This window comes from Oryctolagus cuniculus, chromosome 11 (assembly GCF_964237555.1).
Source record: "Oryctolagus cuniculus chromosome 11, mOryCun1.1, whole genome shotgun sequence".
Lineage (NCBI taxonomy): Eukaryota > Metazoa > Chordata > Mammalia > Lagomorpha > Leporidae > Oryctolagus > Oryctolagus cuniculus.
The window spans coordinates 71,687,690-71,759,089 of NC_091442.1; the positions used below are offsets into that span (position 1 = coordinate 71,687,690).

At 45.6% G+C, this 71,400-nt stretch overlaps 1 protein-coding gene, 1 long non-coding RNA gene and 1 pseudogene across 2 annotated transcripts; 2 read left to right on the forward strand and 1 right to left on the reverse strand.

Moving 5' to 3' along the window:
* The first annotated feature begins 43,358 nt into the window (after positions 1–43,358).
* On the forward strand, positions 43,359–49,777 carry LOC103347294 (lysozyme C-like). Its single transcript, XM_070052614.1, has 4 exons — positions 43,359–43,537; positions 44,090–44,254; positions 46,833–46,911; positions 49,033–49,777. Exons 1-4 carry the CDS (start codon positions 43,402–43,404, stop codon positions 49,097–49,099), a joined length of 447 nt encoding a protein of 148 aa, XP_069908715.1. The 5' UTR covers positions 43,359–43,401; the 3' UTR covers positions 49,100–49,777.
* Positions 49,778–50,159: 382 nt separating this feature from the next.
* Positions 50,160–50,272, forward strand: LOC127489776 (small nucleolar RNA SNORA40; annotated as a pseudogene).
* Positions 50,273–64,907: 14,635 nt separating this feature from the next.
* On the reverse strand, positions 64,908–67,655 carry LOC138844393 (uncharacterized). Its single transcript, XR_011380159.1, has 2 exons — positions 67,535–67,655; positions 64,908–65,224 (listed from the first exon to the last, which is right to left on the reverse strand). It is a non-coding gene; the product is annotated as an uncharacterized lncRNA (long non-coding RNA).
* Between the last annotated feature and the right edge of the window lie 3,745 nt (positions 67,656–71,400).

Consider the following 71,400-nt stretch of genomic DNA (forward strand, 5'->3'; position numbering starts at 1 on the left):
AATTTAAATAAAAGTTTTTGTTTTTTTTTTCCAAATCAGCAACCTAGCTTCACACCTCAAAGAACTAGAAAAGAACAAACCACACTCAACTTCTGAACTAACTCCTAGTATGCCCTGGGAGGCAGCAGATGATGGTTCAAATAGTTGAGTCCCTGTCATATCCTTGGGAGACTTGGATTGAGTTCTTGTCTCCAGGCTTTGGCTTGACCTAGCCCTGGCTATTGCAGGTGTTTAGGGAGTGAAATGCAGATGACAGATTCTTTCTCTTCGTCTGTGTTTGACTTTCAAATAAAATTAGTAAGACTCCTCCTCAGACTTTTTCACAGAATTGCAGAGGAGGAAACACTACCAAGTGCATTTTACGAGGCCAGCATTACCCTGATCCAAAACCGAAAACGCAAGAAAACTATAGACCAGTATCTCTGATGAATATGGATGCAACAAGTTGGGTATTTGAGGGATTTACTCTAACATAATAAAGGTCAGAACAGTAGAATCATAATCGCGAATAATATACAGTTGTGTATACAAGTGGGTATATGGTTTCAGTTTTGCAAGATAAATGTTTTAGAGATCTATTTCACAACTATGTGAATGTACTTAACACTACTGAGCAGTTAAAATTGATTCAGATGATAAAATGCTTTGTGTTCTTACCTGAATGATACGAGTATTATTGTAAAGAAAAACAAGATCAGACGGGGATGTCCCATTTTTGCAATGGATGTTTGGGACATTGCACAAGCCAACTGTCATGATGTTGTAGATATGCTGTCTAGAAGACCACCTGTATCTAAGGACATAACTAAGCTAAATGTGAGAAGTTGGAAAAACAGGCCATGTAAATGGAAACCTAAAGAAAGCAAGAGTGGCCATGACTAAGGTGACTAAGCCACAGAATGACTAAGCCACATTTCAAAGGCCATCTTCCCACCTTTACTGATACAAAGTTGAAGCCCTAGGTGGTCATTTGGCCTAGTGGTTACAATGCCTGTGTCCCATATCGTAGTACCCTGAGTTTGATTCCTAGCTCTGCCTCCAAATTCCAGACACTGCAGATGCAGACCCTTGGAAGCAGTGATGACAGCCCAAGCAACTGGGTACCTGCCATCTAGGTGGGAGATCTGGAATTAGGTCTCATCTCCAAGGTCCAGCCTCCAAAGCTTTGCAGGCATTTGAGCAAATGAGCTTGCCAAATTACCTCTGTGTTTCAAATTTTAAAAAACTGAAGCCTCAAAAAGTACATATCATTAAAAGATGTTCATCCTCCAGTGAGCCCTTTAGGCAGGGAATTGTAAAAATATAGAGAGTTCTGGAATAGTGACTACATTGAGGTCTTCATGCTTAACAATGTAGAGCCCCATTTTTGTGATACTGCAGTTTGTGTCCTCATATGGAAAGGGAAGGTGTAATGAACTTTTACCAAAACTTGGTATGTATCTGTTTACAGTGCCCATTTCTAAGATGCAAACAAGACACAGACTCACAGTAACTCAAAGGCTGTATATATTGAAGAAACAGTGGTGATTTGGAGACATTCATTTGGCCGCTTGTGTGAAAATACTCTTTGAATATACTTATCTGTTCGGAATCCTTTGTGTGCAGATGGAATCCTTTGTGTGCAGATGGAATGGAAACCTGTTCCTCATGCACAATCATGTAGGCGATTCCACTGATGGAATTCTGTGTCAAATGGGAAATAGTGAACAGTGTGAACTTGGTGAGTGTTCAGATCCAAGGTCTCACCTCCCAGAAACCGCATGAAAGCAATAAGGACAGTAAAACACCTTGTAGATTAGTTTCCTAGTGCTGCCATAACAAAGTACCCCCCCCAACAACAGGAAGTCCTGGTTTCTCAGATCTGGGACCTAGAAGTTCAAAATCAATATATAAGCAGCAGGTGTTCCCTGTGAAAACTGTAATGAAGTCCTTCCTGTCCTCTTCCTATCTTCGAATGATTGGCTGGCAGTCTTCATATTCTTTGGCTTGAAGTCACCCAATTCCAGTTCTGCCTTTGTCATCAAATGCCCCTCTTGGTCTGTCTCTGACTTCCCATGACTACTTCTTAGAAGGACACTATTCGTATAGCATGAGGGTCCCAGTCCAGTATGACCTCATCCTAAACCAGTTACATCCGCCATGAACCTGGTTCCAAATAAGAGATACTAGGTGGTTAGGATGTGAACATGTCTTCCATAGAACTCAAACAAGATTAGGTTTCAAATCAAAATCCTCAAGTGCCCAGATATGTGAGTAGTGTGGAAACCAGGTGTGGACAGAGAGCTGCTGGAGCTGTAGGGAAGGAGAGTTGGGTAACCGTTCCTGGAAAGACTGTATGGTCTAAAATGCACTGTACCTATACAAAGGCACCAAAGGAAATATGTGTAAGAGCAGTAAAACTTGACATCAAAGTAACCAGAAAAACACTTTGCAGGAAAGATGAGAAGTGTAAGCAAATATCAATGCCCCCTTTTGACCCAGACAAAATGGGGAACTGCTCTGGGTTCTATATTTCAGAGGGATCCAGATGTGTATTACAAACATGGAAACTGATTAACGAGGACTTAGGTGATTCTGTCACTTCTGATCTGCTGTTCAGTGCCAGCACAGGGCAAGTCATAGCTGTAAACGTCTGTTGTAACACCATTCAGGCCCAGGGAAATCCTCCTTAAATCCTTTGTGTGTCTTCAGAATGAAGGGTAATTATGTCCCAATACCACTCAGCTTTGTAGGTGGTACTTCCACTGACTCAATGTTATGATTGAGTAGAGCTTGTCTCCCTGAAACTCATGTGGATGTTTAATGTCTTAACAGTTGATAGGTGAAGAGTGGAGACTTGATCTAGTTACGGCATCTAAGAGGTGGCTCTGATGAGAGGCCTTTTGGTCACTGAGGTCGTACCTGCAGAGGGTGGTTCTCACAACAAGGCTGGCGACTTGGGTTCAAGTCTAGTTGCTCGCTGGGCTTCCTGGCTCACCATGTCATCACTCCTCCACACTGCCATGGCTAGCTTCCACCAGAGATGCTCTATGGGACCACCCCGTCCTGACCTTAATATCCAAACTTGGCTGAACTAAACCTTTTCCTTCCCAGGAAGCTCCTCTTGGGTATTTTGGGTAAAGTAATGAAAAATGGATAAATACACATGGCTACATAGAGCAAGGAGAATTTAATCTTTATGTTTTAAGAAATGGAAATAGCATTAATGTTGTTATTAATTTGAAAGGCTGAATTACAGAGGGAGGGAAAAGGAGGGAGAGAAGTGTCTGCCATCTGCTGGCAGAATAATACCAATTGCAAAAATACCTTTTAGAGACTAGAATAGGGTTCCCTACCTCGCCTAAAGAAAATGTAGAGGAAGTCCATGTGGGAAGCTAGCCCAGCACGTGGTGGAAGGGTCCACACCTGGTGATGAGGCTGCCTTCACAGGACAGTCATACCAAAGCTGTCAGAGCCCAAAGGGGATGAGGAGGGTCCATGAGGAAGGGTAGCCTGGGCTGGGAGTGAAGTCAGAGTCCAAGTGGGCAGGAGCCCCCGGTATGGACGGAGAACTAGTCTTGTGGTGTAGTGCAGCCCACATGTCTGGGATTGGGTGCAGGTTGGCATGGATGTCAGAGCCTGGGGAAGGGGAAGAATGAGTGTGAGTTGCCATAGTCTATTGGGCAAGGAGGGCATCATTGCAGGGGGCTGGCCTGGTGTGGGCTGTTAGAGCCCAAGCACGGAGAGAAAGAAGATGATGGTGTTGCAAATGGAGATGACCAAATATGAAAGAGGAAAGTGGAAGTCTGGTTCCTCATTGCCTAACAATGAGAAAAATACAGAAAGGGTGGAAATTAGAATGAGCCCCATAGTTTGAGTTGGGGTTGTAGATATATCAGGGGGCTTCAAAAAGATCTGGAAATGTGTACTACAAAAACTGCACATGGCTTTAACATAATTGGCACCAAGATAAACTACCTTTAATTCCATTTTCCCATGAACTTCTTGGAGTATAATTTTGAAGATAATTTTCCATTTCTTTTTTTTAAAATGATTGATGTATTTATTTGAGAGGCAGAGTTACAGAGGGAGACACAGCGATTTTTGCATCCGCTGGTTCATTCCCAAATGGCCGCAACGGCCACTGCTGGGCCAATCTGAAGCCTGGAGCTGGGGGCTTCTTTGGGTCTTGCATGTGGGTGCAGGGACCCAAGAACTTCAGCCGACTTCTTCTGCTTTCCCAGGCCATCTGAAGTGGAGCAGCTGAGACATGAACCAGAGCCCACATGGGATGCCAGCACCACAGGTGGAGGCTTGACCTACTATCCCACAGCACTGGCCCTGATAATTTTCCATTTCTTTCCACTTAGACTCAAGGGACCAGTGAAATTTCAAAATCATGAATTTACCTAGCAACAGATCTTGGCTTCTTAATGTCATATCCACTAAAAGGAATCAGGGATCTCTAGAAAAATGGCTGGTTTTGAGGCTTCTTGAGGGAAAGTGAGGGATGAGAATGTAGCATCTTGTGCCAGAAGGCACAGAGTGGGGGAGCAACATCCACAGGACCAGAACTAGCCACATGGGTGCTCCCCTAACCAAATTAAGGGTATTTAGCTAATAAAGATGTGATCACACACACATACCGATGGGTCAGAATACACAGCCCCCAGAAAACCCTAGCAGACATGGGCAGATGATCTTCCACACTGCCTACACCAGCCTCTTCAACAAGTGGTGTTGGGAGGGGCCAGTGATCTTTGCAATGCTGGCATTCCCCATTGGAGCCCTGGTTCAAATCTCTGCTGCTCTGCTTTCAATCCAGCTTCCTGCTAATCAGCCTGAGAAGGCAGCAGAAGGTGGCCCAAGTGCTTGGGTCCTTTCTAGCCATCTGGGAGACCAGGATGGGATTCCTGGCTCCTGGATTCAGGCTGTCTCAGACCTGGCTATAACAGCCATTTAGGGAATGAACCAATGGTTGGAAGATTTCTCTCCCACTGTCACTCTGCCTTTCAAATAAGTAAATACCAAATGGTATTGGAAAGACAATATCTACATGCAAAAAATGAAGTTGGTTTCTTAACACCACATAGAAAAATTAATTCAAAAGATTAAAGGCCTGCCTGTAAGAGGTAGATCTATAAAGTACCTAAAAAAAAATAGGAGGGAAAAGTTTCAGGACACTCAGCGTGGTAAAGACTTTTTGAATGTGGCAAAAGACTCGAACAGACATTATTCCCCAAGAAGGTATCCAAATGGCGAATAAGCACATGGAAAGATGTGCGACATCACCAATCATAAAAGAAATGTGGGTCAAATCCATGGTGAGATATCACCGCACAGCCATCAGTTTTATAAAATGAAGAGTTCTGGAGATGGATGGTGGTATGGTTGTACAATATTCGATACCAGCGAGCTGTGCACTTAAAAGTGGTTAAGATGGGGCCGGTGCTGAACTAGACAACTACTTTCATTTTTTAATTTTTATTTATTTGAAAGGTAGAGATGGAGAGGAACAGGCAGATGGAGAGAGGGCTTTACCCACAACAGCCAGAATTGGACCAGAGCTGAAGCAAGCAGCCAGAAACAAAGCCCAGGTTTCTCATTGGGTATCAAGAAACCAGTAACTTGGGTCATTGCTGTTGCTTCCTAGGGTCTACATAGGCAAGCAGCTGGACTCAGAAGCTGGAGCTAGGAATCAAACCCAGGTGAAGGCATCTTAACTGCAAGGCTAAGTACCCACTCCCTAAGAGACTTGCTGTATCTATTTACCAAGCATATACCAGTTATTCCTCTGATCTGCATATTGTACATGAATAGAGTCAGGATATGTGGTCTTTTGTGACTGGCTTCTTTATCACTTAGCATAAGGTTTTCAAGGTTTATCTATCTATTTTTTTAAGAAACTTTTTTGACAGGCAGATATATATTTTAAGATTTACTTATTTATTTACTTATTTGAAATGCAGGGTGACAGAGAGATAGACATCTCCCATTTGCTGAATCACTCTCCAAATGGCCACAACAGCCAAGGCTGTTTGTTCTAAACAAAACCAGTAGCCAAGAACTCCATCCTGGTCTCCCACCTGGGTGGCAGGGGTCCTAGTAGATTAGCAAGAAGCTGGCCTGGAAGTGGAGCACAGGATCTCAAGCTGGCACTCCTGTATGGGATGCCAGCATTGCAAGTGGCAGCTTCACCCACTGCACCACAAGGCTGGCCCTCAAGGTTTATAGCATGTATCAGCACTTAGTGATTTGTGTCTTCCCTCTTGCTCCTGATTAACTTAGTAGAGGTTTGTCGATCATAGGATCTTTTTCAAGACTAGGTTCTGTTTTCAGTGATTTCTCTCCACTGCTTCGCATTTCCAGTTTCATACATTTAGGCTCTTAGTTTTATTATTTCTTTTCTTCTATTTGCTTTCAACTTAAATTATTCCTGTTACTCTAGTTTCCAAAGGGGAAAGCTTAGATTCCTGATTTTAAAGCTTCTTTTCTTTGAATTTATATATTTAATGCTATGTATTTCTAAATACTGCTTTTGCTAACTCCCACAAAATTTGATGTCGATTTTTAATTTTCATGTCATTCAAAGTATTTTTTCATTGCTCTTGAGATATTATCTTTGATGCAAGTGTTCTGTAGAAGTGTGTTTCATGATCATCTTGAGAGACATTTTTCCAGGTATTGAGTACTAGGTTGGCAGTTTTTGCCTTTAAGCATTTTAAAGATGTTGCTCCAGTGTCTTTATGTTTGTACTGTTTCTGAAAAGAATGCCACTGTCCTCTTTTGTTCCTCTGTATGCATTTTTCTTGGCTGTTTGGAAAAATGTAATAGCTTTATTGAAATTTAATTACTCTGTCATGCAATAGACCCACTTAAGCTGTACAGCTCAGTAGAAGTTAATATCTACACAGATGGTAGGTGCAGCCATCACAACTTTAGAACATTTCATCACACTTTAGCAGCCCCTTCCCATTTCTCTCCAACATCCCTAATCTTGGGCAATCGCTAATGTATTTCTGTCCCTATAGAATTTCCTGTTTGGCGGTTCATATCAACAGAATCATACAATATGTGATATTTTGTGATTGGCTTCTGTAACTCAGCATAATGTTTCTTTATTTATTTGAAGGGCAGAGTTATAGAGCATCAGAGAGAGAGGGAGCGAGGTCTATCTTCCATCTGCTGGTTCACTCCTCAGATGGCTGCAATGGCTGGAGCTGTGCCAATCTGAAGCCAGGATCCAGGAGCTTCCTTTAGGTCTCCCACATGGGTGCAGGGGCCTAAACATTTGGCCCATCCTCTACTGCCCTCCCAGGTCACTGCAGAGAGCTGGATCGGAAGTGGAGCAGCTGGGACTTGAACCGGTGCCCATATGGGATGCTGGCACTGCAGGCTTCAGCTTTACCCACTATGCCACAGCTCCAGCCCCCAGCATAATGTTTCAAGCTTTTTTCACACATTGTAGCATGTATCAGTTGTTTGGTTTTTTAATTTTTAAGAGGTAAATAATCTTCCATTGTATGTATTCCATTAAATGCATATACAACATTTTATTTATCCATTTTATTTCCCTCTTAAATCCATTTTTGTTTTCAGTTGATGGATGTTTGAGTTGTTATGGATATTGCTTCTGTGAACATTTGTATGCAAGTTTTTGTGTGACTGTGTTTTCATTTCTCTTTTGAAGTAAAATTTCTGGATCAGGCAATAACTCAGTACCTGACTATTTTCTGAAATAACTGTACCATTGTACATGTGGCCCAGCAGCATACAAGATTCCAGTTTCTCTACACCCTTACCAGTGCTTGTTAATATCTTTTTAATTCTATGCATCCTAGCCAGTACCTTGATTACTGTTGCACCGTAGAAAGTTTTGAAATTGAGGAGTGTGAATCCTTCAACTTACTCTTTTCCAGGTCCTTTACAATTGCAGGTTCTTGACAATTCCTTCGGGTTTTAGAATTAGCTTGTCAGTTTCCACAAGGAAGCTAGCTGGGATTCGGATTGCAGTTTGGTTGAGTCTGTAGATCAGTTTGGAGAGTATTGCTATTTTTTAAAAAACATGTATTTGTTTATTTGAGAGCAGAGTAACAGAGAGACCTTCCATCCACTGGTTCACTCCCCAAATGGCTGCAACAGCTGGAGCTGGGCCAGTCTGAAGCCAGGAGCCAGGAGCTTCTTCTGGGTCTCCCACATGGGTGCAGGGGCCTAAGCACATGGGCCATCTTCTGCTTTCCTAGAACATCAGCCGGGAGGTGGATCAGAAGTGGAGCAGTGGGACTTGAACTGGTGCCCATATGGGATGCTGGCACTGTAGGTGGAGGCTTAACCTGCTATGCCACAGCACCAGCCCTGAGAGAATATTGTTATCTTAATGATGGAAATGACCTATGAACATGTGACAATTTTTAATTGATGTATTTTAATTCTACCTATTATGGGCCATTGATATTTTGATATATATACACATTGTATAATGTTCAAATCAGGGTAAGCATATCTATCTAATCAAACTTTTATCACTTCTTTGTGGTGAAAACATTCAGAATCCAGCCTCCAGCCTCCTACTTTTTTTTTGCTCAAGAAACATCTTGAGCAAACACAGGCATGCGAGGTGGCGCGCATGGGTGTGAGCGTGGGGCCCCCGACGCCTCCTGGCTACTCAGAGTTTTTTGTTTGGTTTTGTTTTTTTGGGGGGGGTGGCTTAGTGCTTTTTTTTTTTTTTTTTTTTTTTTTTGACAGAGTGGACAGTGAGTGAGAGAGAGAAAGGTCTTCCTTCACGGTTGGTTCACCCTCCAATGGCCGCCATGGCTGGTGCTCTGCGGCCGGCGCACCGCACTGATCCAAAGCCAGGAGCCAGGTGCTTCTCCTGGTCTCCCATGGGGTGCAGGGTCCAAGTACTTGGGCCATCCTCTACTGCACTCCCGGGCCACAGCAGAGAGCTGGCCTGGAAGAGGGGCAACTGGGACAGAATCCGGCGCCCTGACCGGAAGCAGAACCCGGTGTGCTGTCACTGCAAAGGTGGAGGATTAGCCTATTGAGCCACGGCGCTGGCTGCTTAGTGCTTTTTAAAAATGTATTCATTTACTTCTTTAAAAGGCTGAGACAGACAGAGATTTCCCATTCCCTGGTTTACTTCCCAAATACCAACAAGAGTTAAGGCTGAGCCAAGCCAAATTCAGGAAGTCAAAACTCAAATCTGGGGGCTGGCACTGTGGCTTAGCAATTAAGGCCACCACCTGCAGTGCTGGCATCCCATGTGGGTGCCAGTTTAAGTCCCAGCTGCTCTACTTCCAAACCAGCTCTCTGCTATGGCCTGGGAAAGCAGTAGAAGATGGCCCAAGTGCATGGGCCTCTAGAGCCACATGGGAGACCTGGAGGAAGCGCCTGGCTCCTGGCTTTGGATTGGCACAGCTTCCACCGTGTGGTCAATTGGGAAGTGAACCAGTGGATGGAGGACCCCTCTCTCTCTCTGCCTTTCCTTCTCTCTAAGTGTAACTCTGACTTTCAAATAAATGGGTAAATCTTAAAAAAAAAAAAAAAAAAAAACTCAGTCTAGTCTCCCACACTGGGATGGATCCAGCTACTTAACCGTCACCTGCTGCCAGCCAGAACAGAGTAGGAAGCTGCAACGGAGAGTGGATCAGGGACTTGAACCCAAGACTGCACTATGGGATGTGGACGTCTCAAGCGGTTGCTTCAACCCACTGCAGCTAATGCCTGCCCCAGGGTAGTAGCGTTTTTTCTACTCCTGTGAAGAATGTCATTGGGATTTGGATAAGGATTGTACTGAATGTGTAGATGGCTTGGCTGAGTATGGACATTTTTATTTATTTATTTATTTTTTTACAGGCAGAGTGGACAGTGAGAGAAAGAGAGAGACAGAGAGAAAGGTCTTCCTTTACCGTTGCTTCACCCTCCAATGGCCGCCGTGGCTGGCGCGCTGCGGCCGGCATACTGCACTGATCCGAAGCCAGGAGCCAACTGCTTCTCCTGGTCTCCCATGGTGTGCAGGGTCCAAGCACTTGGGCCATCCTCCACTGCACTCCCGGGCCACATCAGAGAGCTGGCCTGGAAGAGGGGCAACCGGGACAGAATCTGGCGCCCCAACCGGGACTAGAACTCGGTGTGCCAGTGCCGCAAGGCGGAGGATTAGCCTATTGAGTCGCTGCGCTGGCCCAATATGGACATTTTAATATGATTCTTCCAATATGTGACACAAGATGTCTCCATTTTTGTGCTTTAATTTTTTTCAGCAATGTTTTACAGTTTTCAGTTATTTAGATATTTAACTTATTTCAACAATAGTTTGTAGTTTTCAGAGGGTAAGTTTTGAGCTTTTTTAAAAAAATTATTTTATTTATTTGAAAGAATTACAGAGAGGGAGATATATAGAGAGAGGTTTCCCATCCACTGGCAATGGGCAGGGCTGAGCCAGGCTGAAGCCAGGAGCCAGGAGCTTCTTCCAGGTCTCCCACACAGGTGGCAGGGCCCAAGCACTTGGGCCAACCTCTGCTGCTTTCCCAGGTACATTAGCAGGGAGGTGGATAAGAAGTGGAGTAGCCAGGACTTGAACTGTTCCAGTATGGGATGCTGGTATTGCAGGCAGCAGCTTTACCCACTGCACCAACAATGCAAACTCCTGAGCTTTTTTGGTTAACTTATTCCTAAGTGTTTTATTCTTTCTTGTGCTATTGTAAAAGGAATTATTTTCTCATATTTGCTTTTGAATTGCTCATTGGAAATGTATAGAATACAATTGAATTTTATACATTAATTCTGTGTGCTGCAACTTTGCTGAACTCATTTATAATTCCAAGAGTTTTAAGTGGATTCTCCAGGATTTTCTTCTTTTGATTTTTTTGTTTGCTTTATAGATTTATTTATTTATTTTCAGAGTCAGAATTACAGAGAGACAGAAAGAGGTCTTCCATCTCTTGTTTACTCCCCCAGATGGCTGCAGTGGCCATGGCTGGGCCAGACCAGAGCCAGGAGCTTCATACAGGTCTCCCACATGAGTGCAAGGGCCCAAGCACTTGGACCTTGATCTGCTGCTTTCTCAGGCACATTAGCAGGGAGCTGGATCAGAAGTGGAGCAGCTGGGTATTGAACCAGCACCCATATGGGAAGCCAGCATTCCAAGGAGCAGCTTAACCCACTACGCCACAACGCTGGCCCCTAGAATTTTCTACATACAAAATCATGTCATTCACGGTTAGAGGTGGTTTTGCTTCTTTCTCTCTAATCTGGATGCCTTTTCTTTCTTTCTCTTGCCTAATTGGCCTGGCTAGCACCTTAGTACAATACTGGCTAGAAGGGGTGAGAAGAACATCCTTGTTCTGTTCCTGGTCTTGGGGGGAAGCATCTAGTCTTTCCTCATGAAGTGTGACAGTATCTGTGGGTTTTTGTGGGTGTCCTTTATCAGACTGAAGATGTTTCTTTCAATTCCTAGGAAAACCCTTGTATGTTTTCATCATGAAAGTGGTTTGGATTTTTTTTTCAGATGCTTTTTCTGAATCTATGGCGTTTACCATGTAATTTTAAAATCTGTACATTTTATTTATATTCTGATATTAACCCAAATTTACATTTCTAGGTTACGTCCCACTGGGTCATAGTCTATATTTTTTTTAATTTTTGCATATTTGTTTGCATTGTATTTGAAAGATAGGCAGAGAAAGAAACAGAGACAGACAGGTCTTTTATCTACTGGTTCACTACCCCAGATGCTCACAACAGCTGTATCTGGGATGACAGGAAGACAAGTGCTTGAGCCGTCACCTACTGCCTCCCAGCGTGCCTTTTAGCAGGAAGCTGGAAAGACCAGCAGAGCCAGAACCTGACCTGGGCACTCCACTGTCGGATACGGGTGTCCCAAGCCGTGTCCTGACTGCTGCACCAAACACTGCCCTGTGATTATTCTCCTGTGTTGCTGCATTCAGTGTGCTGGTATTTTTTGAGGATTTTTATATCAATTTCTATAAGAAATATTGGTCCGTGGCTTTCTTTTTTAAAAAACTTTTATTTAGTAAATATAAATTTCCAAAGTACAATTTATGGATTTTCCTCCCCATAACTTCCCTCCCACCCGCAACCCTCCCCTCTCCTGCTCCCTCTCCCATTCCATTCACATCAAGATTCATTTTCAATTATCTTTATATACAGAAGATCGATTTAGTATATATTAAGTAAAGATTTCATCAGTTTGCACCCACACAGAACAAAAAGTGTAAAATACTGTTTCAGTACTAGTTATAGCATTAATTCACATTGAACAACACATTAAGGACAGAGATCCTAATGAGGAGTAAGTGCACAGTGACTCCTGTTGTTAACAAGTTGACACTCTTGTTTATGGCGTCAGTAATCTCCCTAGGCTCTAGTCATGAGTTGCCAAGGCTAAGGAAGCCTTTTGAGTTTGCCGACTCCAATCTTAGTTAGACAAGGTCATAGTCAAAGTGGAGGTTCTCTCCTCCTTTCAGAGAAAGGTACCTCCTTCTTTTTTTTTTTTTTTTTTTTTAGACAGGCAGAGTGGACAGTGAGAGAGAGAGACAGAGAGAGAAAGGTCTTCCTTTGCCGCTGGTTCACCCTCCAATGGCCGCCGCTGCAGCCGGCGCACCGCGCTGATCCTGGCAGGAGCCAGGAGCCAGGTGCTTTTCCTGGTCTCCCATGGGGTGCAGGGCCCAAGCACCTGGGCCATCCTCCACTGCACTCCCTGGCCATAGCAGAGAGCTGGCCTGGAAGAGGGGCAACCGGGACAGAATCCGGCGCCCCAACCGGGACTAGAACCCGGTGTGCCGGCGCCGCAAGGTGGAGGATTAGCCTATTGAGCCACGGCGCCGGCTCCCTCCTTCTTTGATGCCCCGTTCTTTCCACTGGGCTCTCACTCGCAGAGATCTTTCATTTAAGTTTTTTTGTTTGTTTGTTTTTTGCCAGAGTGTCTTGTCTTTCCATGCCTAAAATACTCTCATGGGCTCTTCAGCCAGATCCGCATGCCTTAAGGGCTGATTTGAGGCCAGAGTGCTGTTTAGGACATCTGCCATTCTGTGAGTCTGCTGTGTATCCCGCTTCCCATGTTGGATCGTTCTCTCCCTTTCTGATTGTATCAGTTAGTATTAGCAGACACTAGTCTTGTTTTGTGATCCCTTTGACTCTCAGACCTATCATTATGATCAGTTGTGAACTGAAATTGATCACTTGGACTAGTGAGAAGGCATTGGTACATGCCACCTTGATGGGATTGTATTGGAATCCCCTGGCACATTTCTAACTCCACCATTTGGGGCAAGTCCAATTGAGCATGTCCCAAATTGTACATCTCTTCCCTCTCTTATTCCCACTCTTATATTTAACAGGGATCACTTTTCAGTTAAATTTAAACACCTAAGAATAATTGTGTGTTAATTACAGAGTTCAACTGTCGCTCCCCCTCTTCGCGGAGGAACGACACTAAACCCTGCGCTGTTCTTTTGTCTGCTCGGCCCTTCCCGGGTTTGCTGCTGGTCCTTCCCGGGTTGGCTGCCGACCCCTCCACCTCCGTGGAGGGGCTGCTCCTCCTGCCACTTTCCCCGCTTCCGCGGAGGAGCGGCACACCTCCGGCCAGCTTTCTCGGGGGCTGCTCAGGTGTTCCTTCAGATGTTCCCTCAGATGTTCCTGGTGCATGTTGTCTCTCTCCTCCTTTATAGTCCTCTTCCACCAATCCCAACTCTGCTACCCACACACCGAGCACACTGCTCTCCTGCAATCAGGAGCAGGATCAGCTCCTGCAGTTTATCAGTCAAGTTGGCGAGAGGCAGCTGCATAGAAGTTTACTCCTCCCCAGCACCATATTGTGGGAGAGCAGATGCATAGAATAAGTCTTAATTCCAGTAACTTAGTCTAGTCTCAGTTGCTCCCCACATTCAACCAATATATAGTATTAACCAGAACAAAAAAAAATACTAAAAGGGATAAAGTATTAAATTGTACATCAACAATCAGAACAAGGGCTGATCAAGTCACTGTTTCCCATAGGGTCCATTTCACTTACTTCAACAGGTGCTTGGTTAGTTGTCGCTGATCAGGGAGAACATATGATATTTGTCCCTTTGGGACTGGCTTAATTCACTCAGCATGATGTTTTCCAGATTCCTCCATTTTGTTGCAGATGACCGGATTTCATTGTTTTTGACTGCTGTATAGTATTCTATAGAGTGCATGTCCCATAATTTCTTTATCCAGTCTACTGTTGATGGGCATTCTTACATAGCTCTGTCCCACCCCCACTTTGATTTGAGGTATTGTTATAATACATGTTACATCTGTCATTCAACCCTAATGATGCATAACTAAAACTGTTACTTTACTGTTGAACTTTACCTTTGTTCAGTGAAACTTTGCTCCCACACTTCCTTTGCTGTGTAATATGTTTGGCAATTTTTTTGAAATGAGGCATTGTAGACTGTCTATTATACAGGCAGACCTCAGAGACATTGCAGATCTGGTTCCAGACCACTGCAGTGGAGTTAACATCACAATAAAGCAACTGACACAAATTGATTTCTCAAAACATGTAAAGTTACATTTAAATTATACCAAGGTCTACAGCATATGTAAGACCATGTGTGTCTTAATTTGAAAATATTTTATTGATTTAGGATGCTGGCAATCCACAGAGCCTTCGGTGAGTTGTAATCTTGCTGGTGGAGGGTCTTGCTTTGATGGTGATGGATGTTGATTGATCAGAGTAGTATTGTTGAAGCTTGAAGTGGCTGCGACAATGTCTTAAAATAAGAGAGTGGCAGTTTGTAGAATTGATTGACTCTTCCCTTCATGAAGGATTTCTCTGTAGCATGTGATGCTGTTTGATAGCATCTTATCCAGAGTCGAACTTCTTTCAAAATATGAGTCAGCAGTGAGCACAGCAGTTGTGATGCTGCTTGGAATGCCTGCCTCCCAAATTAGAGCGCCTGGGTTCAAGTGCTGGCTCCACCTCTTATTACAGCTTCCTGCTAATGCACACACTGGGAGACAGCAGGCCAAGTACTTGGGTCCCTGATACCTACTTGGGAGACCCAAATTGAGTTCTCAGCTCCTGGCTTCAGCCTGGCCCAGCCCCAGCTGTTATAGGGACGATGATCTAGCAGATGGGAGATCTCTGTCTGTTTCTCTGTCTCTCTGCCTTTCAAATCAGTCAAATAAATAAATATTAAAAGGAAATTCGTGGCAGTTCTCTTAAACTGACACTGTTCTTTTCTTTTCTAAGATTTTATTTATTTATTTATTTGAGAGGTAGAGTTACAGACAGTGAAAGGGAGAGGAGACAGAGAGAGGTCTTCTTTCTGCTGGTTCATGCCCCAAATGGCTGCAACAGCCAGAGCTGGGCTGATCCAAACCAAGGAGTCAGGAGCTTCTTCCAGGTCTCCCACGTGGGTGCAGGGGCCCAAGCACTTGGGCCATCTTCTACTGCTTTCCCAGGCCATAGCAGAAAGCTGGATTGGAAGAGGAGCAACTGGGACTCAAACCAGTGCCCATATGGGATGCCAGTGCCACAGGCAGAGGATTAACCTGCACCACAATGCCGGCCTCGACACTGCTCTTTAAATGTATATAATGTTCTAAATACTTTGTTGTCATTTCAGCAATATTTGCAGCATCTACACCAGTAGATTCCATTTCAAGAAACGACTTTTTTGCTCATTCATAAGAAGCAACTCCTCATTAAGGTTTTAATCATCAGATTGAAAGTCAAACTTACTCTTTGACCCGTGGACTACAGAATGGGTGTTGTATTAACAACCATGAAAACAATATTGATCTTGTTATACATCTATAACAATTCCTAAGTAACCAGGTACATTATCAAGGACTAGTAATATTTTGGAAGGAATGTTTTTTTTCTCAGCAATAAGTCCCAACAGTAGAGTTAAAATATGCAGGCAACCATGTTGTATACCAGGGATGAGGGATGTGTAGCCCACAGAATGTATAAGGCCTGAGAAATCATTTGGACTGTGTCTCCCAAAGCAACCACAGGTGTGACTCAAAATTCAATGAATCTGTAGCAGGCTAATTTTAAAGATTTATTTATTTACTTGAAAGTCAGAATTACACAGAGAGAGAGAATGAGGGGGAGAGAAAGAGAGAGAGCGTCCTCCATCCTGTGGTTCACTCCCTAGTCGGCTACAATGGCTGGAGCTGTGCCAATCTGAAGCCAGGAGCCATGAGCCTCTTTCGGGTCTCTGACGTGGGTGCAGGGGCTCAAGGGCTTGGGCCACCCTCCACTGCTTTCCCAGGCCATAGCAGAGAGCTGAATGGGAAGTGGAGCAGCCGGGAATCCAACCGGTGCCTATGTGGGATGCCAGCCCTGCAGGCGGCAGCCTTACCCGCTATGCCACAGTGCTGGACCCCAAGCATGCTAATTTTCAAGTTGATAATTTTATATGGCCCACGACTAATTTATAAATATGCAAATGGTCCCTGGTGGTAAAAAGGTTCCCCACCTCTGTAAACAAATGTGCTGTCATACAGGCTCTGTTGTTCCATTTGTATAGCACGAGAATAGAGTTACTGTAATTCTTAAGGACTCTATGACATCTGTAATGGTAGGTGAACATTGACTTTAAGCTAAAGTCACCAACTGCTTTAGCCCCTAACAAGAGAGTCAGTCTGTCCTTGGGAGCCTCCAAGCCAGGTCTGACTTCTCTCCAGCCATGAAAGTCCTAGGTGGCGTCTTCTTCCAGTAGAAGGCTGTTTCATCAACACTGAGATCTGTTTAAAGCAACCGCTGCCATCAGGGATCTTAGCAAGATCTTGTGCATAACCTGCTGCCTGTGGTACATCAGCACTTGCTGCTTCACTTTGCACTTTGAAGTTGTGAGACGGTATCTTTTCTTAAACCTCATGATTCAAGCTCTGCTAACTTCAGACTTTTCTTCTGCAGCTACCCCCACCTGTCTCAGCCCCCATGAAATTAAGGACAGTCCAAGCCTTGCTCTGGAATAAGCTTTGACTTAAAGGAATGTTGTGGTTGGATTGATTGTCTGTCTAGACCACTAAGACTTTCTTCATATCAGCAGTATGCTTTCATAAGTATGATGCCTTCTTATCATTCCTGTGTTCACTGGGATGGCATCTTTAATTTCTTGAAGAACTTTTCCTTTGCATTGAAAGCTTGCTGTTTGGAACAAGAGGCATAGATTTTAGTCTGTATCAGCTTTCAACATGACTTCTTCACTAAATTTAATCCTTATTTTAAAGATTTATCTTATTTAATTCAGAAGCAGAGTTACAGAGAGAGAGAGAGAGAGAGAGAGAGAGAGAGAGAGAGAGAGAGAGAGGTATTCCATCCTCTGGTTCACTCCCCAAATGGCTGCAATGGCTGGAGCTGGGCTGATCCAAAGTCAGGAGCCAGGAACTTCTTTCGGGTCTCCCACATGGGTGCAAGGGCCCAAGCACTTGGGCCATCTTCCACTGCTTTCCCAGGCCATTAGCAGGGAGCTAGATTGAAAGTGGAGCAGCTGGGACTTGAGCCAGCACCTATATGGGATGCTGGCACTGCAGGCGACGGCTTTACCCTCTACGCCACAGCACCAGCCCCAGTTTAACCCTTTTTAACTTTAACATTTAAAGCAAGACATGTGTCTTGTGAAATTTACCATCTTCTATGCATGCAGTTCATGGCACCCCAATACAATTACAGTAGTGAAGTCTAATCTCAGATCAGCATAGTAAAATGAAAAAGCTTGAAATGATCTGAGAGTTACCTAAATGGGACATGGGACACAGGGACATGAAGTGATCACAAACCATTGGGAAAATGGGACTGGTAGACCTATTCTGTGCAGGATTGCCACAGGCCTTCACTTTGTAAAAAAGCAGTAAAATGAAGGGCCATAAAACCTACCTATATATTTTTCCTATACATGTGTACATACCCTAAAGTTTAATTTATAAACTAAGCACAGAACAAGATTAACAACAAATAATAGAATAACTATAACAATATATTGTCATAAAAGTTATGTGAATGTGGTCTCTCTGAAAATATTTAATTGTGCTAAACTCACCTTTCTTCTTCCTGTGATGATGTAAAATGATACAATGCTCACATGATGAAATGAAGGGCGAATAGCAAGCATAATGACATAACATTAGGCTACTCTGTAAGAGTTACTTAAGCACAAGCACTGTGGTATCAAAATATTTGACCTGATAACTGAGTAGACAAAGTGACTAACGGACAGGTAGCATATACAGTGTGGCTACACTGTACAGAGGGACAGGTCACATCCTGGGTAGAATAAACCAAAATAGCATGAGATTTCATCACATTATTCAGAATGGTACCCAATTTAAAAGTACTGAATTGTTTATTTCTGCTGCAATCTTCCATTGAATATTATTGGAACATGATCAACTTTTTTTTTTTTTTTGCTTGAGAGTCAGAGTTACACAGAGAGATGAGAGGCAGAGAGAGAGAGGTCTTCCATCCGATAGTTTACTCCCCAATTGGCTGCAATGGCCAGAACTGTGCTGATCTGGAGCCAGGAGCCAGGAGCTTCTTCTGGAACTTCCACACAGGTGCAGGGGCCCAAGGACTTGGGCCATCCTCTACTGCTATCCCAGGCCATAGCAGAGAGCTGGATCGGGAGTGCAGCAGCCAGGAAGGACTAGAACTGGTGCCCATATGGGATGCCAGCACTTCATGCCAGGGCATTAACCCGCTGCGCCACAGCACTGACCCCATGATCAACTTTTTCTGACTCCCCAGTGATAACCTCTTACACTTCCATAGTATAATATCAAAGTTAAGAAATTATGTTGGTATAATCTATAAGGCTTATATAATTTTGTCAGTTACACTGATACTCATCTCTGTGCTTATATATATTTGCACACAATATATGTATATATTTTTTCCTATGTGATTCTATGATATTTAATGACTGTTATAAATAACCAGCATCCCAGCAGCTTAACTCTATACCCCAACACAAGCCCCCAGACTGCCCTTTCACCAGCCTGGACTCAGTTGTTGTTGAAATATGTAGTTTACCCTTGGCAGCCTGTCATGGGGCATAGGTTTTCTGTATACCTTCTCTTTCACCAGGATGCTGATATATGGATTGGGGCTTCCTGTTTTCCAGCCCCAGAACAGAGATAACTGTCCCCCAAAAAGCTAGACCCTTCCATGCTACTATTTTCCAAATTCTGCCCCTGCCACAGCAGAATCTGGAAGGTCTCCCTCCTAATGGCTCTGAGCCTTTCCCAGGTAAGGTCCACCAGGATGTGGCTATGGTTGAGAGAAACCAAACTCAAAAAGACAAGAGAAAAATCTTCCAGGAGCTGCTGATGTGAGAATGGGATTGACAGATGCTGGATTATGATAGAAACCACCAGTCTGGAAGACACAAGAGAGCTGAAGATGCAAAGAAACCTAGGAAGAAAGGAACCACAAACTCTGGAAAGTAATGAGCCCTTTCTGGGAGAGAATTGCCTCACAGCTGTTCTCATCACTCATGAAATAGCAGGAGAAAGAATTAATAGATGGACAAAGAGAAATTGGCCAAGTTTTCATCAACAGTTCGTGGCCACACATGGGTTAGTGTGACGGAATGCATGCCAGGGACACCCAGCCACAGGGCAGGTCTGCATCCATTCGTTCACTGTTTCCCAGGGGTGAAAGGGGTTTACTCAGGGAGAGTGGACAAAGAAGTTGGGAAGAGAAGGAAAAAGCTGGGAGCGATGCCTCCTGAAGTGTGTGGCACCTCAGGTTTGTAGCACTCTCTGGAGGCCGGAGCAACAGAGCAGAACATCCGAGGCCCTCCAGGGTCCCACTGTCCTAGCCGAAGTGGATCAGGACTCCTCACAACAGCGAGGCTGCAAGAGACCATCAGACTCAGAAACAGGTCAGACTGAAGGACAAATCTCCCTAGCAGCCCGCTCTCCTAGCAGGAAGACACTCCCCCACAGCATGACTGCGGAGGGGCTGGGAACCACCAGGGATCTCTAGGGTCTTGTTCTCAGAACGCAGGCTGTGCTGAGGTGAAAGTCCTGTTCCCATTTTCATTGACACATAAAGCTGGTGGTGAACTGAATCTGTTGCAGCTCAACCACATGCTGAATTGACTTAGTTTCATTATGCTCTTCCTTTAGGGCAGCATCCATGTAAAGTACTGAAAATTCAGATATGTCTCTTCTCCCCCCTCCTCTTCATTTTTCAGTTTGTTAACCTCTATCTGGAAAGGTGAAATAAGAAAGCAATGTCAAAATTTCAATGACTCAACACACATTTTTTCCTTGTTCATTCCAAAATGTTTATCACAGTTCAACAAATGGCTGTATCCCATTTAGTCATTCAGAGATTCATCTGCCAGAAGTTTTACCATAAAGCAACTATACCTTCCTTTAAATAAATAATATATAAATTTAATTATATAAATATATAATTCATTTGAAAGCAGAGAGAGCAAGCATCCGTCTGCTGATTCACTCCCCAATGCCTGCAACAGCCAGGGTTGAGCCAGGTTGAAACCAGGAACCAGGAACTCCATCCTGGTCTCCCACGTGAATAGCAGAGACCCGAGCACTTGGACCATCTGCTGGCTTCCAAGGTGCATTAACAGGAAGCTAGATCAGAAGCGGAGCAGCCAGGACTCAAACCAGCACTTTGATATGGGATAACAGAGTCACATGTGGTAGTTTAACCCACTGTACCACAGTGCCAGCCCCAGGCAGCTACACCTTCTGATACATTTACCTTTATCAGCTGCCAAGGCAGGGTAAGAGCACTGCAGTGTTTTGCAGCAGCAATTAAATGCTTCAGAAATGACATTTCCATTTTACTTTTTAAGATTTATTTATTTGAAAGGTAGTCTTACACACAGAGAGAGAGAGAGCTTCCATCTGCTGATTCACTCCCCAAATGGCTGCAATGACTGCAGCTGGGCCAGGCCAAAGCCAAGAGCCAGAACTTCTGGGTCTCCCACATGGGTGCAGGGGTTCAAGGACTTGGGACATCTTCCACTGCCTTTCCAGGCCATAGCAGAGAGCTGGATGGGAAGTGGAGCAGCCAGGACTCAAACTAGTGCCCATAAGGGTTGCCAGCTTCACAGGCAGCAGCTTTACCCACTGTACCACAACATCAGTTCCAAAAAATGACATTTCTATCCTTAGTTCATTGACCAGAACTAGTTACATAGCTCTGCCAGACCACTCAAGACTGAGTAAGTATGGTCCTCTTTGTGCCGGGAAGGACACAGAACCAAACATGCAAGAGTACTTGAAGTTTCTACCATAAGTCTTCTATCTCAGCTGCTCACCAAACAGAATCCTGTTCTGCCTCTAGTTCTCAGTCAGCTGGAAACCTGTGAGGCCTTCACTGTCTCTTCTGAATAGACTTTAGGTTCTCTCTCTGCTCCATCAGCACGCTATGCATCAGCAAAAAGACAACATCTTACTGCATTACGGTTGTTTGCCTGTCCTTTAGAAGCAAACGGCCGTTCTTTCTGACTTTGGCATGCTTCACACCAGTTTAGCACCTCTTCCATTGAAAATATTCAACCAACATTTATTATTTATTGAATTATGAATGGATGCATCCTTAAACCTTATAACCAAATATTACACTGTAGTCTTTTCTATAATAAAATTACACATAATTCTTTGACAGTATAGATTAATGTTTTATCCTTGTGAACTTTACTTTTTTTAAAAAGATTTATTTATTTGGAAGGCAGAATTACAGAGAGCAGAGGCAGACAGAGAGAGAGAGAAAGAGAGAGAGGTCTTCTATCCACTGGTACACTCCCCAAATGGCAGCAATGGCCAGAGCAGAGCCCACGTCTTCATTTTTGTTTTTTTAAGATTTATTTATTATTGAAAAGACAGAGAGTTACAGAGAGGCAGAGGCAGAGAGAGGTCTTCCATCCACTTGTTCACTCCCCAGATGGCTGCAACAGCCAGAGCTGCGCTGATCTGAAGCCAGGATTCAGGAGCTTCTTCCGGGTCTCCCACACGGGCGCAGGGATGCCCTTGGGCCATCTTCTGCTGCTTTCCCAGGCCATAGCAGAGAGCTGCATTGTAAGAGGAGCATCCGGGACTCGAACCAACACCCATACGGGGTGCCGGCACTGCAGGCGGTAGCTTTACCTGGTATGCCACAGCGCTGGCCCCGGTGATCCACCTCTGATCCAGCTCCTTGCTTATGGCCTTGAAAAGCAGCAGAAGATGGCCCAAGTGATTGGGCCCCTGCCACCCACGTGGGACACCTGGCAAGAGCTCCTGGCTCTAGCCTGTCCCAGCCCTGGCCACTGCAGCCATTTGGAGAGTGAACTAGTGGATAGAAGATCTCTTTCTCTCTATCTGCCTCTATCTCTGTAACTCTGACTTTCAAATAAGTAAATGTCTTTTAAAAATAATAAAATACCTCAATCTGAGCACAGAAGTTGACTATTACAGGTGGAGAGCAGTGGAAGGAATGGAAAGAGTTTGGAAAAATAGAGATGTGGTTTATTAATTGTGACAAATATACTCTACAAGCTGCTAATAATAGAGGAAGCTCAGTTCTATAAATCAGGCATGGATTACGATCCAGGCCGTAGCAGCAAAGCTGCTGTACTGGATCATGGTATCCTGCTGGTTGGCTGCTGTGGCTTTGAAGGAACACATCGGAATATCACTAAACATTGGCTTGTGAAGAACAGCTGGGGTCCAGAGTGGGGCAGCAATGGCTATGTAAAAATCTTTAAAGACAAAGACAATCACTGTGTCATTTCCAGGAGAGCCAGCTCCCCCACTGAGTAAGTGGAGGGATGGCAGTATGGAGGACTTGAGGATGCATGTCTGGAGGGATTTTTATCTTAAAACAGATAAACCCTTATTGTGCAAGGTGGAACACTTGAATTATTGAGAATCCAACTTGTGATTTGAATTCTGTGACATATTTAAAAAGAGTAAAATGTGAGCACTACTTCACTATTATTAACAGCTTTATGATATTGCAGACTTGTTGCTTAATTCTAAAAAACCAGGAAGCTAGACATGGCTTATTGATTATGGCATATACATCACATTAATGTATTCATGGGGAGGCTGAGTGTGGGTATATGGGCACTTTGTACTGCTTCACAATTTCTATTTTGTGAATCAAACTATTTTGAAATTAAAAAGTTTCTAAAATTATTCTTTTTTTTTTTTGAAACTCCAAGCTGTCTTTTGTAATGATTTTCTAATGTTCAAGAAGGATGTCCTTCAGCAGTTTGTGGTTGGTTTTTGTTTGTTCGTTCGTGTTACTTCATTTCATTACTTGTAATGTCCGAATCCTGGTTTTTTTTTTTTTTTTTTTTTTTTTTTTTTTTTTTTTTTTTAGGTTTCGTTAGCTTTATTTAAAATGCAGAACTGAAATGTTTTAAATTTTCTTAACAAAATGACTGATTTGAGATTCCAAGGGAGGATATCCTGCCATGCTGTCTTTAAACACCCTGAGGATTTCACATTCTCAAATCTCTCTACCAAAGGCTACAAATGAGCTGGCTTATACTCAAGCTCATAGCAAATTCAGTCAGCACACACATTTTGTCTAGATGACAACATCTGGGAAAATGAAATAATCAAATTACGTACTGTCAGTTGACATTTTTGTCACTGATGGTAACCCTGTATTATGTACATTCATTTATATTTCCTTTGTTGCTCATTTTCTTTTTTTTTCTTTTTTTTTATTTAATAAATATAAATTTCCAAAGTACGACTTATGGATTACAATGGCTTTCCCCCCATACCGTCCCTCCCACCCACAACCCTCCCCTTTCCCATTCCCTCTCCCCTTCCATTCACATCAAGATTCATTTTTGATTATCTTAATATACAGAAGATCAGCTTAGTATACATTAAGTAAGGATTTCAACAGTTTGCTCCCACACAGAAACATAAAGTGAAAAATAATAGATGATTTTTTTTTAAATGATGATGAAATCAGATCAGACCTATTGTCATGTTTAATCCCAGTGAGAGTCAAGTTGGGAATTGATAATTTCTTTTTTTTTTTTTTTACAGAAGATCAGTTTAGTATACATTAAGTAAAGATTTCAACCGTTTGCACCCCCATAGAAATACAAAGTGAAATATACTGTTTGAGTACTCGTTATAGCAGTAAGCCTCAATGTACAGCACATTAAGGACAGAGATCCTACATGAGGAGTAAGTGCACCGTGACTCTTGTTGTTGACTTTACAAATTGACACTCCTGTTTATGGCATCAGTAATCTCCCTATGCACCAGTCATGAGTTTCCAAGGCTATGGAAGCCCCTTGAGTTCTCCGACTCTTATCTTGTTTAGACAAGGTCATAGTCAAAGTGGAGGTTCTCTCCTCCCTTCAGAGAAAGGTACCTCCTTCTTTTTGTAATGATTTTCTAATGTTCAAGAAGGATGTCCTTCAGCAGTTTGTGGTTGGTTTTTGTTTGTTCATTCGTGTTACTTCATTTCATTACTTGTAATGCCCGAATCCTGGTTTTTTTTTTTTTTTTTTTTTTTTTATTCTTTTGGCAGGCAGAGTGGACAGTGAGAGAGAGAGAGACAAAGGTCTTCCTTTTGCCGATGGTTCACCCTCCAATGGCCACTACAGCTGGCACACTGCGCTGATCCGAAGCCAGGAGCCAGGTGCTTCTCCTGGTCTCCCATGGGGTGCAGGGCCCAAGCACTTGGGCCAGCCTCCACTGCCTTACTGGGCCACAGCAGAGAGCTAGCCTGGAAGAGGTGCAACCGGGACAGAATCCGGTGCCCCAACCGGGAATAGAACCTGGTGTGCCGGCGCCGCTAGGCGGAGGATTAGCCTATTGAGCCGCGGCGCCAGCCCGGAATCCTGTTTTAACACATGGTGGTCAGAAGACAAGAGCAACACTTCCATGGCAGGTAGAGTGCATTTTTGATACAGTGACTTTACACAAGTAACTGTGCACCTCAGTGGGAATGCGCAGGACAAGCCTTCAAGGAGCGTAAGTCCTCAAAGAGCACATGGTGGCAGGTATGAATTTGTGATAATAAATGTCAATCACAGATGACGTGTGATTGACATGTACGTGCTATAAGTGCTGAGTCCTCTGAGCTCAGAGATGGTGTGCTCAGGGTGTAGAGTGGGTCAGAGGGAGAGACTGGAGTTAAGGAGATGAGGTAGAAGGCCATGTTGGTGGTCCAGTCAGGAAATTCATGTCTGAAACAATCCTCACTCTGAAGTCCACAGAGGATATTTGACTTGCAGTCTGATTTTGAGAGAGATTTTAATTTTAAGGGAGATATTTTAATTTTAAATGTAATCTTTATGGCTTTAGGTTTGTTGTATTCCCATTTTCTTTTTTACAAAAATTAGTAGTCATGTATGTATACATGTGTAAACCTTTCTTTTAAAAAATATTTGTTTTAAAGGCAGTTAGAAAGATCTTCCATCCACTGATTAACTACCCAAATAGCCACAATGGCCAGGACAGGACCAGACCAAAACCAAGAGTCCTGAACTCCGTCCTGGTTTCCCATGTGAGTGGCAAGGTCCAAGGACTTGGGCTATCATCCACTGACTTTCCAGGAGCATTAGCAGAGAGCTGGATCAGAAGTGGAGTGGCCAGGACTTGAACCAGTGCTCATATGGGATGCTGGTGTCTCAGGCTAAACCACAACACCAGCCCCAACTTTTCTCTTTTAGAAGATAGTACACTTAGGGGAGCAGCTTAAAAATATCTTTGCTTCCCAGTTGTTAAAAATGTCCATGTTTAGGAGCTGGAGCTGTGGCACAGTGGGCTAAGCCTCTGCCTGCAGTACCGGTATCCCATATGGGCGCCAGTTTGAGTCCCGGCTGCTTCACTTCTGATCCAGCACTCTGTTGTGGCCTGGGAAAGCAGTAGAAGATGGCCCAAGTCCTTGGGCCCCTGCACCCACGTGGGAGACCCAGAAGAAGTTCTTGGCTCAGGCCCAGCCATTGCAGCCATTTGGGGAGAAAACCAACGGATGGAAACACTTTCTCTTTGTGTCTCCCTCTCTCTCTAACTCTGTCTCTTCAGTAAATACATTTTTTTTAAAAAAATCAATTTTAAAGCAGATTGGAGTTTATCATTCTATACATTTTTAATTTACTGACTTTTTAAAAAAATTTATTTATTTGAAAATCAGAGTTAACACAGAAGGAGAGGCGGTGGGGACGGGGAGGGAGAGGTCTTCGATCTGCTGGTTCATTCCCCAATTGGCTGCAATGGCTGAAGCTGTGCAGATCTGAAGCCAAGAGCCAAGAGCTTCTTCCTAGTTTCCCACATGGGTGCAGGGGCCCAAGGACTTGGACCGTCTTGTACTGCTTTCCCAGGCCACAGCAGAGAGCTGAATTGGAAGTGAAGTAGCCAGGACTCCAACTGGCGCCCACATGGGATGCCAGCACTGCAGGCAGCGGCTTTACCCGCTATGCCACAGCACCAGTCCCTACTGATTCTTTAATTGAACATCAGTTTGAGTCATCAAATAAGCTGTTTTCCAAGATAGATGTGTGAGACTCTATCACCAGCCCTCATCATCTTTACGATAAGCTGACTTTGTTACAAGACCTGTGTGTAAATGCAGCGATGTTGGTGGGTTGGAAACAGACTGTTCCAGTACTTCACCGAGGTGTGCTGTTCGGGGGAGGACTGAAGAGTAAAGTAGTGTGGCTGCCGAGGCCAGCGCTGTGTTGCAGCAGGTTAAGCTACTGTCTGCAATGCCAGCTTCCCATGTGAGTGATAGTTGGAATCCCAGCTGCTCTGCTTCTGACCCAGCTTCTGGCTAATGCACCTGGGAAAGCAGCAAAAGATGGTTCAAGTGCTTGGCTCTTGCCACCCATATGGGAGGCCAAATGGAGCTCCTGGCTTTGGCCTGGCCCATCCCTGGCCGTTGCCGCCATTTGGGGAGTGAGCCAGCACATGGAAGATCTTTCCATCTCTCTTGTAATTCTGCTTTTCAAATAAATGAAGTAAATCTTTTTTTTTTAAGATTTATGTATTTATTTGAGAGGCAGAGTTACAGACAGGGAGAGACAGTCAACCATCTGCTGGTTGACTCCCCAAATGGCTGCAATGGCCAGAGCTGGACGGATCCCAAGCCAGGAGCTTCTTCCAGGTCTCCAAAGCACTTGTGCCATCTTGCATGCTTTCCTAGGCCATTAACAGAGAGCCTGATCAGAAGAGGAGCAGCCAGGACGCAAACCTGCACCCACATGGGATGCTGGCATTACAGGTGGAGGCTTATCCTACTATGCCATAGTGCTGGTCCCCCCGCCATTTTTTTTTTTAAATAATGTAGCTGCATCCAGAATAACTTAGAGTGATGCCAAAAGAGGGAACAGCATCATTTTCAATTTAATGTACATATAAATTGTTAACAATACAGTAAGCATTTTATCTGATTGGCTTCTAAGAGTTACAATAAAATGCTTGTTTGTCAAGGGAGGGAAAAATACAACCCAGTTTATGAGCCCACTCCCCTTTCTTGGTGACAATTTCTTCCCACCTTCTCCTGCCATCTGGATTCTCAGGTCTCCAGCAGTTCTTCCTGCATCCCATCTAGGGTGATTTTTTTTTTTTAAAGATTTGATCCAGTTACTTTCCCATTTAAATACTCAGGAATAGTCTCCCTTTGTCTCCATCCTAAAGCTCCCAAGCATCAGGGTCTGGCCCTACCCATCCGCTCGTTTTCTTTGCTATTTTTTTTTCACCAGACATCCTAGCTGTTCTTTCAGTGTCTACATCGACTCTTCTTGCCTCGTGGCCTCTGAGTTTTCGAACCTGCTGTTTCAGCCTCTCTCTCCCCCAGTTTCCTTACTCTTATTTGGAGAACCACAGCTCATTCATTCAAGTCTCAGCTGGAAACTTCTACACAAGTTTCTCTCTGCTGAGTTCTCCCATACGCACTGCATTCTCCAGTCTGTCATGCCTGTCACACTTAAAATTATGTGCTGTCAATCAGCATGGCTTACTATGCCATAAATTCTCTGTGGGCAAGGATGAGATCTTCATAGTTCCTCTAACGGCCTAAGTTCCGGTGTTTGCTTAGCAGACAATAAAAACAGCTCTAAAGAATACTGTCAAACAGTGTTTCTCACTCAGCTTGCCACCTGGCAAAGACAACCACAATAAAAGACATGGGGAAAGAAACACAGGAGCTGTGAAGTCACGGTAGCTTTTGCTAAACTGTGTCTACACTTCAAGCACACCTCCACGAGTCTTAACTTTACACAAGTGTTCTCTTTCAAAACTACCTTCAGTGACTTCTCCAGGTGAGGCCCACTCCCCGTGCTCCCTGCCTTTGCTCATCCTGCCTCCTCCGTCTAGGACACTGCCCACCTACCCTCAATGCCCTCCAGGCCCCTGGTTTTCTTTGCACTAACTTTTCAACTACTTAAATGGGCCTGACTCTCATCCAGGACTGCCCCGTCTTCCTTGCTCCCTCTGAGGTCTTAGAACCCCCTGCACCTGGCACAGAATGGTCTAGTCAGTGCTTAGTTTTTGTTGAGAAGTGAATGAAGTCAGGATTGGCAAAACACTGAGTCCTCCCTGTTAGGGGATTTGTGCTCTGATGATGAAAATAAGACCCATGATTGCAGTTGTGAGATAGAGTGTTATCCACAGCTTACATTTCCTTACACCTCCAATTCAGCCATGGTAGTCACTCTGATAAGTGTTTATTGGAGACCTACCATGTGCCAAGTACAGGGTTAGGTGTCATGGGAAAGGGAGATACATAAAAAGATCTTCAAGTCTAGTAAGAGAGGGAATTAGGTAACCAACTATATGAGACTTCCAGAAAATGTCGTTTAAAATAAAAAGGATGGGCACCAGGTTCTAGTCCCGGTTGCTCCTCTTCCAGTCCAGCTCTCTGCTGTGGCCCAGGATTGCAGTGGAGGATGGCCCAAGTGCTTGGGCCCTGCACCTGCATGGGAGACTAGGAGGAAGCACCTGGCTCTTGGCTTCAGATCGGCGCAGCGCCAGCTGTAGCGGCCATTTAGGGGTAAGCCAACGGAAAGAAGACCTTTCTCTCTGTCTCTCTCTCTCTCAATGTCTGTGACTCCACCTGTCAAATTAAAATTAAATAAAATAAAAAATTTAAAAAATGAAAGAATAATTGATCCTGATGGAATTTAGTTGAACTTTATAGAATTGGCAGGGTTTCCCTAGGCAGAGTAGATGAGAGAAGAGCATGCAGACTGAAGAAACAGGAGACAAGGCAGAGGAGAGAGCAAGTGCACAAGAAACACCAGGAACAGTGTGTTTTCCTCAGTGGCTGGAGGGAACGTGCACAGCTGGGTCTTACTAGCTCGAGTGTGTGTCAGGCTAAATGAGCAGGTGGTGGGTTTCAAGCTCAGGAGCTTGTGGCTCTTGGTAGAGGCTATTTTAGCAGAGTATTGGCACTATGTCAGCAATAATTCCTGTTACTCGGACCTTTGGGTATGTTGAATAGCATTAGTTTCTCCCAGCATTAACTAGTAGTTTGGCTCAAAATTCAACAACAGCAAGAGCATGGCATAAATCAAAGTTAGGTGAGCGTTTGAGGTGAGCATAGTGGCGCAGTGGGTTGAGCTGCATTCCATATTGAGTGACAGTTCAACTCATGCATCCTGGGAAGCAGCAGACAATGACTCAAGTATCTAGGTCCCTGCCACCCACATGTGAGACCTGGCCCAATCCTGAATGTTGCAGGAATTTGGGGAAATGAACCAGAGGATGGATGGTCTCTGTGTGTATGTGTGTTTATGTCTTACTCTTTCAAACAGATGAAAATAAACTACATGCACACACACACATTTATATATATGATTTTTGGAGTTTTGATGGCATCAGAGAACTGAGGAAAATAATCTTCCTTGTTTGATCTGTTTTGCAATGAGCAGGAACATAAATTACGAAGATGTTGAGCACTAAAAGAACAGAAAGTGATCACCCATCCTTGGAAAGAAAATGCACTGGTCTGGATTAAACACACTCAAATCATTTGCATTTTTTCCTGGTGACCAGTGCACCTCAGGGGCCAAGCCCTGCTCCTGAGGCAAGGAAGGTCCCTACAAGAAACCACCCCGACCCTCCGCCAGGCTGCTGCCCTTGCAGGAAGCGGCTGCTTGGGGGGCTGCTTCTGTTCCCAGCCAGGACACAGCCAGGCAAAGGCAGCAGCACCACCTGGCTTCACCTTCAGCTTTCAGCCTGAGGGTGTTGTCCGTCCCCAATCCCAGCATCCATGCTGCTGCAGTGAGACAAGTCTAGGTCCTGTGCACCCACGAGCCAAACCCGGCAGGGCAGCATGAGCTGAGTAAAGAGTCAGGTGCAGCTGGCCTGACTGGGCTCCTAAGGTCCCCAACAGCATCAGGGGGGAGTGCTGCTTCACAGGCAAGTGAGGACTTGGACCCTTTGACAAAAACACATGCACCGCTTCCTTCCCTGAATGTGAGCACTGTTTGCCTCCGTCAGTGGTTTTCTGAGGCATTTTTTTTTTTACAGCGTTTCATGTTTCTCTCCCAGTGGCACAAACAGACGGTAATTATTGAACACCAATAGAGAAAATAGGAATGCAGGAACAACAGCAGCAGCAGCAAAGACACCAAAGTAGTAGTGCTGTAAATTACAGTGAAACAGAATTATGAAAGCAGAGGGGACTGTCCCAACAGTCTGAGTCACTGAAAATCAGAATAGCTGGGACTGCCTGTGGGGTTGATGGTGACCCCATTCATGGGAACACGGAGCCATTTTCAGGACAAGAGTTAAGTCTTAGGGATCCTAGGAGCCCTCTCGTTGTCCACTCTGCAGTCTTATGCTACTCAGACCAAGCAAGTCAAGATACTGTACTGTAGTGGGTATAAATGGGCTCTACCAAAAATGGGTGCAAGAAACATCACTGCTTTTTTCTTTTTTTAAAGATTTTATTTATTTGAGAAGTAGAGTTACAGACAGTGAGAGGGACAGACAGAGAGAAAGGTCTTCCTTCCGTTGGTTCACTCCCCAAATGGGTGCAACGGCCAGAGCTACACCGATCCGAAGCCAGGAGCCAGGAGCTTCTTCCCGATCTCCCATGTGGGTGCAGGGGCCCAAGGACTTGGGCCATCCTCCACTGCCCTCCCAGGCCACAGCAGAGAGCTGGACCAGAAGAGGAGCAGCCAACCGGCACTAGAACCGGTACACATATGGGATGCCGGCGCCGCAGGCAGAAGATTAACCTACTGCGCCATGGCGCCAGTCCCCACTGATTTTTCTAAATTAAACAAAACTCATGTCCAAGTTCCACCTCTCCATGAATAGTGAAGCAATAATATTTTTTCTTTGATTTTTGATTTGCTTTTTAAAAAATATGTATTTATTGGATGGACAGAATGATAGCAAGAGAGAGGAGAGAGAATGTGAGAGAGCTTCTCTCCACTGGCTCATTTCCTAAATAGCGACAGTGCCTGGGGCTGGGCCAGGCCAAAACCAGGAACCTGGAACTCCGTCTGGATCTCCCACGTGGGTGGCAGGGGCCCATGCACTTGGGCCACCTTCTGCTGCTTTCCCAGGTGCTTTATCAGGGAGTTGGATCAGAGGCAGAACAGCTAAGACTTGAACAGGTGCTCCAATACAGGATGCTGGTGTCGCAAGCAGCCGCTTAACCTGCCGCACCACAACACCACTTTTCTTTCATGTCTGTAGCTGATCCCCGGTGCAGAAGCTTCTCAAGAAACTACAAAGTCCAGAAAAACCTGGTGAAAACATTGAAGCTTCAGTCTGTCGGGATTACGCTGAGCTGTGCAAACTGTGGTTACTGCCCAGGCAGACGTGGCCATTCAAAGACAGGTGGCTCCTGTTCTCAGCTGTGTGACTCCCAAGGCAGGGCAGTAGTGCCCGTTTGCCCCAGAAGCTCTATGTGCCATCCAAGAGGCCTTTAGCATTGCCTCTGGGCCCCACAATAAGTAGGATCCAGGGCATGTGTTAATTCTTCTATGAAATGGGCTATTAAGGTGGTCATATTTTTAAATGCCAAGGGCTCCTTTTAAGAACTTTTTAAAATTTCTTTATTTTCCTTGTATTTAAAAGGCAGATAGATAGAAATGTAACATCTGCTGGTTCACTCCCCCATATGTCCACAACAGCCAGGTTTGGGCCAGGCAGAAGCCAGGAGCCTGGAACTCCATCCAGGTCTCCCACAGGAGTGCCAGGGAGCCTTGTGATGAGCCTTCGCAAGGATGTGTATTAGCAGGGAATTGGAGCAAAAGCAGAGCTACAACTCAAACAAGGCACCCTGATAGGGGACACAGGCCTCCCAAAGGGCATTTTAACCACTGCACCAAGTGCTTTCCCATAGTGCTTCTTTCTAAATTCTCTAATTATCTCTTTATTATAACATACTTGCTTGTTCTATGGACTTGATATTTCTCTTGTCTCTCACTTTTTAAAGATTTTTTTTTTTTTATTTGCTTGAAAGGCAGAGTTACAGTGAGAGCAGGAGAGACAGAGATCTTCCCTCTGCGCGTTCACTCTCCAAATGGCTGTAACAGCTGGGACTGGGCAGGGCCAAAGCCAGAAGCCCAGAACTTCTTCCAGGTCTGCCACATGGGTGCAGTACTTGGGCCAAGTACTTGGGCCATCTTCTGCTGCTTTCCCAGGCACATTAGCAGGGAACTGGATGGGAAGTAGAGCAGCTGGGTGTCAAGCCAAGACCCATATGGAATGCAGGCATCACAGGCAGAGGCTTAACCCACTGTGCCACAGGGCCGGCCCCTGTCTATTCTCTTTCATATATCCATTACAGTTTTTATTTTATTTTGTGTTGCCATTGTTTCCTCTTCTCTATTTAATTGGATCTGTCATCCACATTAGCAGTTATCATCAAGTCTGTAGTGCTCAGGGGCCGGCACTGTGGCTCAGTGGGTTAACGCCTTAGTCTGACGCCCCGGCATCCCATATGGGAGCCAGTTCTAGTCCCGGGTGCTCCTCTTCCAATCCAGCTCTCTGCTATGGCCTGGGATAGCAGTAGAAGATGGCCCAAGTGTTTGGGCCCCTGCACCTGTGTGGGAGACCCGGAAGAAGCTCCTGGCTCCTGGCTTCCAATCGGTGCAGCTCCGGCCGTTGCAGCCAGTTGAGGAGTAAATCATCGGATGGAAGACCTCTTTCTCTCTCTCTCTCTTTCCCTGCTTCTCTTCTCTATGTGTGACTCTGACTCTCAAGTAAAAAATAAATAAATAAATAAATTTCATTGTGGGCCCTAAATATTTGTACCTGGGGGACGTTTCTTCTGGTTCAGGCAGGCATCCCACAAAGGAGTGCTGCTGGCTCCTGCCAGGGAGGTCATTTTGCCAGCCAGTTGTGAAGCTCAGTGGGGGCAAGTGGAGAGCTATGGATGGCTTCCTGCTCAGCATGCAGACTTTCACTTCATTTGCGTGTTTCCTTTGTGGTGTCGTACCCCCGCCTTTAGCTGTGCCTTCATCCATCCCAGAGACTGTGGTTCATCATCTCAGAAGGTCATCTTCCCATCCTTCTTTTGAGGGGTTCAGAGGTTCTGTTATCTCCATCATTCAGACCCTGTGACCTCATTAGAGGTGTGTAGTACTGTTATTTTCTTAGTTTGTATTGTTAACGTTTCCTCAGGCCAAGCCATTCTTTTTTTTTTTTTTTTTTCAAGATTTGCTTTTGTTTGAAAGCAGAGTTAGTTACACAGAGAGAGGGAGAGACAGAGAAAAAGAGATCCCCCATCTGCTGGTTCACACCCAAAATGGCAGCAATGGCCAGAGCTGGGCCAGGTTGAAGCCAAGAACCAGGAACTTCTGGGTCTCCCACATGAGTGCAGGGGTCCAAACACTTGGTCCATCTTCCACTGCTTTCCCAGGCACATGAACAGCAAGCTGGATTGGCAGTGGAAAAGCCAGGACTCAAACCAGTGCCCACATGGGGTGTGGTTATCCCAGGTGGTGGCTGCTACACCACAATGCTGACCCTAGGCCAAGCTATTTCTACACTGATTACATCGTGAGGAGGTTTGAGGGTGCTATCTCTAGAAGACATAGAGCATTAATCAAAGGAAATATGTTACTTATGAATATATGATAAAGTTTAAATACAGTTCTAATCATTATCAGAACCCTATAAGAGCATATATCAAGGATCATGCTGGATTTCCAAAGGAAAGTCTTCAGTGGCTAAATTAAGACATTCAGGGTCAGTGGAGATATCATATAACAACATACAGGTAAAAAGTTAAAGTTTGTGGTCATCAGTTATCCTGTTTGGCTCATCTTATGTTTGTAAAAGACGAGTCAGTGATGGCTTTCACAGTCCTCATTGGTTTAGGTGTCGAATCAGGTGCATGCTTGAAGTGTGGATGTGTGTCCAATGATTGACTCCTTTCCATTTGGCAGTGCAGGAGTTGGTAAGAAGTGCTTGATAGGGTCCTTTCCATCAAGGATGTGGGGACTCCTTTATCTGGTTTCTTTTCCAAAGCAAAAAATCTCCAGGGACATTTTTTTGGAAAGGCCAAAAGATGGAGATACGGGGGGACATTACATCTGCAGATTCACTCCCCCAAATGCCCACAATAGCCAGGACTGGGCCAGGCTGAAGCCAGGAGCCAGAACTCAACTTCAGATCTCCCACATGGGTGACAGGGACCCAAGTACTTGAGCTGTCAGCACTGTGTCCAAGCGTGCACATTAGCTGGAAGCTGGAATCAGAAGTGGTGGAGGAACTCTCACGTCTTAAAGCTACTCTTAAATGGGATGTGGGAGTTCCAAGCAGCCTCTTAACAGCTGTAAAATGCCAGCCCCACGAAGCCCAGGGTTCAGTCTGTGGTCTTTGGTGTCTTCATCTCCCAGGAGCTCATTGTGGAAAGACTCAATTAGCGATTTTTTATTTTTCTAACAGAACTTGTTCCTCCAACCCAGAGGACAGGAGGTAATACACAAGGTGGAAATGTTGGCTTATACGTTTACAAAGGGTGCTGTTGTTGAACCACGAGTCCTCCTATTTGCACACATTATTACTATTATAAAAAGTGAATTCATCTGAGAAAGGGAACATTTATTATTATTATAGGCCTATAGAAATGAGCAGATCATGTCAAAGCCCCATAAATCTTCCCATTCAAATGGGGTTAGGGAATTGATGAGTTAGAGTAAATGGAGTGTAACTGGGCACAGCAGTGTGACAGAACGTGACAGGTGCAGAGGTGAAGGGTAAGGAAAGTCCTTAAAGCATGCACCTTGATAAATCATGCCCTCACATCGCATGGTTAAACATGGCTGCAGAAACATCATAGCATGTGTGTCACCTACCGTGATAATGAAGCATAAGGTAACTCTCAGGTCAGTCTGAGTCGATCTGCACAGGCTCCGTTTACAATCTTGGCTGCCACAAATTATGTCTAGTCATATCAGGGGTTCTGGAAAGACATGGCAGCAGATTTTTTCTTAATCCCAAAGTATTATGTTACTGTGCAGTAGGTGGGCAAATGACTATTGTCAGCTGTTAGTGTGTTATGCAGTGTTGGGAAGCTTGCTGTCCATGGTTTCATTGGGAGCCACCGAAGTCACCCTCATGCAAGGGCATGTTCTTGACCTATAAGGTCTAATTGTTGTGGGGAATTCAGTCCCCAGCTGGACTTGCTCCAAGTTTTTGCTTCCACGTGAGAAAAGAATTTAGGGAGGAGGGCCTAGCATTGTGGTGCAGTGAGTTAAGCCACTGCCTGCAACACCAGCAGCCCATCTGAGCTGGCCTGAGTTCCATCTGCTCCACTTCTGACCCAGTTCCCTGCTAATGCACCAGGAAAGAGTGGAAGATGGCCCAGGTCCTAGGGCCCCTGCTACTCATGTGGGAGTTGAAGCTCCTGGCTCCTGGTTTTGACTTGGCCTTGCCCTGACCATTGCAGTCATTTGGGAAGTGTAGCAGTGGATGGACAATCTCTCTCTGCCCCTTTCTTTGTCTCCCTGTCTCTGTCTCTGTCACTTTGCCTTTCAAATAAATAAATAAATCTTAAAAAAAAAAGAAATGGAAGAGAAGATGCAAAGGTATAGAGGAGAGCAGGATTTATTGAAAGACATAGCACATGCTCAGATGTGAGTCCGGGCAACCTCTCTTTAGGAGGAGGGCAGTGCTGCTGCCCCCACCAGCATGTCATCCTTTTATAGGCTAGGGGATGGTGCCCAGGGCAGGGCAGTATTCAATGGTGGTGGGGTTTGGGCGGGACTTGAACACCACTAGCTTTGATGTTGCTTTATTGGGGATCTCAGAAGTATCATGGTGTCTCCATGCAGGGCTGGAGTACACAGTGCTCTCTCTGGGAAGGCGTCATGGCAGCTTATGCACCATGGGAAGTGAGGCTCCAGTGCATGATGGGGAATGGGTGTACTGAACCTGCAGTCACGCTGATACTTCCAGCCTGCCAAGTGTCACTCACAAAAGGAGACGGGGTTTGGGCTGCTCACGTGTGCAGTCCTCAGCTTCTCATTCCCTAGCTACCTGCCTGTCCACATCATTGGCTACCATAACTAACAGGCTTGTCCTAGGGCAGGGGCCTATGTCAAGACTTCTTCTTTTTTTTTTTTTTTTTGGACAGGCAGAGTGGACAGTGAGAGAGAAAGAGACAGAGAAAAAGGTCTTCCTTTGCCGTTGGTTCACCCTCCAATGGCCGCCACGGCCAGCGCGCTGCGGCCGGCGCACTGCGCTGATCCGATGGCAGGAGCCAGGTACTTCTCCTGGTCTCCCATTGGGTGCAGGGCCCAAGGACTTGGGCCATCCTCCACTGCACTCCCTGGCCACAGCAGAGAGCTGGTCTGGAAGAGGGGCAACCGGGACAGAATCCGGCGCTCTGACCGGGACTAGAACCCGGTGTGCTGGCGCCGCAAGGCGGAGGATTAGCCTATTGAGCCACAGCACCGGGTAAGACTTCTTGAGAGTAATTACTTTGAGAAGTAATTTTAAATTCTTTTATAGATCATAGTATGTCTTGCATTGGATCATGTAATTCTGAGACTAAGGCTTTTAACTCTTTTTGTCCAGGGAACATACGTAGTATGTAGTTCCCCACATCCAGTGGGTTTGGTTCTAAAAGATGAGTTACAAGATTTGTCCCTTCATGTAGGGTTTCCTTCCTTTGATTAATTACAGCAAAGGTTCAGCTGCGGGGAGGTGAGGAAAGCTGAGATCCAGTGTATGAGGAAACTAGGGGGAGGAAGGACAGAGAGGAACTGCATGTAGAACAAGTGGGTGTGCAGATTCAATATGGTTGGTTTTCCTGTTGCAGCTCCAGTGGCCCTTTTAAGTTCTGTGACAGTCCAAAAATTCTCTTACTTGCTTCATGTATTGAGATGAATTTATCATCCTCTTTTTTTAACCTCAAAGTACTAGTCAAAATAGCTTTCTTATTCTATAGATTTTGTTCAAGAGTCTACCCTTTCTAATTTTTTAAGAAAAGATTTATTTATTTGAAAGGCAAATTGCTGGGTGGGGTTCAAGAGGGAGAAAAAGATCTTCCATCTGTTGGTTCATTCTCCAAACGCCTATAACAACCAAGGTTAGGCCAGAATTAAGCCAGGAATTCCATCCAGGTATCCCACATGGGCGGCTGGGACCCAAGTACTGGAGCCGTCATCCACTGCCTCCCAGGGGCATTAGCAAGAAGCTGGATTTAAATAAGAAGCATGGAGTAGCTGGGATGCAGACTGGGCATGCCCACATGGGGTGCAGTCATCCCAAGTGCCTTTCCAATGTTTACCGAAGAAAAACTAATTTCACAATATTAAACATTTCCCATTTTGGAAATGTAAGACTTAAATCACCTTTAATAAAATGTTTTTATTTACTCAGATATTTCCATGCACACCAGAAAGAAGTTGATCTCCTTGTTGTTTAGTTTTTGAAATAGCCAATAGATAGGATCAAGAAGGAGCGGCCTCTTACATGTGACTTAAGGTACTGAAAAGTGCTCTGAGCAAGAAGGACAAAAAGAAAAAGGGGAAAATGGGCCAGGAATAAACCCAGGACATCAATGACCAGAAGGGATGTCTGGAGGCCCAGGAGTAGTTAGCATTCCACCCAGGGGAGAAGCTTAGGTCAGAGGGGTGCAGCGTCCCATGCTGGTACCATGTGCTAATCTGGACCTCCAAGGGTCCTGAGTCTTCTCTGGGTCCCATGTTGGGCACCAAAATACTGTTGATGGAAATAAGCAAGATTTGTAAAAGGACACATTTAAGGTGTATTCAGGGCAGAAGCCCAATGACTTTCAATGAGACTTGGGAAGTGTTCTGAATGGTCAGTTCTTGCAAGAATTTATGATTCATGGATCACACAGTGAGCACACATTGGCTTGGCCTAAAAAGATGGGACTTAGGTAAAGGGGGAAGAATAAATTTCTTACTGGCTGAAGATTGTTTTCTTCATCTTCAGGGACAATGAGAGTTGGAAAGCAGCTATTGAAAAGGTTACTATTGGCCGGCGCCGTAGCTCCCTAGGCTAATCCTCTGCCTTGCGGCGCCGGCACACCGGGTTCTAGTCCCGGTCAGGGCGCCAGATTTTGTCCCGGTTGCCGCTCTTCCAGACCAGCTCTCTGCTGTGGCCAGGGAGTGCAGTGGAGGATGGCCCAAGTCCTTGGGCCCTGCACCCCATGGGAGACCAGGAGAAGCACCTGGCTCCTGCCATCGGATCAGCGCAGTGCGCCAGCCGCAGCGCGCCGGCCACGGCGGCCATTGGAGGGTGAACCAACAGCATAAGGAAGACCTTTCCCTCTGTCTCTCTCTCTCACTGTCCACTCTGCCTCTCTAAAAAAAAGAAAAAGAAAAGGTCCCTATTAACATTAGGGAGAATATTTCTGAGAATAGATAAGAAATGTATTGTCAAAGAACAAAGGATAGCTCAGGGTTGCTCCAGATGTGCACTTCACCCACACCAAACTAAGCTAATCAATAATAGTAATAGCTCAGTGCCGCCACTCAGATAAGTCTACTGAGTGTTTCTCTTCCATGGGGTTCAGGCCTTTTAGAGGCCCTATAATCTCAGAGTTAAAGGGACTAAAACACCTCTTTAAATAGTTACATATTATTATGCTCTCAGTTTCCAAATATTTGTTTATTCCACTCTAAGAAATTAGACTATAACTCTCCAAACATTTGAAAAGAAGAGCGAATCTCATTGTCAGAGGCTGAAACCAGCTTAGGTAATAACTGGATGTTCTTTGCCCTTGAGTTTAGAAGAATATATAAGAGACTAGAGATGAACTCTTTTAGCTCCTTTTTTGTCTCTTTGCGTCCTGAAAAATCTGTCTCACTGTTTCAAAATTAGGCCTGGCCTAATACATAGAGTCATACTTGGTTTTTGGACAGGGTCCAGCAGTCATAGCCAATACTGACAGTCTGTAAAGGCCAAAGAGAAAGAGACTGTCGCTGATGAAAAATAAGGATAGCTACAAAGTGATGGTATTCTTGTGTGGCTCAGAATCTGTCTTCATAGGTTGATCTGGAAGGACAGTTTCTCTGGAGTGCTGATTGCATCGCTTTTAAAAATGTGCAGAAGGAGCACTACTTGCTGCAAGCACAGGTGGTAGAGGCCGGGGCCTGGGCTTAGGAGGCAGCATGTTTCTTGGTGCTGGGGTCGGGGAGCTGGCATGTCCTCCTGCTGGAGAACACTGATAGGCAAGTGTAGGGACTGAAGGAGCGCTAGGTTCTCAGGCAATGCTTTGTTGCAAATCCTGGAAGAGTTCCCCTCTTCCTGTCTTCCATGCAAATACTGTATGATTGCATTTGTTCTGGAACTTGACCAGGATTTCAGCAGTAGCTCATTGTAAAACTTGGCACCCTCTTTCAAAATAGCTATTCATCTGGCTCCTGTGGGGACTGGGATCTTGCACCAGCTGTCACATAAACCCCTGGCTCAGCCCCTCCTCCACAGGCCCAGCATCCACCGCATCCAGGATATCCTGGATGTTGCCAAACTTCCATGCCCATGGACTATAATCTTTTCACCCTCAGCAGGTATAACGTGCTGTTTCCTCCAGTGTATCACCCAGGACCCCAGCAACCTTCATGTCCCTTCCCTGAGCCCCCACAGCAGTCTTACTCTCCATAGCAGCAATCTGTCTGCTCAGAAGCTCAGCTGGTTCAGTTTAGAGGGAAAGATACAGCAACAATGCATTAAGTTTACTAAACTTGCGCTTGTTAATATAGTGTACTCTACTGTACTGAATGTGGTATATAATTTCTGTATGTGGCTAAAAGCTAAAAGCCGTGCTCTTGTTCCATGTGAAATCTGCTGCTGTTGCAATATAAACACTAAGTGTAATGGGATTTGAAGTAAATTACATTACACTTCCTAAAATTTGAAAACTAGGAACTAAGCCTGGAAGTGAAACGTGTGAGATTACTCTTCTTTCGACATGAGACATGGTTGGATGTCAGATACTTATAAAGATGGCTTCAGTGCTGATAGTCAAAAACTCAACTTTCTTTTGTCTGTTGATGTGCTTTGATTTCCAATATGCTATTTTGAGTAATCAAATCATTATAAATCTTTTTTTTTTTTTTGACAGGCAGAGTGGACAGTGAGAGAGAGAGAGACAGAGAGAAAGGTCTTCCTTTGCCGTTGGTTCACTCTCCAATGGCCGCCGTGGCCAGCGCGCTGTGGCCGGCGCACCGCACTGATCCGAAGGCAGGAGCCAGGAGCCAGGTGCTTCTCCTGGTCTCCCATGGGGTGCAGGGCCCAAGCACCTGGGCCATCCTCCACTGCACTCCCTGGCCACAGCAGAGAGCTGGCCTGGAAGAGGGGCAACCGGGACAGAATCTGGCGCCCCAACTGGGACTAGAACCTGGTGTGTCGGCGCCGCTAGGCGGAGGATTAGCCTAGTGAGCCATGGCTCCGGCTTTTTTTTTTTTTTTTTTTTTTTTTTGACAGGCAGAGTTAGACAGTGAGACAGAGAGAGAGAGAGAGACAGAGAGAAAGGTCTTCCTTCCATTGGTTCACCCCCCAAATGGCTGCTCTGGCCAGCGTGCTGTGCCGATCCAAAGCCAGGAGCCAGGTGCTTCCTCCTGGTCTCCCATGCGGGTGCAGCACCCAAGCACTTGGGCCATCCTCCATTGCCTTCCCAGGCCACAGCAGAGAGCTGGACTGGAAGAGGAGCAACCGGGATAGAAACCCTCGCCCCAACCGGGACTAGAAACCGGGGTGCCGGCGCCGCAAGCGGAGGATTAGTCTAGTATGCTGTGGCATTGGCCTACAAATCTTATAATTTAAAAATAAATTGCTTACAAGCTGGGGCTGGCATCATGGCAGAGTAGGTTAATCCTCCACCTGTGGCACCGGCATCCCATATGGGCACCGGTTCTGGTCCCGGCTGCTCCACTTCCAATCTTGCTCTCTGCTGTGGCCTGAGAAAGCAGTAGAAGATGGTCCAAATGCTTGGACCCTGCACCCACGTGGGAGACTTGGAAGAGGCAACTGGCTCCTGGCTTTGGATCGGCACAGCTCCAGTCATTGCGGCTACTTAGGGGGTGAACCAATGGAAGGAAGACCTTTCTCTCTCTCTCCCTCTCACTGTCTGTAACGCTACTTCTCAAATAAATAAATAAAATCTTAAAAAAAATTACTTACAAGCCAAAAAAATGTGCAAAGCCTCCTCAGATGGGTATTTTAAAAGGTAACACTTAGTTGAATAAAGTCCTATTGCTTTAAAATGACCTCTTTGGGGGCCAGTGCAGTGGTATAGCAAGTAAAGCCACAGCCTGCAGTGCCGGCATCCCATATGGGCACTGGTTCGGGTCCTGACTGCTGCACTTCTGATCCAGCTCTCTGCTATGGCCTGGGAAAGCAGTGGAAGATGGCCCAAGTCCTCGGGTCTTTTTGCCCATGTGGGAGACCTGGAAGAAGCTTCTGGCTCCTGGATTTGGATCTACCTAGCCTGGCCATTGCGGCCATCTGGAGAGTGAACCAACAACTAGAAAACCTCTTTCTCTCTCTCTGCTTTTGCCTCTCTGTAACTCTGCCTTTCAAATAAATAAATGAATCTTTTTTTAAAAAAGTGACCTATTCCATTCTGACATAAAACTGGGAGGCCAGTCACTATGGAAAAGGAGTTAGGAAAGTTGTTCATATGACCCTTGTTTGTAACTGTAAAACACTGTTTTATAATAATAAAATATATACAACCAGTCTGAAGTAGAAAACCAGCTGAACATTGGGATGCCATGATTGGACTGGGCTCTCCCTACCTGCCCCCACAAAAAAAAAAAAAAAAAAAAAAAAAGCTTTGAGTGCAGAGGCTAGATACCATCAGGCCTCAGTCCTCTAGAAATTCTGTCTTGGCTTAACTCACTGAACTGAGGGAGTGGTACAGCTGGCCCTCCAAGATTCCGGTCTCTAAGCTCATGAGGTCATTTGCTTCTTCAGTGGGTAACATGTGGGTGGCCAGTATTTTCTCCAGGGGTTCCATTAGGGGAAATCCTGGATCTGTGCCAGGGAATCCCAGGTCGGGGCACAAAATAACTACCTGCATGTAGTCCCCAGGCTGATTAAAGGCCACTTGACTGCCCTACCAGCAGAGCATCTGGGTGATGCATCGGGCTGGACTCCTGGCTTCCCACTCACCGCTGTCTGAAGCACACATTGCTTTTTTTCCTTACCTCAGTTTCTTCTACAGACAACCAGACAACCAGAGCATTAAACACAAAAGGAGTGTGCAGGCCTTGGTGCCTGGCCAGTGGGCCAACATGCAGCTGGCCCTTTCCTTTGTCCCTCTTATTCCTGACTCCCCTGTAGTTCTTTAAAAGCCCCAAACCCCCTGAAGGAGGGTGGTGGTTGTGGAGACCCTGGGGTCTGCCATGCTTTCATCTGTCAGCAGATTAAATGTTCTCTTCCCTTCATCCCAAACCTCGGCCTCATTATTTTGATTGGCACTGGGGTTAGGGACTGAGTTCTTGCTTGATAACAGGCTATGTACCCATGAGACAAGAGGTCCAAGTGCCATGTCTATTCTCTAGAAAAGTATATACCAAATAATTCTAAGTGGAGATGAATACAAAATAGGGAATTTACACAGACCATTTAATGGAAATGAAAATATTAGACAAAAAATCCCAGCTCATTTTAAGTTACATAAAACAGTCCTTTTTTTTCTTCACATTTGTTTAACTCCTAATAAAATAGAAGAAAACTTCTATTTTGGAAATGTGCTACTTCCCAATTCTTCCTGAACAAATCTTTAAGCAATGTCTTTTCATCATTTTACTGAGATTAATGCTTAGGACATCAGACCGTTTCTCTTCAAACATTAAAAAAAAAAAAAAAAAAAACCCTTTCAAGTCAGTGAATCAGAAAAACAAGCATGTTTTCCACACAAAGGGTGGAGCCCTCACGCCACCTGGGGAAGAAGGAAGTTGAAAGAGGTTAAATACTGGGGCTGCCTCTCTCCTGTCAGCATAGAGGTCTTGCTTCCCAGTCAACATGAAGGCACTCCTGATCCTGGGGCTTCTCCTCCTTTCCACCACTGTCCAGGGCAAGATCTATGAAAGGTGTGAGTTGGCCAGAACTCTGAAAAAACTTGGATTGGATGGCTACAAGGGAGTCAGCTTGGCGAACTGTAAGTCTCCACTCTTTCCAACTTCCCGAGACCATACCCGGCCCATTCCCCAATGCCTTTGATAGAGATCATGTTGGGCCCCAGAATCTCTCCCCTGGCCTGTGAAGAGAGACCAGGAATCATGAAGACTCAAACTGCCCATATTAGCACAGTTAGCATCTTAATGGTAGATTTTACAGTGACTCACAGGCCCACAACAAAGAAAGGAACATCCGATTTGCTGTTAGACTCAGATAGACCTGAGCCTATCAACTCTTGATTTTTCTATTCAAGGCTGCATGTTGCCTGAGCCATGGGAGCAGGGAAAGGGTAAAAGCAAAGAAGAAACTGTTATTTTAATATTTTTAAAGCACCTTCTCTTGCTGCAGTAGTTTCAGAAGTTGGTTTGCATTACAAAAATGGTTCTCTTAAGGGCCTTTCTTCACTAAAGTGTTCAGTTATAAGTTAAACACATCAAGTCGTTGGTAAAACAGAGTTAGACACATGGATTGCTTTTTGTTTACACTGTAAGTCATTTTATGTTGCTGTTCATTACAAAAATTACTTTTTCAGGGATGTGTTTGACCAAATGGGAGAGCGGTTATAACACGCAAGCTACAAACTACAACCCTGGAGACAAAAGCACCGATTATGGAATATTTCAGATCAATAGCCGCTACTGGTGTAACGATGGCAAAACCCCACGAGCAGTTAACGCCTGCCATATACCCTGCAGTGGTAAGACAGGATAATACTTGAGTGATGGCACAGGACCCCTCTGGGTATCTTGTAAGAGTAGAGATTCAAGACAAATTCATGAGGGACCTAGGAAAACTCCCATCACAGCTTCCAGAAAGTTTTGTTATCCTCCTCCTAATTCCCCAAGTAAGAAAGTAAAGAGCTGGTATTATGAAAGGTTGGTGCTCTTTCATATGCACATGTTTCTGGAATGATCTGTTAACTGATTGTAAATGGCCTCACTGATGCTTTCCTCCTGCTGACTCAGGGGAGGAGAGGAGTAATTTGGTCTTGGTTCCTTTTTTGATTGTGTATGTATTACTATGAAATGTTCTGCATACACAGAAAATTGGAGGTAGCAGTATAACAAACAGCCATAAATGCAGCTTTTTATTTATTTATTATCTTTATTTGAAAGATAGAGTTATGCAGAGAGAGGGAGAGACAGAGAGGTCTTCATCTGCTGTTTCACTCCCTAAATGACTGCAACAGCTGGGGCTGGGCATGCCAGAGCCAGGAGCCAGGAGCTTCATCCAGGTGGGTGTAGGGGCTCAAGCACATGACCATCTTCTGCTGCTTTCCCAGGTGCATTAGCAGGGAGCTGGATCAGAAGTAGAACAGCCACAAATTGAGTAGCAACCATATGGGATCCCAGCATCACAGGCGAGCAGCATAACCCACTGCACCATATGCCGGCCCCCATAAGTCCAACTTCATACTTTATTTATTTATTTTAAATACAGAAGGACAGACACACAGATCTCATATCTACTTCTTATTCCCTAAATACCCACAACAGCTGGGTGTGGGCCAGGCAGAAGCTAGGAGCCCAGAACTCAATCTCAGCCTGCCATGTGTGTGGCAGGGACCCAGCTATCGAAGCCATCACCTGCTCCATCTCCGGATAGCAGGGAGCTAGGATTGGGAGCAGAGTGAGGACTCTGAACCCAGGCAATCCAGTATGGGATGCAGGCTTCCAAGCAGCATCTTTCTTGCTCTGCCTAATGACTGACCTCAGATATCTGACTTTTAAATTCTTAACTTTTTGCAGTAGTTGCTTCTTCTCTATGTATTTTTTGTTGAAGGATTTTGAAATGAATTAAAAACATTATGTCTTTCATTTCTAAATTCTTTAGTTTGTATCTCAAAAAACCGCAGTTCATACATAATCATTATACAACAGCCAGCACTTGGCCAGGCCAAAGCCAGGAGCCAGGAACTCCATTTGGTCTCCCAAATGGGTGGTAGGAACCCAGATATTTAGGCCTCTTTCTGCTGCCTTCCCGGGCACATTGATAGGGAACTGGGTCAGAATGAAGCAGCCAGGACCTAAACAAGTTCTCTAAAAGGGGATGTTGGTGTCTCAAGCAGCAGTTTGACCTGCTGTACCACACAACACCCACATCAAGAAGATTAATTTAGCATATTCTTTTATAATCTAGTTAATTTACTTTCAAATATATTTTGCATTGTATAATAGCATGTAGTCATTAAATAAAAATTAGAAAATACAAATTGGAAAAAAATAGCAACCGTAACCTTACTACCAGAGTTGTCTGACCATTGTCACTTTTGGTATATATTCTTCCAGAATGTACATCAATCATGGACATGCAAGTAAAATTACAGGGACTGGCACTGCGGTGTAGCAGGTAAAGCCATCGTCTGCAGTGATGGCATCCCATATGGATGCTGGTTCAAGTCCCAGCTGTTCCACTTCTGATCCAGCTCCCTGCTGATGTGCTGGGAAAGCAGCAGAAGATGGCCCTAGTGCTTGGGCCCTTGCACCCAAGTGGGAGACCTGGAATTAGCTTCTGGCTCCTGGCTTTGGATTGGCCCAGCTTTGGCTTTTGCGACCATTTGGGGAGTGAACCAGTGGATGGAAGCTATCTCTGTCTCTCCCTCTTTTTCTCTCTGTAACTCTACCTTTCAAATAAATAAATAAACCTTAAAATAAAATTATATCATGTATATATGTACCCATATATAAACATGACAGCAATGTAAATTTTTACAAAAATTAAATTGTATTATATAGACTGCTATACGGTTTACTTCTCACACAAAATTATGTCCATATCAACAAATACAAATCTCTATTGTCATTTTAAAGGATGAGTAGAATTCCACTCTGAATATTCTGTAATGTGTTTATCTACTTCCTACTATTAAGCACTTACGTTGTTTACAGTTTTTCACTTAATAATTGCTGTGAACATCTTTCTGCAAACACCTTTGGATATATGTCTTATTAGTTCTTTATGAGGAAGTTGCAATAGTATAATTGCCGAGTAAAAAATCACTAGGCATGCTTTTTCCTATAGTGTCTAGTATGCAGTGGACCTTCCATATCGTGGTAATTCCAGAGCTTGCATTGTAAATGAGACAAAATGCTTTACTTGCTGCCAGATGGAAAAGGGTGAAGAGAGTTTTTCCCCACCATTACTGCCTAATGGACTCTTGAAAAATAATTTCTTAATATTCTTTCCTCAGCCCAACAGAATAAAAGTGGCTAACCCTAAATGTAAAAGGAAATCGCTGTGCAATTTGTTTTCATTTCTCACCACCTCTTTTTCAGATTTATTGAAAGATGACATCACTCAAGCTGTAGCTTGTGCAAAGAGGGTCGTCAGCGATCCACAAGGCATCAGAGCATGGTATGTGTTTCATATATACGTGAGAAAAGACTTTCTAAACCCAAAATATGCTGTTGAGAAGTGAATATGGTAGTTTTGAGTCTGTGCTACAGTGTATTGCCTAAATCCTTGAAGAAACAATGTACTTTAATGGCCTCAGAATCTCATTCTTTCATTCCCCCTTTTGGGGGATTTCTAGGGTTTCTAAGACTGTCCGCACTCTGCCAGCTCCTTGCCGTGTCTTGAGATTAGGTTTAGAATAAGCGAATGTGGAACGTGCTTTGCACCTGCTGTTGCACAGAGCACCTCACTCAGTGTTTGCACTTGGCATCCTGTGCTCTCCTGAGGGCAGAAGGGAGGCTGAGGTGCTTTGTGTGCGTATTTCCCTGTAGCAAGTAGCAATGCCTCAGTCTGTCTGTGGTCTTCACTTTATTTATTTACTTGTCTACTTTTCTTTTATAAAAACTGAACTAGATAGTGTAAAATGTCATAACGTCAGCTGGAACTGCATAAAACAGTTTGGCTTCCTTTTCTTCGGAGAAAGGTATTATTTGGAAACTTTCCCATCTGATCCACCCAACGCCCATTCTACATCCAAAGTCAAAGGCAGGCTATCTTACCGGATCCATCACATCTTCTGAATTGTAAAACCACTCATCCCACTTTTTACAAAACTTTATTGAGGTACTAGATTTAAGGGGCAAAGAGAAAGAGACAGAAAAGATCTTCTATGCACCGATTCAGTCTGACATGGCCACAACAGCCAGGGCTGGGCCAGGCCAAAGCCAGGAGGCCAGAACACAGTCTTAGTCTCCCACATGGGTGGCAGACATGCAAGTACTTGAGCCATCAGCTTCTGCCTCCCAGGGTGCGCATTAGCAGGCAGCTGGCATCAGAAGGGAAGACCTGGATTCTCACACCAGCACCATGGTGGATGCAGACATCTGGACGAGCATCTTCATGGCTGCGCTGAAGCCTGCCCCCCACCCCAGCTTAGGCCACTTTCTCCCATCTTCGGCAACCCAGAAAACTTGTGCTGTGCCGTAGAAGATGCCACAAAAAGCATGGTGCACTTTGTAACATAGCAGCCTCCCATCCTAGGGAGGTGAATAGGCCTCCACTCCAGACACAGAACTCTCTTGTTTTCTTTCCATGTCCTTTTGACTAGACCCAAGCATGCATTCATTGGGCTAGCTGCAGCACAATCTGGTCCCTCCTTAGAGAAATGAAAAACACAAAATACCAGCCATCCAATGACTTCTGAGAAAGAAGTCAGCAAGCTGGAAGAAAAATTCCTCTTTTCAACCAAAAATGTGGATTTACCCAGGTAAATATACATATTGGACAAGAAACTGAAGATTTATTCACATACAAAATTAACCGTGATTTCTTATCTTTATGCTTTTTTGTCACATCAAAGGTTTAATTGCAACATTGGACCTCAGTTCTTATTCAGTAAATCTGTGTCTCAGGAGCAGTCAAGATTGAAGACATCAATATGTGTCACTTTTTAGCATCTCTCCTCATTTCAAATTAGAACATGTATTTGAAATGTAGTGCCGTGGTCTCAGCTGTGCTGTTGATAGTGGCTGAAACCGGAAGACATTTTTTAAAAGCCCTTAGGTCATCCATCCTTGCTATTTGTGTCGCCTTCTTGTTTGGAACAAGAAGCAAAGAATTCACAAACACCTGTCTCAAACTCACAGGTCTTCAGCTTGTAAAGTCATTTCTTCATAGTGAAGCAAACTGGAGCAGAAGGCCCGCTTCAGCTGTTACTTTCTTCCTGGAGAAGTAGGCAGGATAGCTGCATCCCAAGGGCAAAAGCAGAGTGTCCGTTTGCATTCCAAATCCTGGAAGTATGTGGAGAAGACCCCCACCTTTCCAGAACAGGGAGAGAGACTGGATAGGATCAGAATTCTGTCTTCAAGATGAACACGAAAGCACGCAGAGGTCAAGGCTAATGTTCTTCCCGTGTTGTGGAAGCTCGCATGGTGCAGCAGCTACACTTGGCCATTGCTCTCCTTTTATATGATGTTTTTGTTCATGAGGTGTTTTGTTCTCCCAAAATGTTTGAAGTCTGTACTTGTATTTTTCCATGAAGACATATTTTAACCCCTTCACTTGTTTTGCCTTTCTCTACAGGGTGGCATGGAAAAATCATTGTCAAAGCCAAGATCTCACTTCGTATATTCAGGGCTGTGGAGTGTAACTGCAGAATTTTCTTCTTCCGCTCATCTTGTCTCCTTTTCAGTAGCCAGCATTGCCTTTTCAAACAAACTAACATTGTCCCAGAAGCAGGAGCAAAATATGGCCTTTCTTCTTAGCTACCAAATACATCGCCAGTGCACTCAGTTCTTAAACAGAAATAACCCAGACTTACTCTTCCTCAGTTTTGGATGAAAACATTAAAGAGGACAGTCTCATAACACATGTGTCTAGGGCAGAATTCCAGCTGCGTGGGCCCCGATGCCTCCTGTCAGGCACCTCCAACACAGGGACAGTGACCCCTCTTCAGTGGGTGATACACAGCTGTTAAAGGAGCAGTTGTACTGCCTGCGTTAAGAATTTTGTTTTCATAAGGTGTATGTGACCTTTGGTTTGCATATTTTCTGGGAAAGACTTCATTTATACATCTTTACAAAAAGAACGTCCAGTTAAATATCGATCTGTTTTAGCCCCTTAAAGAACATTTGGATGCATCTTGCTATTGTGGAGGGGTTAGATGAGCAGTTGCTGTTTCTTAACTTTATTAATTTAGATTTGTGCATTATAACTAAATCTGAGTCAGGTGAGCTCACAGGTATTGAAATGATTGCTGATTAACCACAGGTGTGAGATTATGCATGTTGTAAAAAAAGTATATTATCATTAAAGGCTTTGCAGTGCATACCTTTGTCTTTCTTCCTTAAAAAATATTTATTTGCTTATTTTATTTGAAAGGAAAGGGGCAGAGATAGATGAACACACAGAGGTCTCCCATCCACCAGTTTACTCCTCAGATGACTACAACCACTGGGGTAGGAGCAGGCCAAAGTCGGGAAGCAGTAACTCAGTCCAGGTCTGCATTGTGGGTGGCAGGGACCCAACCACTTGAACCATGACCTGCTGCATCCTAGGATGTGGATAGCAGGAAGCTAGAACTGGGAGTGGGGCTGGGTCTCAAACCCAGGCACGCCACTGTGGCATAAAGGGATTAGAACCGGGATCCACATGGGATGCCAGCGCTGCAAGCTGGGGCTTTAACCCACTGCGCAACAGCCCTGGCCCCTTACACTTGTGTGTGTTTCAACTAGTGGACATACAGGTGCAAAAAATAAATCCTGTTTTGCAACCCAGAACTCATTGATCAGTATGAGTTTTGATATATACAAGCATTTATAAAATGAAAAAAAAAAAAAAGATGGAACAGATAGAAGTTCACTCCCCAACCCTGAGGGCAACAGGTACTGGGTAGCATTGAACAGGGGCCTTCAAATTCCACCAGGCATTTGCCCTGGCCAGGAATCAGCAGTTGGTCTAACAGGGGTAAGCTGTTCCTTAAGGACCAGGTCAAGGAGAAAGGACTGACAGTGATCGGGGTCTAACAGCAGCTGTGGGTTCACCCAGACAAGCTGCCACTACATATCGCGCCACACTCTAAAGGTTGGCTCCCAGTGATCAGAGGAAAAGTCCCTGTAGGCGCCATCAAAATGTTGCAGGATGTGACTGATTGAGGCCAGCACCATGGGTGTTCAAAGAATTCACCAGAGCAGTCAGATAGAGTGGAGAGAGTTAAATTCATTGAAGCTGAACGAGAACAACAGGCAGGCAGGCAGAGGCTAATGGCTGCAACGTGGACCATAATCTGAGGTATATACTTGTAATAGCAGTCTCTTCTTAGGGAGAGTTTTCTTGTGGTCCAGCAGGTTTTTCCAGGTAGGTAATTTGCAAGTCTTGGTGGGGCTGGGAAATTTGCACTACCCTTAGCTAGGGATTTTCCCAGTCTGAGAAGTGCCCTGGGACAATCCTCCATGCCAGAAGCATTAGCAGTGATGTGGGTGAGTGGGAGGATTTATTTGGTTTTTCACTGCAGGTCCTTGTCATGCACAAAGATATGCATTCTAAGTACTGACTCAAATAAGGTAAATTTTATTCAAAAGGTGAGAAAGCCAACACACACACACACATTAGCATGTGGTGCCCCACACAGAAAAACACCCACTGTGGGTAGGAAATGAGCCGAAAGATTTGCCCAAAAGGAGAAGGGGTGGGGACAGAAAGGGCACCTGCCAGTCCCTGCAGTCATGGTCTGCAGTGGCAGAGAGACCCTCTGCCAGTTGTTGGTCTCCTTTATCAGCCTCTCCGTGTGGAGCTCCTGGGAATTATATGGCACCTCCACAAGCTCCCCGTGGAGTTCAATATGCATATTTTCATGGCATCATCCCCCCTGGTCCCAGATAAAGCAGATGCATCCTGGGAAAGGGGGCATTTTGATTGACAAGTAGGCGGATAGAATCACACATGGGCACAGGGTATGGTGGCTTGCTGGTACCTCTAGCTCAGCAGACCTACCTGTCTGCCTGACTAGCCAGTAACAGCAGGAAACTGGATCAGAACCACTGGGTACCCAGAACTTGAACCAGGCACTCTGACATGGGATAGGGTTGCTCTAAGTGCCTTTCCCAATTTCGACCTAAGAAAAACTAGTTTCAGAGTGTCGAATGTTCCCTGTTCTGGAAATATAAGACTTAAATCATCTTTTCTAAGACTTTCCCATTTACTCAAATAACTGCAAGGAAAAAAATGCCACAGTTATTAAACATAAAGCCAGCTGATGCACCAGAAAGAAGTTTATCTCCTTGTTCTTTTTTTTTTTTTTTTTTTCCTTGTTCTTTAGTATTTGAAATAGGCAGTGGGTAGGATCAAGGAGGAGAGGCCTCTTAAAGGCACAACACCAGGTGCTGAAAAATGTTTTCCTCAAATGTTCTCAGCAAGAAAGACCAGAAAAATGGGCCAAGAATAAACCTGGGGATCCACTGACCCAACAAGAAATTCTGGAGACCCAGGAGGGCTTAGCATCCCATTCAGGGGAGGATTTCAGGGCTGGAGGACCATAACGGGCTGAGGCTCATACCAAGAGCCGATCTGAGTAAGGCCTCCAAGGATTCGTGAGTGTTCGCTGAGCCCCACATTTGGCATCCTCATTTGGTTGGTGGAAACAAACAGGATCTGTAGAAAGGTTACTTTTAAGTTTATTCAGGGCAGAAGATGAGTGACATAAGCCTGGGAGACACAGGCCCAGTGACTTTCAAGGAGTCAGTTCTAGTCAGCATTTACCTATGTCACAGTGAGCACACACTGGCTTTACCCAAGAGGTAGGACTCACTAAGTGCTGAGGGACACAGTTCTTACTGGTTGTAAATCACTTCCCTTACAAACCCCTTCAGTGAGGGACCGGCACTGTGGCGCAGCAGGTTATACCCTGGCCTGCAGTGCATGCATCCTATACAGGCGCCAGTTCAAGTCCTGGCTGTTCCTCTTCTGATTCAGCTCTCTGCTATGGCCTGGGAAAGCAGTAGAAGATGGCCCAAGTCTTTGGCCCCTGCATCCGCGTGGGAGACCCAGAAGAAGCTCCTGGCACCTGGCTTCAGATCAGTGCATCTCCCACCATTGCAGCCATCTGGGGAGTGAACCAGCAGATGGAAGACCTATCTCTCTCTCTATCTCTTTCTCTCTCTCTCTATCTCTCTCTGTAACCCTTTCAAAGAAACAAAATAAATCTTTCCAAAAAATCATGTGTTGTATTTGATTGCCATATTTTTTAGTCTCTTTCATTCTGGGTCATTTCTTAAGGATTATTTCTTTCTTTGCTTTTATGACCTAGACATTCTTGAAGACCACAGACCAGTTATACTGCAGAATTTCTCTAAGGTGCTTCTGATATTCTCTTAATTAGAGTAGGTTTTGCAACTTTGGTGGGAATACCACAGAAGTGATTCCCTTCTCATTGCCTTAAGTGGCATGCAGTTTTGATTTGATGATGTTCACTTAGATTACTTGATTTAAATGAGGTTGTAAGTCATGTCCATTGTAAAGTTTCTGGTAAGGGAGGTACTAGGAGACTGTTGCTCATCAAGTTTCCAGCTTCATTTATGAGATCACTGTGGACCCATGGTTTCTGTCTTAGTGAAATTATAATGAGTTATAATTCATTACCACCATTTACTTTGCTGTCCACACTGTGCCCTATTTAGCCAGTGAGCCCCTGCAAGCTGACTTCTGTTTCATTTTGACTTGTCTATAATTTTTTGAGCACTTAGTTGTTTCCTGGCACAAGGTACTCTAAGATTTGCCTTGTTCTTTCCTTGCTCCAGCCCTGGAATAGCCGTTTATTCAAGAAACTCTAATTTATTACAGTGCTTAATAATATTTTAAAAACACGATCTGGACATTAGGGTGTTCCTAGGTGACAGTGTCAGTCGAAAGAGCTAGATTATATATATATATATATACACACACACACACACCATATTTTTTAATTTAAAGAATGTTTAAAGTTTTGGGGTTTTAAAAAAAGATTTATTTTATTTCATAGGCAGAGTAAACAGAGGGAGGGAGAGACAGATCTATACACTGGTTCACTCCCCAAATAGCCGCAAACAGTCAGAGCTGGGGTGATCTGAAGCCAGGAGCCAGGAGCTTCCCTTGGGTCTCCCAAGTGGGTGCTGGGACCCAGGGCTTTGGGCTGCTTTGTGCTGTTTTCCCAGGCTCATTAGCAGAGAGCTGGGTAAGAAGTGAAGCAGCTGGAACTCGAATCGGCATCCAAAAGGATGCAGGTGCTGCAGGCAGCGGCAAGACTTATTTACCTGGAAGATTACACAGAGAAGGGGGCGGAGGCGGGGGCGGGGGCAGGGGCAAGGGCTAGGGAGGTCTTCCATCCTCTGGTTCACTCCCCAATTGGCTTCATGGCCAGAGATGAGCCAATGAGGAGCCTGGCGCTTTCTCCAAGTCTCCTACGTGGGAACAGCGGCCCATGGACTTGGGCCATCTTCTGCTTTCCCAGGCCATAGCAGGGAGCTGGATCGGACATGAGGCTGGGACACAAACTGGCACCCATATCAGATGCTGGCAATGCAGGTGGTGGCTTTACCCACACTATGCCACAGTGCCAGCCCCATCCTCTTGTGTTTTTAAAGATTTTATTTATTTATTTGAGAGGTAGAGTTACAGACAGAAGGAGGGAGAGACAGAGTAAAAGCTATTCCTTCTGCAGGTTCATTCCCCAAATGGCTGCAACAGAGGAAGCTGAGCCAATCAGAAGCTAGGAGCTTCTTCAAGTCTCCCACATGGCTGCAGTGGCCCAAGCACTTGGGCCATCTTCTACTGCTTTCCCAGGCCAAAGCAGAGAACTGGATCAGAAGTGGAGCATCTAGGACAGGAACTGGCAACCCATATGGGATGCTGGTACCACATGCAGCAGCTTAACTTACTATGCCACAGCGCTGGCGTCCCCTTGAGGTTTATTAAAGAACATTTTGTACTTTTTTTTTTTTTTTTTTTTTTTTTTTTTTTTTTTTTTTTTTTTTTTTTTTTGTGACAGGCAGAGTGGACAGTGAGAAAGAGAGAGAGAGAGAGAGAAAGGTCTTCCTTTGCCGTAGGTTCACCCCTCAATGGCCGCTGTGGCCGGTGCACCACGCTGATCCGAAGCCAGGAGCCAGGTGGTTCCCCTGGTCTCCCACACGGGTGCAGGGCCCAAGCACTTGGGCCATCCTCCACTGCACTCCCGGGCCACAGCAGAGAGCTGGACTGGAAGGGGAGCAACCGGAACAGAATGCGAGGCCCGACTGGTACTAGAACTCAGGGTGCTTGCACCGCAGGCAGAGGATTAGCCTGTTGTGCCGCGGCACCGGCCCCATTTTTGTATTTTTATTTATATGAAAGACAGAGAAACAGAGGGCAGGCAGACACAGAGACTCAGAAAAGAGATACAGAGAGACTGATCTTCGGTCTGCTGGTTCCTTCCCAAATGCCCATAACAGCCAAGCCTGGGCCAGGCCAAAGGCAGGAGCCTGGATTTCAATCTAGGTCTCCCATATGAGTGTTAGGGACCCAACTCCTTGAGCCATTGCCTGCTGCCTCTAAGGGTGCACATTATCAGGAAGCTGGATGGGAAGCAGAGCTGAAACTTGAATTCAGGCACTCCAATATGGGATATGAGTATGCCAAGTGGTATTTTAACTGCTGTGCCAAATGCTCGCCCCAATTATATTTCCCCTATATCTTTATATTTATATCAAAATTCATTAATTCACACCAATACCTGCAATTCTAATCTTACACCATGCCATGGGGTTTGAATTTTTCCTTTTCCATGTTTTGTGCTCGATTGTCTGACAATGAGAAACATATATCCACCGTGCTTAATAAATAGCCTCAAAATATATCAATCAATCTCTCAACACAGGCACACCATGTAACAGGTGCCTCCACTAAGGCTCTGAAGCCCCTCGGGGGGCTGCTCCTTCTCCCCACTGGATGCTCTCTATCTTGTCACATCTCTGACACACCATGCAGAGCCACTGTCCTGATAAGAGAGACGTGTTTGGCTCTTGGTCACCTCCTTATTTCAAACACCTAGAGCAGTGATTGGAATGAACTTAAGTCGACTGAATAGCCATATTGCTCATGTAGTACATTCCTTCTGTGTTGAGCACTCTAAGATTTTCCTTACTCTTTAACCCACAGGATTCCCACGCAATAGTTTCTGCAATCCAGTTTGAACTGTTTATGTAAGTGTAGTTCATAGATCAGCCATGAGAGGGCAGCAGAGGGCCTTTATGCTGGTGCATGCTTGGGCTTCAATTCTCGTGCCACTCTGATGCCAATATACTCAGAAAGAATTTGAGTTAATTCAGATCAGTATAGCCCAACGTGTACAAGAATGAGTCAAAGTAGAGTACTGAGACTTGGAGAATGACAGTTCATAAACAAAGATGGGGCCTATATGATAGCCCAATAACGGGCTGACTGGAGAAATGGCCAGAGATCAACAAAAGTCGACTGAAGAAGGCAGGCTGGGGCCCGCCTGTGGGCAGTACGTTAAGCCACTACCTGCCACGCCAGCTTCCATATGGGTGCTGGTTCATGCCCCCACTGTTCCACTTACGATCCAGCTCTGTTGCCAGTGCGCCTGGGAAAACAGTGGAAGATGCACTGCAGCCATGTGGGAGACCTGGAAGAAACTCCTGGCCCCTGGCTGCAGCCTGGCTCAGTCCTGGCTGTTGTGGCCTTAGGGGAGTGAACCAGGAGATGGAAGCTCTCTCTCTCTCTGTCTCTTCTCTCTCTTTGTAACTATGCCCTTCAAATGAATAAATAAATCTTTCTTTAAAATTTGCTGGGATTTCTAAAAATTAGCAGTTGTAATTTTCCTCTCTTTTAGCTTACCATGAGGAGTGTTGTAGTTACTTTGATGGCTTTATATATTAGGTTTGGGGGCAGCGCTGTGGTGTAGTGGGTTAATGTCGCTCCCCCTCTTCGTGGAGGAACGACACAAGACCCTGCCTAGGCTTCATATCCGAGTCACGGCACCATTATGTCGCTCCCCGTCTTCGTGGAGGAACGACACAGGACCCTGCGCTGTTCTTTCGTCTGCTCGGCCCTCCCCGGGTTTGCTGCTGGTTCTTCCCGGGTTGGCTACTATCCCTTCCACCTCCGTGGAAGGGCAGTTCCCCCTGGCCACATTCCCCACTTCCGCAGGGGAGCGGCACACCGCCGGCCGGCTCTTCTCGGGGGCTGCACAGGTGTTCCTTCAGCTAGATGTTCCCCATAGATGTTCCTGGTGCATGCCGTCTCTCTCCTCCTTTATAGTCCTCCTCCGCCAATCCCAACTCGGCTGAGTACGCTGCTCTCCAATCAGGAGCAAGTCCTACAGTTAATTGGTTGAACTGGAGGCAGCTGTGCGGAAGCTGTTTACTTCTCTCCCAGCGCCATATTGTGGGAGAGCAGATGCATAGAATAAGTCCTAATTCGAGTAACTTAGTCTAGTCCGGATTGCTCCCCACAGATCCCCCTTTCTTTTTATTTTTTAGCGTTGATACGCGCCTGTCTTCGGTGTCCCGCGGAACACACTCTGCTCTACTTGCTAGAGTTGCCACAGGCTCTTACAAGTCCTATCAATCAGGAAAACCGAATCCGGGTCCTCTCTTCGCCATTGTGAGGAGGTTTTTAGGCGCTGATGCATGCCTGTGTTCGGTGCCCTGCAGCGCATGCTCTGCTCTGCTAGAACTGCCTGCAGGTGTTTACAAAACCTATCAGGCAAACCGAATCCAAGCCTTCTCATTGCCTTATTGTGGGGGAGACTTATTAGTGTTGGTTCGTGCCTATCTTCGGTGACCTGCAGCTCATACTCTGGTCGAGCTTTGCTGGCGCTTACCGCCTTAAATCAGGCAGACCGAATCCAAGCCTCCTAATTGTTGCATTGTGGGGAAGCTTTACTGATGTTAATTCGTGCCTGTCTTCGGTGACCTGCGGCTAGCCGCCCAGGTGCTCATCGCCTCACTAATCGGGCAGACCGAATCCAAGCCTTCTAATTGGCATGTTGAGGGGAGGCCTTATTTTTCTCTATTTCTCTATCTCCGGGCATTCCTACCTCTCCCATTTCACTTCTATCTTCCAGCATTCCCATTTCTCTTTTACTTCACTTCCAAACTTCTGTTTCTCTTATCCCTGCGGCTTTCCGGCACCTCGCCCCGCCGGCGGGTTCCCGGCTCTGCGCCGCTTCAGCCCTCGCGCCTCTCTGCGCGGCTTCCCGGCTTTGCGCGGTCCGCGGTCTCCACGCTTAACCCTTTCGCGTCTGAACCACGGCCTACGCCAGCGTTCCCTATCTATTCACGCCCCGTGCTCTCTCTGCACGCGGCGGCTTCCGCGAGTAACACAGCGTAGCTTGCGTCTCCGCCACTAGGATTCAATCTAAGTTCCCCGGGCTAGCCTGGCGAATTCAACCCAGCGTACGTCTCCGCCCCACGATTTGGCTTCCCGTCCTTTGCTCCCCGGGCTAATCAGACGGATCCCAATCTGGCTTACGTCTCAGCTTCTGGTTTCAACTTTTCGCCCCCTATTCCCGGGCTAACCTGAGAACCCCAAAGTGGCTTTCGTCTCCGCCTCGGCCTGCCCCCCGCGGCTTCAATTTCCCTAACATTTTTCTCTACCCGGTATGTTTCCCCAAGCTTTCCTCCAACAATACTCCTCCCTCATTTCTCCTGGCCTCTCCCCACAGTCCGCATCCGAGTCTGTTTGTTCTAGCTTTCACTTTCGCTTTCGACCTTAGAGATTTCTCCCAGCTTCCCCCCGTAGTCCGTATCCGAGTCTATGCCTAGGCTTTCAATAGCTTCTTCCGGCTCCTTTTTCGTCCGGTTTTTCCCTAGGCTGTTTCGAGTCTATGCCTAGGCTTTCAATAGCTTCTTCCGGCTCCTTTTTCGTCCGGCTTTTCCCTAGGCTGTTTACTAGTCTCTTTCTCCGGTAATTTCCCTAGGCTCTTTGCTAGTTTCTCTCTCTGATATTTTCCCATTTCTTCCCGGTCTTTCCCTCCTAGGTTTCCTATCCGAGCTAGGTTTCCTATCCAAGCTAGGTTTCCTATCCGAGTCACGGCACCATTATGTCGCTCCCCCTCTTCGTGGAGGAACGACACAAGACCCTGCCTAGGCTTCATATCCGAGTCACGGCACCATTATGTCGCTCCCCGTCTTCGTGGAGGAACGACACAGGACCCTGCGCTGTTCTTTCGTCTGCTCGGCCCTCCCCGGGTTTGCTGCTGGTTCTTCCCAGGTTGGCTACTATCCCTTCCACCTCCGTGGAAGGGCAGTTCCCCCTGGCCACATTCCCCACTTCCGCAGGGGAGCGGCACACCGCCGGCCGGCTCTTCTCGGGGGCTGCACAGGTGTTCCTTCAGCTAGATGTTCCCCATAGATGTTCCTGGTGCATGCCGTCTCTCTCCTCCTTTATAGTCCTCCTCCGCCAATCCCAACTCGGCTGAGTACGCTGCTCTCCAATCAGGAGCAAGTCCTACAGTTAATTGGTTGAACTGGAGGCAGCTGTGCGGAAGCTGTTTACTTCTCTCCCAGCGCCATATTGTGGGAGAGCAGATGCATAGAATAAGTCCTAATTCGAGTAACTTAGTCTAGTCCGGATTGCTCCCCACAGGTTAAGCCACCGCCTGTGGCGCTGGCATACCATAAGGTGCCGGTTCTAGTCCTGGCTACTCCGCTTCCCATCTAGCTCTCTGCTATGGCCTGGGAAAGCAGTGGAGGATGGCCCAAGTCCTTGGGCCCCTGCACCTGCATGGGAGACCTGAAGGAAGACCCTGGCTCCTGGCTTCAGATCAGTCCAGCTCCAGCCACTGCGACCAATTGGGGAGTGAACCAATGGATTGAAGACCTCTCTCTCTCTCTCTCACTCTCTGCCTCTCCTACGCTCTTTGTGTAACTCTGACTTTCAAATAAATGAATAAATCTTTAAAAAATAAATATTAGGTTTATATTACTCTCCCCCCCCCCGCCCCGACACACACACATTTTAGGATATTGGTTTCTAAACCTATAGGAGTTAAAGATGAAGCTCTATACCCTCCTCTCCTACCTTAATCATGTAGATCACTCTCTCCAAAGCCCGGCCTTCCACGCGTGGGGTTAAATCAATACTCAGTAGTCATAAATACAGCTCCTTCTGTTGCACAGATCTTGTTTTCCCTGAAGCTAGTACCTGCATGATCCTTGAATCTCTTTGGGTTTCTGTGTATCCGTTCAACTCCCAGACTCTAGGTTGAACATTAAATCTCTTCAGGTTCAGATGCAGCCGGAGTGCTGTCAAATCCATCCTCTGACACAGAATTTCCCAGACATTTCTGACCAAAAGGAAATCTGGCCGGGGCAGCTGGCTGGCTGCCTGCGCACAGCTGGCATTGCGGGCTCTTTCAGCATCCTCTTGGCATTCACTATGCTCCCCTTACCTTTCGTATCTATTGTGTTTCCTGGGTTTCCCAATGTTCTCCTTCTTGGCTTATTCCCGCATTGTGATGGATCACATCTCTAGCATCTTCCTGAGAAAGGTGACTGAGAGGCACGTTTAGTTTAGATTGCGCATGTCTGAAACTTGGAGGCTAGTCGTCCAAGTGTTGACAACTAAGTTGGAAGTAAGTTTCCTTCAGAAAATCGAGGGTAGCACTTCACTGCTCCCTAGACTGCTGCTACTGAGCAATCTGAAGCCGTTCTGATTCCAGAATCTTCATAACTGGCCATGTGGAGGGTCCCCGATGCTCTGCAAAGTTCGCCAGGTGGGTCTGTCTGCATCTTGGCACAGGGTGGACCCTTCCAGTGTGGAAACTCCTATCCTTAAGTTCCGGCAAGCCCTCTGAAACCGTGTATTAATTACGCCCCCCCTCCCACTGTGTTCTCTGAGCGGCCCTCCGGTGTCGGCAGGGCCGCGCTCAGGCGCGTGCGCGGTGTGCCCGGCGTGCGCGCGCCACCCCGGCGCGCCTGCGTTCTGCGTCGCCGCCGCCCCTCCTCCCGCTCTGCCCTCCTCCCGCGCCGGGGCTGAATGGCCTTCAGGGACGGCGTCCGCCTGGAAGGGTTGGCGGCAGCTGCGCGCCTCGAGCCGCTGTGACTCGCCTTCCCTTAGCCGGAAAGCCTCCGCCTGCGCCCGCGCGGGAGGAGCGGGCCCTCTGAGGGCAGCGGCGACCCCGCCGGCCCCAGTCTCTTTCCCTGGCGGCGGCGGCGGCGGCGGCGGCGGCTTCTTCCGGGGGACAATATGTTCAAGAGAATGGCCGAATTTGGGCCTGACTCCGGCGGGAGAGTAAAGGTCAGTGCCGGCCCGCGCCGCCCTGCCGGGGGTGGCGCTCTCTCCCGCGTGTTTCCCCTTCGCGCCTTCTCCCCGGGGATTTGAACCGCGAATTCAAGGCGGAGAGCGAGCCAAAGGCGGAGAGCGAAAAAGCAGTGTCTGTTGGTCCCCAGCTTCGGCGCGTCACCGCCCCCACCCACCCCCACCCCCGCCAGAACACAGACACGACCAGCGGGGACTTGGGGAGCCCCGACGCTGCTGCCCGCCCAGGTCCCCGGTAGGCGGGTGCCCCGCGGAGGCACCCAGGCGTAGGAAGTTCAGGAAATTGGCCGTGGTTCACGAGACGCCAAGGCGGCCGGCAAGAGACGACTGGATGCGTGCGAGGAACAACACTTGTGCCTGCCCGGCATCTAGGAAGCGGTGGACGGCGGCTGCTCCTGATGCTGAGAACCTGTTCCTACCCCCTCCTGGTTCTTAGCGCAGAAAGGAGATTTTTCTCTAAAAAAGAAATCGACCACTTTAAAAAAAAAACTTCTTTACATTTTAAAGACAAGCACAGTCATCTCCCATGTATTGGTTCACTCCCCCCAATACCCGTAAGGGCCAGGCTGGAGCCAAGGACCTGCAACTCCATCCAGGTCTCGCATGTGGGTGGCAGGGACGCAAGTGCTTGAATCATGGCTTGTGCTGCCCCCAGTGTGTGTATTAGCAGGAAGCTGGGTGGGAATCGGAGGAGCTGTGTTGATTCATGCACTTGGCTGTGGGTTCTACAACTCAACTTAACTGCTGAGCCAAACGCCCACTTGTGCACCAATCTAGTTAGTCTGTAGTTCTTTCTGAGTCCTCCTTGTCATGTTATGTTTTACATTATCTTAATTATAGTGTGTCTAAAATGATTACATTGTGTTTTTTAAAAATATTTATTTATTTGAAAAGCAGAGTCACAGAGAGGCATAGGCAGAGAGAGGTCTTCCATCCACTGGTTCACCCCCCTGGTGGCCGCATGGGCCGGTGCTGCACTGATCCAAAGCCAGGAGCCAGGAGCTTTTTGCATGTCTCCCAGGCGGGTGCAGCAGCCCAAGGACTTGGGCCAACTTGTACTGCTTTCCCAGGCCGTAGCAGAGAGCTGGATCGAAAGTAGAGTAGCCAGGATCTAACCAGCGTCCATATGGAATGCTGGCACTGCAGGCAGCTTTTTAACCTGCTTCGCCACAGCACCGGCCCCTAGATGCTGTATAAAAATAAATTATTTGAGTTTTTTATATTCAGGTTATGACTGGGTATGGTCAGTCTAGGTGGGAAAAGTTTAAGAGTGTAAGTGTGCTTTTGGTTAACTTTTTCATGAAACTTTGCATACACCTTCACTATAAGACTACACTTTATATTAATTGCCGGTGTCACATTGTGTTTTAATATCCACACACGGTGGAAATTCTCTAAAAATCAAAAACTACTGAAATATCCTAGAAGTGGAAAGAGATAGCCAGTTCACTATCTCAGCTTCATAACATAAACATAAGCTCCATAAACATACATTTTGGGGGCCGGTGCTGTGGCACAGTGGGTTAACACCCTGGCCTGAAGTGCTGACATCCCATATGGGCACCAGTTCGAGTCCCGGCTGCTGGACTTCCCATTCAGCTCTCTGCTGTGGCCTGGGAAAGCAGTGGAGGATGGCCCAAGTCCTTGGGCCCCTGCACTCACGTGGGAGACCCGGAAGAAGCTCCTGGCTCCTGGCTTCGGCCTTCCTGGCTTGCAGCCAACTGGGGAGTGAACCAGCAGATGGAAGACCTCTCTCTCTCTCTCTCTCTCTGCCTCTCCTCTCTCTGTGTAACTCTGACTTTCAAGTAAAATAAATAAATCTTTGAAAAAAAAACATACATTTTGCCCAGCCTTCTGGGGCAGGGTTTGGACTGATAGGAAGCTGCTATCGGACAAAGGGTTAAAACATTAGATTTAGGAGAAAAAGTTAGAGAACTTTCTCTAGATGAAATTGTGTTGGGTTCTAAAAGTTTCTAGGTTTCAGTCCAGAGTGATTTGAGAAGGTAAATTTTACAGTCTGCAAATGCTTTTTCACCAATAATAATGACTAATGACATGAAGCTTCAAAGTTAGGGGATTTATTACTCTTCCTCACTGATTACTATGTGCTCTTTTAGGCATCTTTTTCCCATTTAGATAAATTTCTTCCAGGTAGCCTCTGGGTGAGTGCTCTCTTCACTGAACTGCAAGTTCCTAGCAACACCATAGCAGCTATGGGGTCTGTTACGCACTCACCACATCAGGGTGCTTGTACTCAGTCAGGCCTTGAACCTGCGTTCCTATCTGCTCGCCATAAAAATGTCAGCAGTAGAATTTACTATGATTATTTAACTTTTTATCCAAACTGCTTGCCTTTTTTTTTTTTTTTTTTTTTTTGACAGGTAGAGTTATAGACAGTGAGAGAAAGAGAGAGAGAAAGGTCGTCCTTCTGTCAGTTTACTCCCCAAATGGCCACCACGGCCGGCGCTGCGCCGATCCGAAGCCAGGAGCCAGGTACTTCCTCTCAGTCTCCCATGTGGGTGGAAGGACCCAAGCACTTGGGCCATCCTCCACTGCCCTCCTCGGCCCCAGCAGAGAGCTGACCTGGAAGAGGGGCAACCGGGACAGAATCCGGTGCCCCAACCAGGACTAAAACCCGGTGTGCCGGTGATGCAAGGCGGAGGATTAGCCTAGTGAGCCGCGACGCCGGCCCCAATGTTGGACTTCATTGTAAATTATCCAACTACAATTAAGTTTTTCCCTTTTATTCTTTTTCCTTGTGTTTTTCTAATTTTGTTGTTTGTTTTCCACATGGTATAGCTTGCTCTTTCCTACTGTTGAACAGTTGGTCTTACATTCACGTGGAACTGTCACTGTTTTCATTTAAAAATGTTAAACCCTCCATCTGACTGTGTCAACACTCAACTTCCTTTATAGTTGTCAAATGTGATGAGAAACAAGCATCTGCATTTCAGAGCTGAGCACAATGGAGCAGACATGCATCAGCCGGTGCTGACCAGGCTGCATTATACAGGCACCACTTTACCGTATTTGCCTTGGCTGAATCTTACTGTAACATTTATTGTGACACCTTTAAATTGATCCAGTTTTTCAAAGCTTCTTCCTTAAGCACTAATATTTTAGAAATTGTGGATTTGAAATTCTAGTTACAGTTACGATCTTTCTCGTACTGATTAAAGTAAACACAAAGTAATAAAGTGAAAAATGTTTGCCCTTACTCTATCTAAAATCCTCTCACAAACTGCTTTTGATATTTGCCCCATGCTTTGGGAACACTGCCATAGACTAAGGATATTGTCATCAGGGGATGCCAGTCAAAATTGGTGATTTTTATATCAATGCCCAGGGCTTTTTGTGTTCCCTTTAACAAAACTGTCAAAATGGTTTATGTGGCAATTTAAATAACATTTTCAAAGTGGAAATGTTGTAATTAATCTGATGTTACTATAAAATGATGGTAACTGTCTGAAATTCATATAAGAGAAATCCATGTTATAACAACTCTAGATTGTTAGACTGGGATTCTTTAATAAGCTTTCAGTATTTTCAGCCTTTCTATTTAGGTAATGGAAAAGCTTATGAAAAAAACTTAATGGTTTTTAAATTATTTTCTTTTAGGGAGTAACTATTGTTAAACCAATAGTTTATGGTAATGTCGCTCGATATTTTGGAAAGAAAAGAGAAGAAGATGGGCACACACATCAGTGGAGGTATATGTAAAGCCCTATAGAAATGAGGTAGGCACTCATTTTTCCTATAACTTTGTTTTTGAAGCTATAATTTGTTTTGCTTGAAAACAAATTCTGTTTTTGTTTAATTAAAAAGATGTCTATTTTCATCTACTTAAAAGGCAGAGTGACAGGGAGAGCTCTTCCATCCACTGGTTCACTCCCAGGATGTGTACAACAGCTAGGGCTGGGCCAGGCCAAAACTGGGAGCCCAAACACTAGAGCCATCATCTTCCTTCCAGGATGCATTAGCAGGAAGCTGGATTGGAAGTAGAGTAGCTGGGACTCAGACACTGATGTTGATTGCAAGCTTAGTAGCAGCTTAAAGTGCTGTACCACAACGCCCACCCTCCCTCCATTTTTTTCCTGGGAAGGAAATGGTTTATTTTGACTTACAGTTTGGAGGTTCACAGATCAGGAATGGGGACCGCATTGCTCTGGTGTCTTATAGAGGCTGGCAGTGGCAGAGTTGGTTGCAGAGGAATAATCATGTGGTGATACAAAAAAGCAGAACTATACTATTCTTTTTTTTTTTTTAATATTTATTTATTTATTTGAAAGTCAGAGTTGCAGAGAGAGAGGAGAGGCAGAGAGAGAGAGTCTTCCATCCAGTGGTTCACACCCCAGATGGCAGCAACAGCCAGAGCTGCGCCGATCTGATGCCAGGAGCCAGGAGCTTCCTCGGGGTCTCCCACGCGGATGCAGGGGCCCAAGGATTTGGGCCGTGTTCTGCTTTCCCAGGCCACCGCAGAGAGCTGGATGGGAAGAGGAGCAGCCGAGACTAGAACCAGTGCCCATATGGGATGCTGGTGCTTCAGGCCAGGGTGTTAACCCACTGGGCCACAGTGCTGGCCCCTGTACTACTCTTTTAAAGTAATTTGCTGAGTATAAAATAGGCCCTTTGTAAAAATTTTGCCAAATAAGTTTGAAAGAATAAAGTAAGAACTGTCATTATCGTATAATTATTAGTAGAAATCAATTTCCAAGAAATGTTTTCTAATTAAAATCAGGAAACAAGAACTAGTGTGCTATAAATAGACACATAGGTATACCTTCCAAACATCACATCTCAAGTTAACATAGTATTGAATCAAATGTTTCAGGAATAGCAGCTGATACTTCAAGTGAGAATGCCAGACATCACACCTGAAAGTAGCAGGATTGAACCAGATATTTCAGGACTAGCAGCTCATACTTAAAATGACAGTATGGTTATAAGACCATCAGGGAATGTGAAAGATATGCTCTATGAGTTTAATCTGGTTGCTGTTAATTTTGTTTTGCTGCTAAATCTTCAGTGCCTGGAACATAGCCAGTAAGCAGTAGGTATTCAACAGGTAGTTATTGAATGAAGAGCTCCTCTATTTAAAACCTCTCAAAGGGGCAGGCATTTGGCGCAGCACTTAAGGTGTCGTTTGGGACATCTGTATCCTGCATCACAGTGCCTGGGTTCAGATCCTCCCTGTGTTTCCTGCGAGTGCATCAGGTGATGGCTAAGTAGCTAAGTTATTGCTGCCCACGTGGAAGACCCAGGTGGAGTTCCTAGTTCCTGGCTTTTGTCTGGTGCAGCTCAGAGCTGGCTGTGAAAGGCTTTTGGGGAGTGAAACAGCAGCTGGAAGAGAACCCCACCACAAGTAAATAAAAAATAAAACCTTCAAATTCCACACAAAAACTTGTGCATGAGTTTTTATATCAGTATTATTCATAATAGCCAAAAATGGGGGGAAAAATCTCAAGCAATGACTGGATAAATAAAATGTGGCAGAATATGGCTGTAATGGCCGGAGCTAAGCCAAAGAAACCAGGAGCCAGGAGCTTCCTCTGGGTCTCCCACGTGGGTGCAGGGGCCCAAGCATTGGGCCATCTTCTGCTGCTTTCCTAGGTGCATTAGCAGAGAGCTGGATCAGAAGTGAAACAGCGGGGACCAGATACCAATATGGGATGCTGGCATTGCAGGTGGTGGCTGTACCTGCTACGCCATAGTGCTGGCCACTGGAATTCCCCTTTTTAACAACCACAGACCTTGTCCCTGTAGTCCTCTTCATACTACATTGGGGGCCGGCACTGTGGCATAGAAGGTTAAGCCTCTGCCTGCAGTGCTGGCATCCATATGGGTGCTGGTTCAGGTCTCAACTACTCCACTTTTGATCCAGCTCCCTGCTTAGGTGCCTGGGACAGAAGTAGATGGTTCAAGTGCTTGGACCCCTACACCAACATGGGAAACAGAAGAAGCTCCTGGCTTTGGCTTGGCCCAGCCCTGGCCATTGCAACCATTTGGAGAGTGAACCAGTGGATGGGAGATCTTTCTCTCTCATTTCTTCTCTCCATTTCTTTGCCTTTCAAATAAATAAATAAATCGTAAAAAAAAAAAAAAAAAAAAAAAAAAAAAACACATATTAGACTGAGTGTCCCCTACTCCACAGTAAGTGCCTTGTACCTGAGGGCAAGACTCTACAATTACCATTGTTTACTTAGCTGGTATAGCAGTATTGGTGGTCACTTAAATATTTGTAAAAGAAATGAAGTATTCCCAAAAATAGTCTTCAGAGATGCATATGAAAGTCTACCTCAGAATAAATCGTTATGATACAAGATTTTTTTTTAAAAGATATTTTATTTATTTGAAAGGCAGAGCCACAAAGAAGGAGAGAGAGGAAGAAACAGAGAGGTCTTACATCTGCTGGTTCACTCCCCAAATGACCACAACTGCCAGGGCTGGGCCATGCCAAAGCCAGGAGCTTCATGTGGGTCTCCCATGTGGGTGCAGGGCCCGACCAATTGGGCCATCCTCCACTGCTATCCCAGGTGCATTATCAGGGAGCTGGATTGGCAGTGGAGCAGCCAGGACTCGAACTGGCACACACATGGGATACTGCCACTGCAAGCAAAGGCTTAGCCTTCTATGCCATAGTGCTGGCCCCTACAAGCAAGATATTGAGACATCATTACAGTATAAAGCCAATTTAATTTTTTAAAAACTAAATATAGATATCAGCATATACATTTTTTTTTAAGATTTTTTAAACAATGTAGTAGTTAGCATTCCACCCAGGGGAGAAGCTTACGTCAGAGGAGCATAAGGGTCCCATGCTGGTACCAAGTGCGAATCTGGACCTCCAGGGGTCCTGAGTCTTCTCTGGGTCCCATGTTGGGCACCAAAATACTGTTGATGGAAATAAGCAAGATCTGTAAAAGGACGAATTTAAGGTGTATTCAGGGCAGAAGCCCAGTGACTTTCAGTGAGACTTGGGAAGTGTTCTTTAGTGGTCAGTTCTTGCAAGAATTTATGATTTATGGATCACCCAGTGAGCCCACATTGGCTTGGCCTAAAAAGATGGGATTTAGGTAAAGGGGGGAGAATAAATTTCTTACTGGTTGAGTATTGTTTTCTTCATCTTCAGGGACAGGGAAGAGTATTGTCTGTTGGAAAGCAGCTATTGAAAATATTACAGATTAACATTAGGGAGAATATTTCTGAGAATAGATAAGAAATATATCAGCAAAGGATAGCTCAGGGTTGTTCTAGATGTACACATCACCCATATCAAACTAACCTAATAAGAGTAATAGCTCAGTGCCGCCACTCAGATAAATCTAGTGGGTGTTTCTCTTCCCTGGGGTTCAGGCCATTTTAGGCCTTTTGATCTCAGAGTTAAAGGGACTAAAAACACCTCTTTAAATAGTTACATATTATTGTGCTCTCAGTTTCCAAATATTTTTTTATTCCATTCCAAGAAATTAGACTTTAACTGTCCAAACATTTGAAAAGAAGATCTAATCTCATGGTCGAAACCAGCATAGGTAACAACTGGATGATCTTTGCCCTTGAGTTTAGAAGAATATATGAGACTAGAGATGAACTCTTTTAGCTCCTTTTTTGTCTCTTTGCATCCTGAAAAATCTGTCTCACTGTTTCAAAATTAGGCCTGACCTAATACATAGAGTTATACTTGGTTTTTGGACAGGGTCCAGCAGTCATAGCCAATACTGACAGTCTGTAAAGGCCAAAGAGAAAGAGACTGTCGCTGATGAAAAATAAGGATAGCTACGAAGTGATGGTATTCTTGTGTGGCTCAGAATCTGTCTTCATAGGTTGATCTGGAAGGACAGTTTCTCTGGAGTGCTGATTGCATCGCTTTTAAAAATGTGCAGAAGGAGCACTACTTGCTGCAAGCACAGGTGGTAGAGGCCGGGGCCTGGGCTTAGGAGGCAGCATGTTTCTTGGTGCTGGGGTCGGGGAGCTGGCATGTCCTCCTGCTGGAGAACACTGATAGGCAAGTGTAGGGACTGAAGGAGCGCTAGGTTCTCAGGCAATGCTTTGTTGCAAATCCTGGAAGAGTTCCCCTCTTCCTGTCTTCCATGCAAATACTGTATGATTGCATTTGTTCTGGAACTTGACCAGGATTTCAGCAGTAGCTCATTGTAAAACTCTTTCAAAATAGCTATTGCTCTGGCTCCTGTGGGGACTGGGATCTTGCACCAGCTGTCACATAAACCCCTGGCTCAGCCCCTCCTCCACAGGCCCATCATCCACCGCATCCAGGATATCCTGGATGTTTCCAAATGATCTGTTAACTGATTGTAAATGGCCTCACTGATGCTTTCCTCCTGCTGACTTAGGGGAGGAGAAGAGTAATTTGGTCTTGGTTCCTTTTTTGATTGTGTATGTATTACTATGAAATGTTCTGAATACACAGAAAATTGAGATAGTAGTTTATTAAACAGCCATTAATGCAACTTTTAAAAAATATTTTAGTAATTTATTTATTTGAAAGATAGAGTTATGCAGAGAGAGGGAGAGACAGAGAGGTCTTCCATCTGCTGTTTCACTCCCTAAATGACTGCAACAGCAGGGGCTGGGCATGCCAGAGCCAGGAGCCAGGAGCTTCATCCGGGTGGGTGTAGGGGCTCAAGCACATGAGCCATCTTCTGCTGCTTATGCAGGTACATTAGCAGGGAGCCATGATTGGAACCAGCAGCCATATCGGATCCCAGCATTGTAGGCATGCAATATAACCCACTGCACCACATGCTGGCCCGCATAAGTCAACTTTGTACTTTATTTTAAATACAGAAGGACAGACACACAGATCTCATATCTACTTCTTATTCCCTAAATACCCACAACAGCAGGGTGTGGGCCAGGCAAAAGCTAGGATCCCAGAACTCAATCTCAGCCTGCCATGTGTGTGGCAGGGACCCAGCTACCGGAGCCATTACCTGCTCCATCTCCGGATAGCAGGGAGCTAGGATTGGGAGCAGAGTGAGGACTCTGAACCCAGGCAATCGATATGGGATGCAGGCTTCCAAGTGGCATCTTTTTTGCTTTGCCTAATGACTGCCCTCAGATATCTGCTTTTAAATTTTTAACTTTTTGAAGTAGTTGCTTCTTCTCTGTGTATTTCTTGTTGAAGGATTTTTAAATGAATTAAAAACATTATGTCTTTCATTTTTTTTTTTTTTAACAGGCAGAGTGGACAGTGAGAGAGACAGAGAGAAAGGTCGCCCTTTACCATTGATTCACCCTCCAATGGCCGCTGCGGCCGGCGCACCCCACTGATCGGAAGTAAGGAGCCAGGTGCTTCTCCTGGTCTCCGATATGGGTGTAGGGCCCAAGGACTAGGGCCATCCTCCTCTGCACTCCCGGTTGCCCCTCTTCCAGGCCAGCTCTCTGCTGTGGCCAGGGAGTTCTGATCTGTGAAAGATCAAGTGAGAAAGGAACATGGACCCTTACGATGCCTTGCACCCCTGCCACTATCTGTAGGGGTAGCATGGAAGTGGGTTCCCTGGCTGCTGATCAGGAGCAAGTGACTCGGGAATGGATGCAGGGGGAGGTGGGGGAGGGGCTTGAGGGAGAGGCAGGGTGGAGATGAATGTGGATCAGGGAAAGGCACAGGCAAGGGTGAAGGTTGCCCCTCCTCCAGGCCAGCTCTCTGCTGTGGCCCGGGAGTGCAGTGGAGAATGGCCCAAGTGCTTGGGCCCTGCACCCCATGGGAGACCAGGATAAGCACCTGGCTCCTGCCTTCGGATCAGTGCGGCGCAGCAGCCATTGGAGGGTGAACAATGGCAAAAGGAAGACCTTTCTCTCTGTCTCTCTCACTGTCCACTCTGCCTGTCAAAAAAAAAAAAAAAAAAAAAAAAAAAAAAAAAAACTGAGGTCCAATGTTGCAATTAAACCTTTGATGTGACAAAAAAGCATAAAGACAAGAAATCACGGTTAATTTCGTATGTCAATAAATCTTCAGTTTCTTCTCAAATATGCATATTTACCTGGGTAAATCCACATCTTTGGTTGAAAAGAGAAATTTTTCTTCATGTTGTTGCTGACTTCCTTCTCGGAAGTCATTAGATGGCTGGTGTTTTGTGTTTTTCATTTCTCTAAGAAGGGACCAGATTGTGCTGCGGCTATCCCAATGAACACATGCTTCAGTCTAGTCAAAAGGACATGGAGGGGCCGGCACCATGGCTCACTTGGTTAGTCCTAGCCTGTGGTGCCAGCATCCCATATGGGCGCCGGGTTCTGGTCACAGTTGCTCCTCTTCCAGCCCAGCTATCTGCTGTGGCCCAGGCAGTGGAGGATGGCCAAGTGTTTGGGCGCCTGCACCCGCGTCAGAGGCCAGGAAGAAGTTCCTGGCTCCTGGCTTCAGATTGGTGTAGCTCTGGCTGTGGCAGCTATTTAGGGGGTGAACCAACAGAAGGAAGATCTTTCTCCTCTCTGCCTCTCTCCCTCACTGTCTCACTCTGTCAAATAAATAATTAAAAAAAAAAAAAGGACATGGAAAGAAAACAAGAGAGTTCTGTGTCTGGGGTAGAGGGCTGTTCACCTCCTAGGATGGGAGGCTGCTGTGTTACAAAGTGCGCCATCCTTTTTGTGGAGTCTTCCCTGGCACAGCACAAGTTTTCTAGGTTGCTGAAGATGGGAGAAAAGTGG

Bases quoted from the DNA above. Each gene is read 5' to 3' on its own strand.
- LOC103347294 (XM_070052614.1), top strand. From the start codon at position 43,402: ATGAAGGCACTCCTGATCCTGGGGCTTCTCCTCCTTTCCACCACTGTC. The intron at 43,538-44,089 runs GTAAGTCTCCAC...TTACTTTTTCAG, and splicing joins GGGAGTCAGCTTGGCGAACT to GGATGTGTTTGACCAAATGG. The intron at 44,255-46,832 runs GTAAGACAGGAT...CCTCTTTTTCAG, and splicing joins CTGCCATATACCCTGCAGTG to ATTTATTGAAAGATGACATC.